We start from the raw sequence: 68,594 nt of genomic DNA, 5'->3' as shown, positions 1-68,594 counted from the left end.
ACCCTAATTTCTTAGGTAAACTCTTTTTGCAAGATATATCATGATTAGTTAGCAAAACCGTCGATATTGCCAGGATTGCTTAGTAAAAAAAAAGCCGCGAATCCATGAACATGTTGTTTTTGCTTCCTTTTCATTGTTGAATGCAAAACCTAGCTTTTAGGTTATATCTTGAAAAACCCTTGTCTTGAATTTCGTAGACACGACTCCCATGAATAAAAAAACCGTGTTATAATACGTGCGAATGAATGCGGGCCTTACCATATATGCTCGGTTGAACGTGAGTCCCACTATGTACGCCTGATTGAACATCGACCCTATACCAGTTTCGTGACCTCGACCGGTCTTGGTTGCTGACGTGGCCCAATACCAGACTTGTGACCTTGATCGGTCATGTACCGGCTTGACGTGACCCAACACCAGACTTGTGGCTTTGATGACCAATACCGGCTTGACGTGGCCTAACACCAGCCTGCTGTCATGATATCAGTCTTGCTTGCGTGGCCCAATACCTGTTTGACTGACATGATATCAGTCTTGCTTGGGGATATTAGCCCTGTAATTGCGACCAGCTTTGTGGACTTACCAACACCGGCCTCGTTTGTTGACGTGGCTCAATACCAACCTTGTTTGGACCCAATACCAGCCTTGCTTGTATGATTGTCCCAGCCTTGTGTACTCCAACGTGAATGTGTGTTCTGTCGTGTGTGACTACACATCCCATGCGTTTTCATGCAAGTACTGACTCCCCTTCCTTTTATTGTAGAATGAACAAAAGGGCTCTTGTTAAGATGTCTTCTGGGGATAATGTTGATGCCAAGTCAGGGAGTGTTGACAGATTCAAAGATATGCCAAACATAGATGATGAGTTGGTCACCGTGTCTTTTCCGAACATTAGAAAGCATCCTTCTCACAAGATAGTCCTGCTCTCTGGTTCAGAAAATATGGAAGCTGATCCATCCTCTTCTTCAACACTTGTGATGAGATTCTGTCTTCGGAGAAATGAGTATCCACCTTCACCTATTGACTTCAAGATTTGTCATACCCCGCTGGGTCCTTATGAAGGATGGATGAGACGCATGCTGAATAATAAGAGTATTAAGGCTAATTTGATCAAAACGCAAATCCTTGATGCGGTCATGGCATCCGCCACTCTTCAAGTTAAGAAAGATGTTGCAAGCTTGATCACTTTAATTTCTCGGTGGCGTCCCTCTACTCATACAGCCATATGTAGATGGGGAGAGATGACCATTACTCTGGAAAGCGTAGCTGCATTGATGAACCTGCCTGTCACTGGAAGCTTCTTCTATAAACTTTCTGATGCAGAACGTCGTGATTATAATGCTATAATTCGAAAGGCGGGAGAATTCGATGATCTGGAGAAGGAGAAGTTGGAAGACCCGAAACCCGGTCAGGAGTTGGAAGACGAGCTCAGCGTGATTGCATTCCTGTCTTTGTGGTTATCCAGAGACATATTCGACGAAGGTTCTGGAAGAAAGACCATAAGAGGAGACCTTGTTATGTTTGATATAAGTCTGGAAAAAGGTGAGGTCCTTCCCCTAGGTGCCTTGTTTCTTGGATTACTGTATTCTCATCTGGATGCCTTAGCGACAGACATGCATGCTTCAAATGGGTATAAGAAGGTGGAGTCGCATATCCACATTGCTTTTCTTCAGGCATTTTTATGGGAACATTTCAAAAGCTATGCTCCTGTTCCCGCAACTTCACTCAGCAGTTTGTATGGTGGTTCGAGAATACTCCGTTGGCAGAAGAGACGTCCTAAAACCAGTGTGAAGCTCGTGGATGTCTTCGACAATGTGTCCTCCATAGATTTTAGTCCATGGGGGCCGATCCACCCTTCCATTGTTCAGCCAAAGACTTTTGCTACTGTTCCTGATGCCATGTTGCGTACTGATGCCGAAACCGCGAGTCTTGGGGAACTTATTTACTTGCGAAGCTGCATTCCGGGATATATCCCATCTTTATTTGACGAAGCATTCACCTTGACTCCGTACGATATTGACATGGCTGCCCGGCAAATGGTATTTGACCAGGGTGTTTCATTTCTTCGTCCATTGGAGGCTCCAAAAGAACTTTTCCCGTACATTCTTAATGCTGATACATTTTCGTCAGTGCAGAGTCTTCCTTTCTGGCCTATCGGAAGAAAACCAGCGGTAGCCGATAGGTATAAGGAATTTTGGAGGGAGCAATTGTTAACCTTTCAGAAATTCTCGGAGGAGGTTGTGACAGATTCCCGCGGCGAACCATCTTCTGACGTTTTGAAGGAGCATTTTCGGTTGAAACCACTCCCAGGTAAACGAACCAGAGCTGACGACTGCAGTCCCCAAGCAAGAGTGAGGACTAAGAAGCAGGCATGTGGTTCGGTGATCCTCAATTCCTCAAATATGCAGGTATTTTAAATTTCTTTCTGTTTGATCCCTTGGTTTCGTTCTTCCTGAGCAACTTTCACTAAAGGTAATCCTTTGTTGGCGATCAGGGAATCTCGAAAGAAAATGCTTTCGCAAGACTGTCTCTTAGTCATAACGAGAGGTCTGGCGATATTGGTCTTCATGAGAAGTCTGGCGATGCTGGTCTTCATGAGAAGTCTGGCGATGCTTATAAGGAGAGGTCTGGTGATACCGATCCTCTTCAAGATAATGAAAAAGATGGTGCAAGCTCGACTGAACGGAGTGCCTCCCCAAGTGGTAACCTTAGTGAGCTTGTAGACGAGGTCGTGACGGAAATCAGCATTCAGAGTGAAGTGGACATCCGGAGGAATGCAGGAGAGGCAACATCTGCTAATGCTGAGGCGGCTCCCCTTAAAGATATTCCTGAGCATGTTCCCATTGATAAGGAAATCATGGTGACTTCTTCTGAAAGGCCTCTTACAGCTGACAAGGTTCCTGATGAAGTATTGGCAAGGAAACCTGTTGTTCCTGGGGCTATCTTCGATCCTCCCTTTGATACCCCTCATGCAGGTCATGTGTTGGTTGGGGGATTCAGTGTGCCGGCTCAGTTCGAGGAGTTATACACGGTGATATGGAAGAAGCACGACCACATTGCTACCACTACGAAGCTCAAAAGTTGCCTTGCATTAGTCAATCGCGTTTAAGAAGCTTTATTCTCCATTCACGGGATGAGCGTCATGACCGGTCGTAGTGTTTCTGAGGAGGTGATTGAAGACTGGAAGTGCCATCGGGACGTGTTTGTGCAGTACGACATCAACGCTCCTTGGTTCTTCAAAGGATTCTCTGAAATCCAGGAGCTTCAGAAATTGCAAGACGAAGCTCCTTCTGCAGACTGTATTGCTCGCCAGGAAGAAGAGGTTGAAAAGTTGTCTAAGGAGTTGAAGCTGAAACAAGTCGTACTCCAAAGGATGAAAGTTTCTCTTGCTCAGAAGGATGAGTTGCTGCTGAAGGACGTTCCTTGAAGAATTTGTGTCGCCTACTTGTGTTCTTTCTTTAGATGCTTTTGAGTGATTGTGAGGATTTCCTTTCACAATTTGATTTCAGGTTTTGAACTAATAGGTGGTTGAATTTTGAATTGGTTATTTAGATAGTTTTGTGAACAATTGATTTTCTGAAAGAGATTATTCTAAATAGAATTTGCATCTTGGTTACGAATGATTATACATGTCACATGAAATTGTAAACATCGTGTGAAAAGGAAACAAACATGATGTTTGATCATCGAATCTCTTTCTCTGTGTGTGGGATGTCAAGTCCCCAGTAAATTCTAAAACTATCTTTGCCGTAAAATTGTTTGATAGAACTTACTTGCTCTTTGGAGCCTCATTTGCACGAAACTGAATCTTCCCGAGCAACCTCTCCAAGGAAATCGTCCGCACTAATTTTCAGAGAGGGAAAGCTACTCTCATGAATTAAGCTTCTTCTGAACAATGCGCTTCAAGGTGTTGCATTCACTGGTAGGGTGGTGAAGGAACCGGTGGTAATGACAATATCTCGGATCCATTATTTCTTGATCGGTCGGTGGACGCCATACAGGAGGCAGCTCCACCTCTCCGTTTCGTACCCACGCCTCCAACATCTTTTTCATTGGGAACGGGAAATGCAGATACCTTGAGTCTAGATGTTCTTGCGCTAGTGGACGTCATGACATCTCTATGTGGCTTCGATGTGAAGCACGCTTCGGAGACGGAGTTGGAAGACCAGTGTGTGTCATCATATCCGCAGATCGCTTGACCGGGTGACGGAATGCGGAAGGCGTCGTAATATCACTGATGAGTGAATGAATTGAATGCTCCCATCCTCTGTACTCATGTGTTCCTTGATTGATCTCTCCTTCCTAGAGCATTTCTTCACTTGGTTGAAAGGTCGTTGTGGATTGGGCAGTCTTCTGAGCTTCGGCAAGAGTCTTGAGATACAAATATTCCAGCAAGGCTCCGTAAGCTACAAGCTCCTTTTCTTTATCCGGCAGACGTTGTGGCATCCCGAACAAGTCTTTTCTTCTATGGAGTTGTCTCGAGTCTCTGTCGTCGGCTGGACCATGTTGTTCGTCTTTCTTGAGTCCCCTGTGGTTGCGCGCTCTCTCTCTGTATCTCCATTGGTAAAGGCATGACTTTTAGATAAGAATTCATCATTTCTTGCATTGTCTGGGTAAATGCTTGCCGATCTTTCTTGTAATTGAAATGCTATATCATTCAAAAGGTGGAAGGTTTCGCTCTGCCTTCTAGCGATACCAGATTGATTTTCCAGGACATCCTCCAGCATTCTAGCGACACTTCCCATGATATCTGAATCATTTATGGTTTCCGAAGAATCTAGCGGGTGAAGATACATCGTGACATGAAAACCGAAGATGAATAGGTTAATGATTGAATCGAAACCAAGATCTATCCCCAAAATTGAGAAGGTTGGAATGAATATTGAGAATTCAATTTTGCAACCGAGAGATTAATCTCCCACTGTGGTCGCCAATTGTTTATAGGTGAAAACTATTTCTACTGGTTTTGGTAATTTGGGGTGTGTGGATGAGAAATGAATTTAAACCCAAACAAATGCACTGCACGGGAGTGCTTGTGATTAGAGAAATCAATCTGTACAACTCCGGCCTAAACCAAGAAATGGTCGTTCCAGACTTGCTTCGGTCACAAAGTGAAGGAGATGGGGTTGATCTTAGGGAGGGAAGCGAAGAAGGTGTTGAGATTGTGGAGGTGTTGGCTGTGGATGACTTATATCAGAAAGCTGAACTGGCTTGCATAATGTAAGATATCAGTTCTGGTGTTTGGATACGGTTGTATCAACACTTGGTTTCTGTTGTCTCGTTCTATCTTGGAAATAGGTAGGAGAACCTATTTATACAAGTCATTGAGCCTAACCCACATCTCTCATGGGAAGTGGAGAAAGTGGAGTGATGGAGTAGTGGAGTTGCGTGTGTTAGTGTCACACGACCAGTCTTGCCCACTTCTCCGATCATCACTAACCGTCCATGTCTTCCTGACACGTTCTTGTGATGGCGCGTTGTGCGCTGCTTGCTGTAAACCACCAAACCAATACCCCAGTAAGTATCCCCCAGTTTGTGACGTGTTTGATGTCTCGAATGTGTGGATCGTGGGACCCACAAAAAGTAGCATGTGATGCTAGATTAAATAACTAAGTTATTTAGGAATTCGATACTTGTGAAGTGTCGTGTGTATTTTATGCAGGTAATGCATCGAATATATTCAGCATGTGTGAAGCATCGCTGTTTTAAGGCTTAACGAAGTAAGTCGCGGATTAAGCATCTTAAAATAGCATCACGTCCAGCCATCTTCGAGTGATCGTTTGGAGGCTGTACAGGTAAGTCCTGACTTGGCCGATCACTTTGTGTGGAAGAATGGTGGACGGTGATCGTGGTGATGCCTCACTGGTCGGCTAACTCCTGTCTTAGGCTATCCGTCCAAGCTGGTGAAGTTGGATGGACGAGATGGTTTGCGACCCACATCTGCGACCGTCAGATTAGGGTTTCGAAGGTGCTTGAACACCAACCTTTAGCTTGGTCGAATCCAAGCATGGTACATGTTTCTGGAAGGGCCGATTGGGCATCCGTGTAGACGGCATGCTGGTGTAGGTGTCTGTACCTCACTGTCCCATGGAGATGCGATCTCAGCCACTTAATTTGTCTGGCAAAGAGGAGCGGCTGAGATTGATTTGCGACAGAAATCCCATGTCGCAAAGGAATTGAAGACCGCATGTCGTGCCTACTTCGGGCGCGCGTTTCGAGACGACCAACCATGGTTGGTCTTGGCCGATCAGTCAGGCGTGTAGTCCGCAGGCCAGTGTACACGTACGTACCTTACTGTTCCTTGAAGATGTGATCTAAGCCACTCAATTTGTCCGGAAAAGTTGAGTGGTCGAGATCGATTTGCAGTTGAAAACGCGTGGCCATGCCTAGTTTGGGCGCACGAATCGGTACGACCAACCATAGTTGGTCTTGACCGATTAGTCATGTATGTAGGCGAGCCCATGGTGATTGTGTTGACATGTGAAGATGGATGGTTGAGACTGATTTGCGACACATGTGATGTTCCGTAAACCCTAATTAGGATTTCACGTCCACGCTGCTTTGGCTGGACGAATTGGCAAGCCACGCTTCTCTTTTGGGGAGGCCGACCATGTGGGGGCCACGTTGGGCCGGTGGTGAACGCGCCAATACCTTCCTGGTGGGTATGGGTCCGATCTAAGCCATCCAATCATGCCGGTGAAATTGGATGGTCGTGATCAATATGGGACCTTTAGTGGAATTTCCCGCGACCCTCAATTCTTCACGCTGACACAACTTCGTACAAATGTATATTGCAATATGGTCAGGTTAAGGAAGAGTCGGTCATGCAGGTAGGAAGAAGGTTCGCCGGTGTACACCACGGCGCTTGTTCGACCGGCTTTGGGCTGATCCACTCCGTCCAACCACGCCGGTGAAGTTGGACGGACGTGATGAACTTGAGACTGCCATAGGCGGCCTTTGTTTGTACGATTCCTCCAAGCTGCTCCATACCAGTCTGGACATACAACTTCAGGCTGGTGTTCGGTGGTAGTTTGGGAGGCATGGTAGGTATTCGACCGACCAGGGCATAAGTGGGTCTGCTGGTGGTCATTAATGTAGTAGCCTGCTCCTGCTGAGGATCGTCTAGGCTGGTTAAATCGTGCGTCCGACTTGTGTGGCCGTGATTGTTTTTGAGACTGATATGGACAGACCAGATTCAAATATGTTTAATCGGGCTAGTATAACACACCGAGAGATGTATCCTATACGAGTATTTCGTGGATACCTCATTATCAACGTTTGGAGATTCATGTTACTCTGCTGAGAGCAACACTCAGTCGTCATGCCGCACTAATAATGAGAGTTCAGCGGAACAGGAAATACAAGGCTAGTCATGTATTAACGCTATAAATTCACAGGGTACAAGAGATCGTTGCCACATGCTCCAACCTGGATGAATTAGCGAAGTGAAGAAGTATTCATCATTTTATTAGTGGCTTTATCCTTTGCAGGATGTCAGTGCGTAATTTTGGCTTTTACAATTTTATCCTCAAATGAAAATCCACCATCAACACCTTCTCAACATTCTCATGAGTATACGCATAGTAACACGAGGCACTTGGATGATTTTCATCTACAGGGGTTCTTTTCTTCCTCCCTTCGGATTCAAAACCAATACCTTTATCAAGAAAGCCTTTAGAAAAACCACATGATTGTGAAGAGGACGACATTCTTGATAAACCAAAATAACCTAGAGTACGCAAACGTGACTCAGAGGTTTGGTATTTATATGTTTTCTTAGGGAAGAAGACCTTTAGGGTTTCCAAACGGTTGACTCGTGATGGTAACAAGTGTACACATACGAATACAACATTGCCCATAAAGAAAAACTAACAATAAACTTTTTGCTACAAAAATGGCTCAATAAATTTCATAACAGGAGGAAATTTAGAGCACAAGTGTAGCAGACCATAAATACAAAGTCTTGCATCAAAACAGAGAAACGATACTAGACAACACAAATACTTTTTAAGCAATATTGTCTGTAGACACTAGTTTAGCTATAAACGATAAGAGGATAGCTCAACAAGACAGAACATCAAATCTCCATAGTATACCTGACTTTTACACATCTTGCTCAACATGATTTTTATGAGCAAGTTGTCAACTCTTGTGATTAATTGGCACAAGTATGAGCACTGAGCTCATTAAGAGAATTTTGTTTCTGATCAAGTCTCTTTTTCCTTCTAAATTTAGAGAGGGATCCCTTTTGATGTGAGAAAGTATCATAAAACTTACTATCACCAAAATATGACACATAGTTTGAGTTCTTACCTGAAGAGTTTTGGCATGAGGAGGATGACAACCTGTCGACAATTTCTTTATACCCTTCAATTATCTCTATCAGATTATTCCCATATCATCATTTTTTCTTCTTTCTCCTGAAATTTCATTCACATCAAGGTTGATGTTATTTCTCGGGGAACCGACTTGATCTTTACTTAGACAATTCATGTTAAGACTTCTGTTCTGCTTTTGAACATTTGAGGAACTCAACGAACTGACTTTCCTAGTCACATACTCAGGGTAAGTACGAAAAACCAACTGGTTTAGACATATGTATGTCATTTACACCTTTGAGAATTAAGTCCAGGGTGTGTTGAAGTTTATTCAACCTAGAGTTTCTCTTTTGTTTAACAGATCCTTTTGCACTGCAAAAGATACATACTTTCTGATCACAAGAGTGACTAGACACAGTAGTCTTAACAACCTCGTTAGGAGATTTCTTCCTTCCATGTGATATGGAACATCCTTGATCAACGGGAAATTTAGACACATTATTTTTAACAGGAAGGGATTTCAATTTTACTTCTGGAGCTGGAATGTTTTCAGGCGTATAAGAAGTGCTTGGTATATTAGAATGCTTAGAGCATCCTTGAATAGAGAGTTTACTCAAGCGATGTTCAATTTCCAAAGCATCCTTTTTGAGGCTAGCCTCAAGAGTCATACGTGAAGAATGATCTTCAGTATTTTCTTTGAATTTGCAGTCTCTTATTACACCAAGCAGAACATCGACATGGTGTTTTAACCGATTAAATCTATCAACTTGGATTCTAGCAAGATTTAGAATCAAGACACTCTCTTCAGCTGTTTCCCGTTTATTTAGAGAAATAAACTCTTTTGAAGGGTAATCGGAAATACTCATGTCGGAGCCTGTCTGTCTTGTTGGAACACATGGTTCGTCTATATTCGAGATTGAAGAATCTTTTTCATTAATAGAATTAGACAAGACAGAGGCTTTATTTCTGGTGATGCGTTTATCAGAGATACTATCGTCCATTCTCAGATCGCTACAAACACAGACTTGTAAGGTCTTGAACGTGTTTGCCTGCTCTGATACCAATTGAAAAAGCGGGGGTCTAACAACCACACCCAATATCTTGCTTAGCAATCTAGATAGTCAGACTCAATCTAGATAAAAATTATATCAAAGAGTTTATATCTCAATCTCTCGATTTGATATATATACTCAAGAAAATAGAAATATGCGAGTCTTTATCAAATACTAGAGAGATAACTTGGATGGTACCAAAGACCAATATCCAAGTGTCAATCAATTTAAATCAACAACCTAAAGGTCGGATATTCTAATTGATTGAACACCGCACAACCTGTATTATTTCAATTATATAAACAAATATAATGCGGAATAGAAATAACACGGACACCAGAATTTTGTTAACGAGGAAACCGCAAATGCAGAAAAACCCCGGGACCTAGTCCAGATTGAAGACACACTGTATTAAGCCGCTACAGACACTAGCCTACTCCAAACTAACTTCGGTCTGGACTGTAGTTGAACCCCAATCAATCTCACACTGATCCAAGGTACAGTTATGCTCCTACGCCTCTGATCCCAGCAGGATACTGCGCACTTGATTCCCTTATCTGATCTCACCCACAACTAAGAGTTGCTACGACCCAAAGTTGAAGACTTTAATAAACAAATCTGTATCACACAGAAAAGTCTAGATAATAGATAAATCCGTCTCCCACGAATATATCTACGAGTTTTGTTCCGTCTTTTGATAAATCAAGGTGAACAAGAACCAATCAATAATACCAGACTTATATTCCCGAAGAACAACTCAGTATTATCAATCACCTCACAATAATCTTAATCGACGCAACGAAAAAAGATATTGCGGAATCACAAACGATGAGACAAAGTTTGTTTGTGATTACTTTATATCTTGCCTATCGGAGATAGAAATCTCAAGCCAATTATTACAATTGTACTCGTACGATAGAAACAGCAAGATCAGATCACACAACTACGATAAAAGTAGTATCGGTCTGGCTTCAAAATCCCAATGAAGTCTTTAAGTCGTTAACCTGGTTTAGAAAAAAAAAAAGGTTAAATGAGAATCGACTCTATCTATGCAACTAGTATCACACGTAAGGTGTGGGGATTAGGTCTTCCAGTTGCTAGAGTTCTCCCTTATATACACTTTCAAATCAGGGTTTGCAATCAATGTTAGCTTAGTAACAAAGCATTCAATATTCACCGTTAGATGAAAACCTGATTAGATTCAAGCTAATATTTCTCAACCGTTAGATCAAAACTTAGCTTGTCGCACACAAATGAATTGTCAAATTTTGGGTTTATGAACCGTACCCAAACATTGACATTTGTTGGTTCAACAAGTCAACCAAAAGGTTAGCCATATGATTACTCTCATATCAACCTTATTCTTCTTCACCATAACTAGTTCAAATGACTCAAATGAACTAGTTAGAGAGTTGTTCAATTGCAAGGAAATCTTATGTAACTACACAAGACACAATTGAAGAAAAATCGGCTTGATTCACTCGAATATGTTCATGAACTTTATAGCCACGGTTTGCAAAATCATTCCTTAGTTTATTTAAACATTAGTTCAACAACAACCGACTTTATATATAACCTGCTCAAGTTCGCGGACTTGGTTCGTGGACTTAAGCTCATGGAAGGAGTTCACAAACTCCAGCAGAAATTCTCAGGCCGAGAAGTTCCGCAAGTTCGCGGACTTGGCTCACGCCACTTCCATTTCTCTTTTTTAGAGCATAGCTCGTTCGACCTCGCATGCGTTGCTATCTCAAGCATGTTTGTCAATGTTAGTGATCAAAACTATGAGTCTTGATTTCTAGCCTACATAGCTAAGTCTCGGACTAGGATAGAAAAGTGTATTTGAGCTCAAGGACTTCATGGAGATTCATCATACAACAACGAAGATCTATACAAGGAACCGTGGAACTTCATCAACAAAAAGGTATGTGGAGAATTGAACTTATCTACCACTCAAAAGTCTATCTATTCTATCTCCTACTTCTTATGAGACAAAAGTCGTATGCTATATAGACTAGATCATACACATTTGACATTTCGAGCTGAGCATTCATTGCTTATCTGTTATCTCGAAATCGTGTGTTGGTAAAACGTTTCTCTTTCATCAAGTTTATCTTCACCTAGTGACGAAAGTCATGAAAAGTTTCAATCACTTTGAGAATTGCTCTGACGTGAATCGGTCTGTGAATAACGGCTACATGGCGTCCTCTGAGAATGTCTCAATGATTGAAATGAGAGTTTAGATTACATAACCATGTATTCCTTGAACCGAATTTTTCGAACTTTGTTGATCAAGAGAAATCGGGAGTATTGTGGAATTGGCTTGCCAAGTCCGCGAACCCAGTCCGCAGACTCAGTCCGCGAACTATCGTTAGTTCTCGATCGAGAATTTCTGCTGGATTTTCCAAAACTCGTTTATGTGCTAAGTCCACGAACTCAGTCCGCGAACTGGCGGAAGTTATCTTTTCGAGAATTTCAGTTGAGTTTGGAAAACTCAACCGATTAACTTAAGTCCGCGAACTTGTTTGTGAACTTAAGAGGTTATGATCTAAAGATGTGCTCTGAACATGAAACATTAAATTACTAAGGAATGCTTTATGCAAACCGTGGCTATAAAGTTCATGAGCCGATTCAATCGAATCGAATCATCTTTGTTTCAATTGTGTCTTGTGTAGTTACATAATATCTCATAGCAATTGAACAACTCTTTAACTAGTTCATTTGAGTCAATTGAACTAGTTATGGTGAAGAAGAACAAGGTTAATATGAAATGCTCATATGGTTAAAGTTTTGGGTTACTATGCTGAACCAACATACACGTACACATTTGGGAATGGTTTTCACGAACCCAGTAAACTTTTACCAAAGTGTGTGTGACAAGCTAAGTTTTTGATCTAACGGTTGAGAAATATTAGCTTGAATCTAAATCAGGTTTTCATCTAACGGTGAATATGGTATGCTTTGTACCTAAGGCAAAACCCTGATTTGAAGGCTATATAAAGAAGACATCTAGCATTGTGCAAAACTAATCCCCACACGTTTGTGTGCTACTAGTGCGCCCGCTAGAGTTTATCTCCATTAACCTTTGATTTTCTTCTTTAAAATCAGGTTAACGACTTAAAGAATTCATTGGGATTGTGAAGCCAGACTGATACTACTTTATCGTAGTTGTGTGATCTGATCTTGCATCTTCTATCGTACGAGTACAATCGATTGATTGACTTGAGATCGTGAGAGTTCTCCGATAGTCAAGATAAAGAAGTCACAAACATCTTCGTCTCACTATTTGTGATTCCTCGACAATCCGCTTGTGTAGTCAGGAAGGATTGTAGAGAGGTGATTGATTAATCTAGGATGTTCTTCGGGAATATAAGACCGGATTATCAATTGGTTCCTGTTCACCTTGATTTTATATCAAAAAACGGAAAAATACCTAGGGTTTATCTGTGGGAGACAGATTTATCCTTTGATAGACTTTTCTATGTGAGACAGATCTGTTTATTATCAAGTCTGTGATTTTGGGTTGCTGCAACTCTTGGTTGTGGGTGAGATCAGCTAAGGGAATCAAGTGTGTAGTATCCTGCTGGGATCATAGGCGTAGGATTACAACTGTACGTTGGATCGGTGGGAGACTGATTGGGATTCAACTATAGTCCAGTCCGAAGTTAGCTTGGAGTAGGCTAGTGTCTGTAGCGGCTTAATACAGTGTGTATTCAATCTGGACTAGGTCCGGGGGTTTTTCTGCATTTGCGGTTTTCTCGTTAACAAAATTTCTGGTGTTTGTGTTATTTCTTTTCCGCATTATATTTTATATAATTGAAATAATACAGGTTGTGCGTTCGTGATCATCAATTGGAAATCCAACCTTTGGTTGTTGATTGATATTGATTGATCCTTGGACATTGGTCTTTGGTACCGTCCAAGTTATTCCTTGTATTTGATAAAGACTCGCTATTGTTTTTAGCTTGAGTAAAAATCAAATCAAGAGAGAGATATTAACTCCTTGAGATACTTTTATCTAGATTGAGTCTGACTGTCTAGTTGATTCTCTAGTAAAGTTTTTCGGAGTTAGTCTATACAGATTGCTAATTGAATTATTAGGTGGTGTTGTTAGACCCCCGCTTTTTCAATTGGTATCAGAGAAGGCAAACACGTTCAAGACCTTACCAGTCTGTCTTTGTAGCGATCTGACTCTATGGACAGTAGTGCTATCTCAATAAATGCACCACCAGATCCAGGGATTTCAGAATTCTCTTCCATGACTGATTTAATAAAATTTGTAGAAGAAATTCTATCTAAACCTCCACCAGGTTTAAAATCCCTTAAAGTATTTTCAGGGATTGAAAAGAAGCTTGAGAGCTTACCTCTTGATGTTGAGTTATACCTCCAGAAAGAGCAAGAAACTCTTGACAGGATAAATCAAGTTATGATGAGTAATATTCATATTGAGGTTGATATTGATTTACTAATCAGTGAGAGAAATGCTCTTCCTCTGCGTAATCCAATTAGTTGTGATAAACTAAACGAATTACAAGAGGAGTTTAAATCTCAGTCATCTGAGTGTATCACCTCAAAGCATGAATTGATTCGTTGCTCAATTCCTGATATTTCTTATCAAGATAGTAGTATTGTCTTCTTTTATGAAGAATCTAGGACGTCTCTTTTTATCAAAAGAGTTTCCCTTCGCAGTACTAAAAACTATCTGCAGAAACTGTTTTTTATAAGTTGGAAAACAAGAAATCAGAAACACAAATCTTTTTGGCTTCTCTTGAAGTTCTTTGATAGACTTATAAAAACAGTTCCTTGGGTGTTTCTCAACACTACAATATTTAAGAGTTGTTGGAGAAACTCTTTCTTGGTGCCATGGTGAGCAAGACATTGTTCACCTCAACACAACTTTTTTGTGTTGAAAATGCATCCTCACCTAGAAATACCCTGCTATGTATACGGTGAGGGAAACACAACAACTGGGGCGCACATATTATGTTCGGAAAGGCTGTAATATTCAAATGGATTCTTCTAAAAAGGTATGTCTATAAACTTGAGCAAGTTTTATGTTTTTATTACTTGTTTGAGTATTTATAATGATCCATGTACCTTGATTATCGTTCATTTCTACCTAACTTGATCTGTATTTAAGGTTCTTTTATGTGTAGGTTTGAAAATAATAGTTCGGGATATTTGGACTTCATGGTAGACATACCAAGTATGCATAACATCTTTTAAAATCAAAATCCAGGGGTTTAAGTTCGCAAACTTTGGCTCAAGTTCGCGGACTTTAAAAATTCATGTGCAAACCCGTATGCATATTTTCCTGTATACGTCGATATTCGGTAAGCTTGTTTTGGCCGTAATTTCTTCTTCCGAACTCGGAATGACCTCATTCTTTTTGCATTATCTTTCTTTTTGAATTCTATTCAAAATGGAGATGAGAAACCTTGAATTTAGATGAGTTAAGATTGGTATTTGTCCTTACTCTTGTTTTTGAGTATTTTGCTCTGTTTCGTTGCACTTGTTCCACCTATCTTAAACTTGGGCACTTGGTTTCTTGGAGTACTATTATTCTAAGCTCATTGTATCTTTTACAAGAATGTTGTTGGTGAAACACAAAGAAGGAAGTTCAAGAATGGGCAGTAGTACGCTTTAGTATGGAATTCTTGAATGTTCACAATCATTTTATGTGAAATATGGTGCATGGTCGTTAGTGACTTTGTATGATCTTCTTTGTTAATAAAATCTTTTTATACGCTTTTGGTAGCTATTATTGGTATAAATCCGGGCGAAAAAGATTGATTCTACCCTCTAAGGACAAATCATCTTACAAGTGCATTACGAGTTTGTCTTGATGCCTAGGAAACTTCTTATGAGAATTTATTCTTGTTTTTGAGAAGGATTACTAGAGTTTGGAATAGCCATTATTGTGATTTCACATAGCTATGTCCTACGTTTTCATCTTCGTGTTATTTTTTAGGTTTACTGTTTTAAATTCTAAAAATATTTGGAGGATGATATTATTGCAGTATTAATCTGTTTGGTTTTGAAGTATTGCAATATTTTATGGGATATGTATTGTTTGCGTCCGTGAACTTGAAGGTCCCATATTTTGTCAAAAGTAAAGTCGTTCATAAATTGATATTCGTATTGGTGAAAGGACGAATGGACTTTTGACATGTACAAAAGTTATGCCTATGCAGTCATTTATTTGATGGAAAATAGGATTAAATATTTTTTATAACAAGGATAAAGTCTATTATGTTGTTATGCATATAATTATGGAAAATAGAATAGATCCTTGTATGTTATCCACGGTATTGTTCTTTAATGATCCATTTTGTTATGTTTTACCGTGAGGCTCCATTGTGTGTCTTATGTTGAGCACGATACAACTAAGTCGATTATTCTTATTGGCTTTGTTGGTTATTCCATAAGATGCTATATGTTGAGCATTATGAACTAAATTAATCATTTTGGTTGGTTATTTAGTTATTTGCTCCGAAATTCTTCTTTTGTCGAGCAAATCCTTTGAAAATTAAATTGATTACTCTTGTGATTAGTTTGGTTGTTTGTATTCCAATTAGATTAATTATAAGTTCTCTTGTAATTAGTCTAGTTGAGTTTTCATATATTCCACAAGTTCTTGTGTTGAGTATATGAACGGCTATACAAATCATGTTCTATTGGTTAATGTAGTCGTATATTTCGTAAGGTTTTTCTTATGTTGAGTATGTGAACGATTAAGTTAGAGGTCTCCGTATGATTATCTTAGTCGTAGCTCCGTAAGTTTACTTATGTTGAGCACCTTAAATTAAATTGATCACTTTTGTGGTTTGAATTAGTTGCGTTTTCAATTGAATTAATCATGGGTTTACTTGTGATTAATTTGGTTGAGCTTCGGGTATAGAAAATCATTCCTATGGTTTTTGGTGTCCAATTAAAAAATCCTTCTTTTCTTTCGAAATTAAGGTCGCTCTTGTTGTTCTTTCGGGAATGACATCAAATGGGGGAGAGTTCTTTTGAACTTGTGCTTAATGGTAATATCTTGCGGGGTGTGCGGCTGTGGAATTTTATAGGGGTTACCTTGTATCTTAAAACTCCTTGATGAATGAATTTAGCTTCGGCTTTATGATTGCATCTAAATTAAGTTGGTATGTATTTTTCTTTTAGTCTATGAAATGTCTCTTGTGGAAATTTCATTATGATCCCGTTCTTGTACCTTTGCCAATTTTATTGACAAAAAGGGGGATAAATACTATAGTTCACACTACAAATACATATGGTTTTCGGATCATTGTGTAAGGGGGAGTGGTTTCCATGATCGAGATGGAGTATTGACTAAGGGGGAGTGATATATATCACCGTAGTATTATTGTTAAAGTCGGGATACAATTGGACTTTGATATTACATAATAATACCATGACACCGTATAATAATAATCGAGAATCTTGATTTCTCTCATTGTTATATCTACGGATCTTCAACAACGGTGATGCTAAACTTAAAACCTTTGGGATCATTGGAGTACTTGGAAGGACGAAGATTTCAGGGAACGTTAAAGATTAGACTATGGAATAGGAGCCACTAAAATTTATCTTTTTTGTATTCCATATGTATTAATAGTTTTGTCACTAAAATTGACAAAGGGGGAGATCGCATGCGTTGCTATCTCAAGCACGTTTGTCAATGTTAGTGATCAAAACTATGAGTCTTGATTTCTAGCCTACATAGCTAAGTCTCAGACTAGGATAGAAAAGTGTAGTTGAGCTCAAGGACTTCATGGCGATTCATCATACAACGACGAATATCTATACAAGGAACCGTGGAACTTCATCAATAAAAAGGTATGTGGAGACTTGAACTTATCTATCACTCAAAAGTCTATCTATTCTATCTCCTACTTCTTATGAGACAAAAGTCGTATGCTATATAGACTAGATCATACACATTTGACATTTCGAGCTGAGCATTCATTGCTTATCTTTTATCTCGAAATCGTGTGTTGGTAAAGCGTTTCGCTTTGATCAAGTTTATCTTCACCTAGTGACGAAAGTCATGAAAAGTTTCAATCACTTTGAGAATTTCTCTGATGTGAATCGGTCTGTGAATAACGGCTACATAGCGTCCTCTGAGAATGTCTCAATGATTGAAATGAGAGTTTAGATTACATAACCATGTATTCCTTGAAACGAAATTTTCGAACTTTGTTGATCAAGAGAAATCGGGAGGATTGTGGAATTGGCTTGCCAAGTCCGTGAACCCAGTCCGCAGACTCAGTCCGCGAACTGTCGGAAGTTCTCGACCGAGAATTTCTGCAGGATTTTCCGGGAATTTCTGCTGAGTTTAGAAAACTCAACCGATTAACTTAAGTCCGAGAACTTGTTTGTGAACTTAAGAGGTTATGATCTAAAGATGTGCTATGAACATGAGACATTAAAGTACTAAGGAATGCTTTATGCAAACCGGGGCTATAAAGTTCATGAGCCGATTCAATCGAATCGAATCATCTTTGTTTCAATTGTGTCTTGCGTAGTTACATAAGATCTCATAGCAATTGAACAACTCTTTAACTAGTTCATTTGAGTCAATTGAACTAGTTATGGTGAAGAAGAATAAGGTTAATATGAAATGCTCATATGGTTAACCTTTTGGGTTACTATGCTGAACCAACATACACGTACACGTTTGGGAATGGTTTTCACGAACCCAGTAAACGTTTACCAAAGTGTGTGTGACAAGCTAAGTTTTCGATCTAACGGTTGAGAAATATTAGCTTGAATCTAAATCAGGTTTTCATCTAACGGTGAATATGGATTGCTTTGTACCTAAAGAAAAATCCTGATTTGAAGGCTATATAAAGGAGACATCTAGCATTGTGCAAAACTAATCCCCACACGCCTGTGTGCTACTAGTTCTCCCGCTAGAGTCGTTCTTCATTAACCTTTGATTTTCTTCTCTAAAATCAGGTTAACGACTTAAAGACTTCATTGGGATTGTGAAGCCAGACCGATACTACTTTATCGTAGTTGTGTGATCTGATCTTTCATATTCTATCGTACGAGTACAATCGATTGATTGACTTGAGATCATGAGAGTTCTCCGATAGGTAAGATAAAGAAGTCACAAACATCTTCGTCTCACTTTTTGTGATTCCTCGACAATCCGCTTGTGTAGTCAGGAAGGATTGTAGAGAGTTGATTGTTTAATCTAGGTTGTTCTTCGGGAATATAAGACCGGATTATAAATTGGTTCCTGTTTAACTTTATGTTATATCAAAAGACAGAACAAAACCTAGGGTTTATCTGTGGGAGACAGATTTATCCTTTGATAGACTTTTCTGTGTGAGACAGATATGTTTATTATCAAGTCTGTGATTTTGGGTTGCAGCAACTCTTGGTTGTGGGTGAGATCAGCTAAGGGAATCAAGTGCGTAGTATCCTGCTGGGATCAGAGGCATAGGAGTACAACTGTGCCTTGGATCGGTGGGATACTGATTTGGGTTCAACTATAGTCCATTCCGAAGTTAGCTTGGAGTAGGCTAGTGTCTGTAGCGGCTTAATACAGTGTGTATTCAATCTGGACTAGGTCCCGGGGTTTTTCTGCATTTGCGATTTCCTCGTTAATAAAATTTCTGGTGTCTGTGTTATTTCTTTTCCGCATTATATTTTATACAATTGAAATAATACAGGTTGTGCGTTTGTGATCATAAATTGGAAATCCAACCTTTGGTTGTGGATTGATATTGATTGATCCTTGGACATTGGTCTTTGGTACCGTCCAAGTTATTCCTTGTATTTGATAAAGACTCGCTATTGTTTTTAGCTTGAGTAAAAATCAAATCAAGAGAGAGATATTAACTCCTTGAGATACTTTTATCTAGATTGAGTCTGACTGTCTAGTTGATTCTCTAGTAAAGTTTTTCGGAGTTAGTCCATACAGATTGCTAATCGAATTATTGGGTGGTGTTGTTAGACCCCCGCTTTTTCACTCTTGATCAACAAAGTTCGCAAACTTTGGTTCAACGAATAAGACTTATGCATATATGTGTTTCCACAACAATGCTTATATCCACCAATGGTTATGTAATCTAAACTCTCATTTCAATCATTGAAACATTCTCAGAGAACGTTATATAGCCGTTATTCACAGACCATTTTTCGTCAGAGCAATTTTCAAAGTGATTGAAACATAACATGACTTTCGTCATTTGGTAAAGATGAATTCGGCTAAAGAGAAAGCTTACCAACACACATTTCGAGAAATAGATAGGCGAGATAAACTCGACTCGAAATAGCAAATGTGTATAATGAAAGTCTATATATCAAAACGACTTTTGTCTCAAGAGTAGGAGATAGAGTAAATAGACTTTTAAGTGACAGATAAGTTCAAGTCTCCACATACCTTTTAGTCGATGAAGATCCACCAGTTCCTTGAGTAGTCCTTCGTCTTGTATAATGATTGCTATGGAGTCGTGAGCACAACTACACTTTCTATCCTAATCCAAGACCTTAGCTCTAATAGGCTAGTAATAAAGACTTATAGTTTTGATAACTAATATTGACAAACATGCTTGAGATAGCAACGCATGCGAGTTTGACCGAGCAATGCTCTAACATTTGTGACTACTTTTTATCTTGCCTATCATAGAATCAATCTCGAGCAAATCTTAGAGAAGATAGTACTCAATATGATAAGATAAGGCAAGATCATAACACACAACTACAGAGAAAATAGTTGGGTCTGGCTTCACAATCCCAATGAAGTCTTCAAGTCGTTAACCTACAAGGTTCCGTGAAAAACCTAAGGTTAAAGGAAAATCGACTCTAGTCGCAACTAGTATCACACAGGAGGTGTGAGGATTAGGTTTCCCAGTTGCTAGAGCTCTCCTTTATATAGTCTTCAAAATCAGGGTTTGCAATCAATGCTACCTTGGTAACAAAGCATTCAATATTCACCGTTAGATGAAAACCTGATTAGACTCAAGCCAATATCTTTCAACCGTCAGATCTAACTTAGCTTGTTACACACAAATGAAAAGTGACTTCATTTAGATATGAGTAACCGTACCTAAACGTGTGCACCTTATTGCCTCAACAATAGTTAACCGAAGTTATCCATATGATCACTTTCATATCAACCTTATTCATCTTAATCACAACTAATTCAAATGACTCAAATGAAACTAGTTATAGAGTTGTTCAATTGCTTATATTCTCATAGAAGCATACAAGACACAATTGAAGCAAAATCGATTTTGATTCACTCGAATCAAGTCATAAACTTTATAGACACGGTTTGCAAAAGATTGCATTCCTTATTATATAAATGTGTTAGTTCATGAACAAACCAATTCTAGAACTTAACCCACTCAAGTATGCAAACGGGTACGCATACTTAAGTAGCCGGACTTGGACTGTGTCCGACAGTATTCGAACGGGTACGCATATTATCACACATCCAAAATAACAGTTGTATTAGTACGCGTACGGGTACGCATACAAAATTTCCCGGACTTCAACCGAGTTCGCCAGTACGCGTACGGGTACGCATACTAAGGCTCTCAGGCTTTACCTGACCTTCTTTTTTTTTACTCGGTCAACATAAAAATAAAATAAAAAGCGAAATTGTACAGGGACTAGGCTATATTAGCGCTAAGACGAAGGCTGTACGCCAAAAAGACCTATTTGAAACGAAAATAAACCTCTCCAGGCCATTCAACAGACTGAATGAAACCTGGCCTACCCTCATAAAACTCATAACTTTCCTCAGCCAACAAACATGCTTGTTTGGCCGAGGCATCAGCCTCTATGTAGCTATGAACATAGCTAATATTGTTGTAAAAACTCTTCGCCATTCTCCACTTCTGCATTAGCTGCCACGGCAACTCCCCTTTCTGAAGATCTAATATGAAACTCATCGAATCCGATCTGACGCATAGATTTTTGACATTCCAACTTTGAGCAACAACTGCGCCATAGATAACCGCACACACTTCAGCATAGTAATTGGTCTGCCAGCCCAAACCAACGCACAAAACTCCCAGAACTGCCGAGTTAGAATCACGAAAAACTACACCAGAACCAGCTTGGCCCGGGTTGCCAAGTGATGCACCATCACAACAGATCATAAGCTCACCTGGATTAGGCGGCGTCCAATTAACTTCAATTGGAACAGAGTGCTTGCAAGATCTGTGCTTCACTCTAAATAAATTCAAAATGCGCAAATCATCTAAGGTGTTGTACATGTGGCCCTTCATTCTAATTGAGTTATCACGAATTACCTGATACCCTTAAATTCAAGCCATCGTACACGCATGTTCTCATAATAAGCCTTATTGCGCAGCTTCCATAACTCCGTAACTATTGCAAGATTTGCAACAAGTTACAGATCTCTTATCATCCACAGATCTTGTAATCTAACCTGACCTTCCCAGTACACATACGGGTATGCATATTATACCGGTCTTGGATCAACATATATGCAAGTACGCATACTATGTTTATAATCCAATTATGGTTAAGTGTTCTAAACTCTATTTCAATCATTGAAACTTTCTTAGAGGATGACAATAGTTGTTTTCACTAACTATTAGCATCAAAGCGATTTTCAAGTTATTGAAATAATCAATACGAAACATTCCGAGTCTACATCAAATGACAGTATCACACAAATCATGTAAGATGTTACCAGACAATTTTCACATGATTATCTTTTGACTTTCATCAAGAATATAAGATGAAATTGGTTAAAGCGAAAGCTTACCAACATATTTCGAGAAATATGTAAGCGAGTTAAACTCAGCTCGAAATATCAAATGTGTATAATCGAATACTATATAGTAATACGACTTATGTCTCAAGAAGGGAGATAGAGTAGAAATATACTTTCTAAGTGATAGATGAGTTTCAGTCTCCACATACCTTTTGTTGATGAAGTTCCACAAGATCTCCTTACTAGTTCTTCATCTTCAATCGATGAACGTCGTTAAATCTAAAGCTCAACTACACAATTTATCCTAGTCCGAGACATTACTATAAGTAGACTAGAAATCAAGACTTATAGTTTTGATCACTAAACTTGACAAACAAGCTTGAGATAACAACGCTTGCGAGTTCGACCGAGCAGTGCTCTAACAATTAGCAACAAAGAACTCACCTCACGAAATCCGCATATTTCATCTCACCATCTGCTAAATGATCGATGGGCTCGCCTGTAAATTGCAATAACTGCACCACGCCTCCCAATTCAGTTTCATATTCCTGGTAAAATTAGAAATCCACGCACCATTAGAAGTATACATGCTTTAGTTATACCATTTTTAAGTTAAAAAACTTAAAAAGAGAAGGAAAACTTGAGGACAATGGTAATTTCTTGTCCACTTATCTTTCCAAAAAAAAACTAACCCCTTTATTAATCTTCGCTCTTGAATTTGAACCACCTCCTTCGATTTTAGAATTTCAGCCCATAAACTAGCTTCTATAGACATCTTAGAATTAGATAGAAGAATTTCATCAGTAGAATTACCAAACTTCTGAAAATTAACCTTTATCCATTAAGCATTTTTCTCTCTTCCATATCTCCATATCCATTTTGCGTGTAACGCCTTGTTCACCAATTTTAATTTCGCGATGCCTAGGCCATTTTTACGCTTTGGTAAAGTAGCTTTTTCCTAGCCCACCCAACTCTTTTTTCTAAAAGTAATATAGGAACCCCACAAAAAATTCTCATAATTTTGTTCATTACACTGAAATCTGAAACAACGAAAGGTAGTAGATAGATAAAATGGCTAACACACTATTAAATTCAAGGGTGTTTGGGATGGTATTCTCCAGAAGTTTTAGCAAAAATTATCCCGAAAAAGAACCAGTTTATCTTAGGAGGTAGTATCATTATGATTAATAAGATAGAAAGTTATTGTTTCCAACATTCACATTGGACTTTTCTATCACGAATTCTTACATCTCGGTTAGTCTTTACATGTTGGAAATACAGAAGAATATTGGTAATATTAAAATTTCTTACCTCTAATGTTATTCTTCCACGTACATGTTCTATAGTATATATTAAAATGTATAGTGGAAACAACAATTTTTTTATATGTTTTAAAATTTAAAATTTTGTGATCAACTATTTTTCAGAATGGAGAATTAATGGAATTTCAACAATCTCCTTATCCAATGCATGAATGTCATGATCGACAATAAGAGTCATTTGAAAATCATCTAATTCCTACACATATCTTCTACAAATGGAATACCAGTTAGCAACTCAAAATCAACTGTTTACTGGAAATTCAAACTGTTAGAGCACTGCTCGGTCGAACTCGCATGCGTTGCTATCTCAAGCATGTTTGTCAATATTATATATCAAAACTATAATTCTTGATTTCTAGTCTACTTATAGCTAGGTCTCGGACTAGGATAGAAAGTGTAGTTGAGCTCAAGAACTCCATGGCGATCATCATACAAGACGAAGAACTACTCAAGGAACTGGTGGAACTTGATCGACTAAAAGGTATATGGAGACTTGAACTTATCTATCACTCAAAAGTATATGTACTTGTGAGTGGGGAAAAATGATTTGCTGGTTTTTACGGAATTGAAGAGTCGACCGTGTGGAGACTCCTTGAACCGAGCGAAATGTTGAACCTCACACAGATGCACTGCAAGAAGGGAGTGCTTTAAGTTCGAGAGATCAATCTGTAAGACCCCGGCCTAAACCAAAAACAATGGCCGTTCCATAGTCAATTCGGCCACAAGAGAGGATGGGTTGATCTGTAGGAGGGAAGCTGAGAAATGCGTGAGATCGATGGTGATCTGAGATTGTAGGTGTGTTGTGAATTCAGCGTGAAAATGCTCTGAATGATTGAATTTTTCTCAATTGAAAGTAATTTCTGTGAGTTCGTGTAGACGAAAGATTGTCTGTATGAACTTTGATGAGAAATTGCTCGTTTTGGCGAATGTTGTTCGATTGTTCGAAAAAACTCTATCTTTTCAATCAGGATTCAGAGACATTTTATAATGTCGTAGTTGAAAACACCATGATCCCATGAAGTGTGACAGTTGCTGGAATCAGAGAATGGGAAATGGGGAAATTGTGTCAAAACCAATTACTCATCGTGCGGAGACTTGGTTAACTTTCCACCCACTACTTTGCTGACTCTTCCAACTGATTGCACGACTTGCTCACATTCTCATCGTGGGTGACACACGTGCCGTAGACCGCCAGACCAAAACCCTAGTTAGTATCCCTCATGTGACACGATTGAAATCTCGTGATTGTGGAGTTAGTTGCTTATTTTATGGGACGATGAGTCCATGTATTGCTGAGTTGAACATGTGTGCAAATGTTTCGAAACTCATGAATTTAATGTGTCTGCTGAGACGAGGTATCATTATAACCTAAGACGAGCAAAACTGTGTTGCTAAATTGTTGAATATTGATAGTTGAACCAATATTCTTTGATTTGAGCAAATATTGCTAGTTTGAACAAATATTGTTATTTTGATGAATTGTTGGTAGCTGGACCAAATAAAATGTTAATTTAAGTTACTGACTGCTGAGTCGAGCAAAATAAATATGAATATCAATCATGGAATCAACATAAAATTATCAGAGTGTTCGAATCTGCACAAAATCACGTTTCTGCAGAGCTCTGGATTCAAAACCCTAATTTTACCGAAATGATGATTTATTGCAAATCAACACGGGACCGGCTACATGGGATGACGGGTTCACCATATAACGCCCAGATGCTCGAATGAGCAAAAAATACCAAAGTCTCTTGAGGACCAGTTGGTGAAAGAATGATTAAATGCTGGTTTAATCATTTACTGAAATAATGCTCGTGTGAGCAACAAATCATAAAACCTGATGTAGAAAATGTGAGGGGCCGACCAAGAGGCCATGAGACCGGCTCTTGATGGTCATGGGACCAGTAGATGGTCGTTTGAGCGAACTTCCAATTGTTCGGAAAGAGTTCGAACCTAATATGAGCAACTGAGCAAATTAGGTTAAAATCGTTAAAACATACGAGACCAGCTGTTTGCAAGCCTCAGGGTCACCCTTGATCGGTCAAGGGGATGTGCCCGTGTCACCATAGTGTCCGTGCTTCAGTCCTGAGAATTTTGATTTTTTGTGATGCACGTTTGAGCAACATTTGGAGAAAATATGCAAAATCCATGGTTTTGCTGAAACCGGCAAAATTACATGAGATGATGTAAATAATAAATAAAACATGGGATCTCAAGGTGTGGGACCGGCACGGCTAGGGCAAGGACGGCCGGCTGACAGACACGGTCCCACATGTTTATCCCAGTTTTATGTGATTTTATGTGTTTTCTCTGATTTGAGGGAAATTTCATGAACTGGAGAGTTTGGTGAAATTAGGGAACTCTCATGAGAGATAAAATAATAATAAAAATAGGGAATGGGAGTGTGGGACCGGCATGGCTAAGGCATGGCCGGTCGGCCATTAGCGGGGGTCCCAAGCCGCTCTTCCCAATTTTATGTAATTTTTGATGATTTTAGCTAACTTTCATAAAATCAAAAGGATTTGTTGAAAACCAAGATATTTTGTTGAAATCAGGGAGTTTTCATAAAATCAGGAAACAAAACACCAAATAATAATAAAATAATAGGCGTGTGGGACCGACTAGGGAATGGTCGGCCGGCTAGAGCTCGGTCCCACAAGTTTTCCCTAATTTTTTAATATTTTCTATAACTTTAGAGAAAATACATGAAATTAGGTAATTTTAGGGAAAATTCATGAAATCAAGGGAATTTTCATAATTTAAGAGGAAATAATAAAATAATGGGACGTGAGTTATGGGACCGGCCACGGCCCAGGCACGGCTGGCTGGTGCTCGGTCCCACGACACCTTTCCCTAATTTTATTATTTTTTGATGAAATCATGTGATTTTAGAGAAAAATACATGAAATTAGGTGATTTTAGGGAAAAATCATGAAATCAAGGGAATTTTGATAATTTAAGAAGAAATAATAAAATAATGGGCGTGAGGTGTGGGACCGGCCACGGCCGGCTGGTGCTCGGTCCCACGACACCTTTCCCTAATTTTTTTTTTTTGATGAAATCATGTGATGAAATTAGGTAATTTTCATGATTTTAGGGAAAATTAGTAAAATATGATAAAAATATAAAATTGGGCGTGGGACTGGTCACGACATGACCGGTCGGTTGGTGAGCCCAGTCCCCTGGCGCCTCTGCTAATATTTTTACTATTTTTCCTTCCTATTTTGCATAGGTTCCTCGTTCATTCGTATTTTCCGAAATGTTCGTTTGCGCATTCAAAATGCTGGTCTGTGCATTATTTGTTAAGTACACTTGCACCATTTTTTTCTGGGCTTATTCGATGCTTAGATGCCTGTCTCGTTGAGTATTTATCACTAACTCGTGGAATTTTGCTGGGAAGAACCACAAATTGAAGTGACGAAATATAACGAAGAATCGTAGAATATTGCTGGATATTCAGGCGATTAATTGACGATTCGTAGAATGTTGCTGGATATTCAGGTGATGGCTCGTAGAATATTGCTGGATATTCATACGATTTAAGATAATTAATTGCCAGCTCTATACTAGAAGGGCTTCCTGTCTAGGAGCATTAATTATCTGAGGGTTGAGCAATATGAACTTGCTGGAGTATCATATTCCTCTTGCATAGTCGGGGAAAATCTGGTTACATCCCGAAGACGTTGTCGCTCTATACTAGCAGGCATGTTGTCTAGGAGCCTCCCAATCTTTCGATTCTACACAGTACGAGATGTGTCGTGGCCTCAGATGAGAGACTGCACATCTTCATCTTCTCTGAGAGACTTTCTCCATCAGAGGTGGCATGAGCTTTCATGCACAGAGACATGAGTCTCGATACTCCGATTGCCGGATCCAGAGTAATTACTGAAATTGCTCAGTATTCATGAGATGTGTTGTGGCCTCAGCTGAGAGACTACACATCTACACATACTCTGAGAGACAGACTTCTCAGTCAGAGATTTATGACATGAGCTTTCATGCTTTAATGAGAGACATGAGTCTCAATACTCATCCGGTTGCCGAATTTGGAGTATAGTTTTACAATTCTACCCTTTGTCGAAAATCCACCATCTACATTAAGTCCCCTGCTTACTGAGGATCAGTCATGTTCCTCAGTCAGCATTGAATGGTGATTTTCCAGGTATAAACAAAATAAGTAATTGAACTTAGTCATAAGATAAGATATTACCGGATTTCGACTGAATGAGCAAACCATGGTTTGAGCGGAAACGCAGCGGCATAATAGAGCATCATCTAGTGAACATAAATTAGTGTAGAACCGCTGATTCGACGGTGGAACCTTGGTTGGTTTAGGATTCACGGGCCGGGCCCAAAAGGGAAATCCTCAAGGAATTACGTTATGGAGATAAAATTAGGTATAAAAGGAATTAAATCCTCCTTTTTATTTATTTCTCCCACAACCGAGCACCACCTTCACCTCCCTCTCATCTTCACGCCGAGCAAGAGCAGCAGGAGAAAATTCGCCGGTCTTCCACCCGTCGGCGCCGTTAGCTCGCCGTCCGGCCAAATTCCAGCCGGCACCGACCAGGTACGTGCAAAAAAAAATTTCAAAGTTTGCTGATTTCATGAGATGTTCATGCTTCCATCATGTTAAAATTATATACATGGGTATATGTTGATGTGAGTTTTGTGGAAAAACCCTTATTTATTAAACATATGTTCGTTCGATCGTTAGTTTTGAAAACTAATAATAATCCCTGATTTAGAAGGAATTTTTTATATGTATGTCGACTTAGGTCCAGTGATAAAACTTAGTGTATGAGCTTTCATGTGAACCAAGATTTTACCTTAATAGATGTGAGCTTTCACAAAACCGAAATAAACCTCGTTTTAGAAGATTATGCTCATTCGAGGAAAACAGATACATGTAATTTTATGTATGTAAATTTATGTCCAGTGATAAAACTTTGTTTATGAGCTTTCATGTGAACTAGTATTTTATCACAAGAGGTGTGAGCTTCCACAAAATAGCATAAACCTTCATTTTTAATAAAACACTAATACGAAGGAAAATAGATTTTTTTATATATGTAGCCGTGACATATTTTACGTGAAACATGATGACGTATCTTATTCACATGGACTTGTTCTTATTAGATAAATTCTGAAAATTTACGTGAACAAATTGCATTAATTGTTGCTTTGTAAAATCAAGACGTGGGTTTTGAGTAACCTTCAAACTAGACAATTTGTTTACGATGAAATAGTGTCTTGTTGTAAATTTCATGAGGTCTGTTGTGTGAATGTTCACATTATGAAAATTATGTCTATGATTTTATGAGAAAATCATTTTTCATGAACTAATGAAGTGTTGTTCGTTACTGCAGGTTTCAAGGAATGAATTGATTTCGTGTGTTAACTCTTGTATTGCAACCACTATTGTTAGTGAAATTGAAAGAGGTAAGAGTTCAAGATTTACCTTTTGTAGACACCGGCGTTTTGATTTGCATGATTCCATCATCTTATTGAATTCGCGGATGACTGAAACATTGTGTGGATTTCACAGCAGCTTTGCGAGGATGTCTGATTCTCCAGCCAATGACGCTTCCAGAGATGAAAGGTGCGCAGATGATGATATTTCCATAAAGGAAACATGCACGGATGAGACTTCCGTTGGTGAGGTAGACGAAACACCTGGAGTCAAGAATGTCCCAAACATAGATGACGCTTTTTTTGAGGTTCAGGAGCCCGAAAATCGTCTCAAGTCCCCGGTATATCGCCTTCTGGACGGTCACTCAAAAGAAATTGGTGACTCCTCGTGCTGCTATTCGGTTATGTCTTGAACGAGGACTATTCCAGGCTTCAATGATTGAATTCAAGCTTTCTCGACGCCCCTTAGAGAAGTTCTCGGGATAGTCTAGACACATGATAGGATTTCCTCGTGTTAGAGCTATGCTGGATAGAGCACAAATTACCAGGGCCGTTCAAACATCTGGATATTTGTATATCTTTCATGACGCACGAGGTATTGTAGCTCTTCTTGCTCGCTGGTGCATCCCAACTCACACGTTTATATGCAGCTGAGGAGAGTTCACTATTACCTTGGAAGATGTAGTTGCTTTATTGCATCTTCCAATTACAGGTAACTTTCCTGAAGAACTTTGGACAGCGAAAGAGAAAGCAGTTTCCAAAACTTTAACAGCTGAGATGGAGAGAATCAACAAGGTTTTTGGTAAAGGTTATTACGCTCATTGGTTGACACATTGGTGGCCACGAGACGTCCCTCTTGATGAACCCGACGGTATGTTGTCTATTGCTGCTTTCTTGTGCTTATGGCTGTCTAGGGATGTGTTTGAAGATGTTGGTACCTTGTTGAAGCCGTTTGTAATTCCATTTGCTATTAAGCTGGCTCAAGGTGAACAACTTCCGCTAGGTAGCTTATTCTTGGGCTCTTTATATTCTAACCTGGACTCTTTAGTCGTAGACTCCAGTGTTTCGAACGGCTTCATGAAGATTGAATGCAACGCCAACACGATGTTTCTCCAAGCTCTGATGTGGTAGCGTTTCGGAAACTATGCACCCATTCCCCGTAGTGTCTTACAAAGTCTGAACTCTGCTGATGCTCGACGTATCTTCCATGAGAAAGACAACGCCAGGATTATGCGCTGGTCTACGAAGAAAATTCAGTCCAAGACACGCTTCATCGACATATTAGATGACGAGTCTGAGTTCAACTTCCGTCCTTGGGTGGTGGTTCCTCCTCACGTTTCTCAACTGAAGACTTTCAATGTTGGAGAAAGTAAGTATTTGAAATCCGGTGCTGATTTGAGTGATGGCGAAAGATCTTTCATGCTGAGTTGTACTCCCGGTCACATAATATCAGCAGCGTATGGAGATTTTTCGGTGGAGGAGTATAATATTGACAGAACCTCCCGTCAGATGGGTATGGACCAATGTGTTCCAACCTTCAGAAGAAGAAGACCATCAGTGGAACAACTTAAGACTTGCTTAGATCACACACGTGATGAAGGGAGCTCCTATTGGTTCCCTTGTATTGATCGAACCACGTACGTGACTCCAGGTTATATGGAATTCTGGGATCAGTATCTTGAGCGTCTTAATGATTATGTGACGGCCTCCCAACCTTTAGTGAAGGATCCCCCTTCTTATGAGATGAGTGCCTCTCGTCCCAGACTCAGGAATATTTCTGGTGGTGACAAACGAAAGACATCTCCAGGAGGTTCACCGGTATGTATTCTTTTGCATATTCCTCATACAACTCGTATAATCGTCTTTAATTACTACATCAATTTATTTTGCAGGAGGGTCGTGCTGTGAGACCTCGAATTGAAGTGAATTTCTCAGAAGCGGAGGAAATTTCCCACGGTGGAGAAGGAAGGAGCAAGAATTGCAAGTTGTTGCCCAACACCATAAAGTCCCCAGTCGGGTGAGTTGTTGATATTTTTCGCTGTGACTTATTCCATCCGCATTATCAGGATCTCAAAACCAATATTTGTTATTTGGTTAAAGTACTTTGCTCCGTCTAGTATTGACGGTCTTCGATTCTCTGCTGCTGAGCAGACGACTTCTGATTTGAGCGTTGAAGAAGAAGTCGTCGTGAGTAATTTCCTTTACCATCGGACATAAAAGTTTCATGTGAAGATGCTAATTACTTGATAATATGTCCAGGAGGATGTCATCATGGAGGCGGAAAGTGCTGATGTTCGACCTTCCTCTGAGAATATAGATGAAGGCGCTTCCAAAGATTCGGAGCCAAATAGAAGTAATGAACCCCTTGTCGTTAATACGGACGATCATAATTCCTCGAGTACTTCGGAGACCTCCAAAGTAAGTATATACCCTGTACCCTCTTCATAGAAGAATGAAAGTGCTGATTTGTGAATGAATGAATGATAATCTATGTGTATATATGAAAAAACTTGGTCGAACTTCGTCGTCAGAAAATTTAGAACCCAGTTTTTTACCAAAAACACCGTAAAATCTTCATCTAGAGTCGGATTTTCGATATATGCATATGTATCCTCAAGCCCAGGAAATTTCTAAGCTTTTTCGAAGAAGCTTTTATTCTCGGTACAAGAACTTCCGTCAGTTTGCAGACTGGGTTCGTGGACTTGGCAAAGCCAATTCCTCCGGTTTCTCTCTACTGGAGCAGCATCGGTGATCATAGAGACAATTTCAGAAGAAGTAGCTTCCGCTATTTCGGGTTCGGGTTCCACCGTCTGAGGCACAATTAGAGTTTCTTCTACCTCCACGGTATCAACGACCAGCGCTTCATCATATTGAGGCACAAATATGGAAGTCTTGTCACCGACAACTCCTGGATTTCCCAAACCATCATTACTGGATTCATAATTCCCAACTTCGTTATTCGGCACCTAATGTGAAGATTACATGGGATTAGAATGATTCAAGGATGGAAATCCAATACGATTATAAAATTAAGAAAGTAAGTGTACTAACATCATCTAAGATCCTTATCATGCATCTAAGACGTGTACAAGTAGCATCAAAGTCATGATACATGTTTTCAAAGAAACTCAGCTGAAGAAATTTTACACTGCCCTGTGTTCAATGACGAATTGGGAGCAATTGGTATGGGGTCTAGAGTTGGGTCATATACCATTCTCTTCATATGGCAGTCCTCTACAACATGTCAAAATTTCATGGCAATTGGGCGAACGAGCTAGGATCTGTGGTCAAAACATCAGGCAACATGCAATCTGAAAAAAGTTCTGAAAGTCTCCTGGAAGCTATAAACTTGGGTTTACTACATGTAGATACCCGCCATGGCCATGGGTAAGATATAAATGCTAACAGACACAATTAGCCAGTTGGTAGTTGTTTTTTTTGAAGCATACCAGTTGGTAGTTGGTTAGCACTTAGCAGGCAGAGCCGGAATCCATTTGCTGAAAACTCGTTGCAACACAAAATTATACAGAAAAAATGAAACCACTAAATCAACTTAATCGTGTATAGGAACAAGAAAAGGTGGAAGAATTACACAATTTAATCACTAGTAGATTTTTTATTTCTTTTTGATAATGATAATCTTTCTAACTTGACATTAATACAACCAATGACATCCACCACCTTCAACAGACTCAACACATCACACCCTCCTTTTTGCTGCCCATGTGATGTCCTTCAATCAATAAAATAAGAGAACCAACTGGGCTTGTGATCATAAATAAAGAAGAGAAAAAGTATGCCTCAGGAACTACCCCCAAGCTCTATGGCTAATTGCTTTCTTTTATCCTCTTAATTTCTTTTCAGCTTCAAGAACTCCTGCCATCAGCAAACCTCCAGATATCCGACACAAATAAATCAAGAAAATATACAATTTTACAATTTGGGAAGCTTCGCCTGTCTACTTTCTTTCAGGGGCTGCATGCAAATCAATATCAAGTCATGTGCCCCGTGTCACCCCTTGGACACACCTAAAAAGTTGTCACTTTCATGTCTGAAGCGAGACAAGTAGAAGCAAACAAAGAGCATAGGTTAATGTTGAAATGGGCCACGCGGTGATGATCTTGAAGGTGGAAGGGAGGTTTGGTCTGGCACCACAGACGATCGTCGTGCTTCTTCTTGTCTTCGTACCTGTGTTGGCAACCATGCTTAGGACTTTATCACGTTTGATATAGAATGAAGTACAACGTCAATAAATTTAACCCTCTTTCACCCAAAAGCTTGTTTCTTTAGAGAAGATACAGATGACTGAGTGAATACCTTTTCACCTACTCCTAAAGAACAAGACCCTGTCAAGGGAATGCTGACAGCCCATAGTAACAGTCTAACCCACAATTTTGTTTACCATGTGGGTAACCACTATACTAAACCAATGACTTTCTAAGGTATGTTTCAGATGGCCATATTAAGTTGGGCAAACAAAACTTGGCTCCAGACAAAGTTGTTGCATTTTCCAGATCAAAAGTTATAATTGTGTCTTTTATTCGCCCATGTGTTGCATGAATGATATGTGATGTGTGGTCCTCAAAGAGAATCACAGGAAATATTGATAGACGTGGAGACAATGAAAGCACTGCCGGTTGTTGTCCACTATAATAGTGTATATAATCAACGATGATTTACCTGTGGCGCGTTGGACGAAGTGGAGTTGCAGGACTGCAATCGCGATTTTGTATGTAATCGATGGCGTTGCTGCATTTGTTGGAACTGCTGCAGCCTCATTTCAAAATTGATAACATTATGTGCATTTCCTGTAACCTGATTCATGTCACTATCCTCTGCAATTTGAGATGTTTGCTTCAGCTGCGCAACATTGAAGGAGTTCGGAGGAACAGTTTTCAATCGGGTCCTTAATATTTTAAAGGCTGCGCTTTGCTGCATTCAAGAAAACAGACATAGCTGATAAACAGCGGGAAATGCCCGATAAATACACCAATGGGATATGAATCGGATGAATTAGATCTGAATAAGAAACGCCGCACGGGAAGTTAGCACATGATATTCATTTCTTTTACGAGTCAGTTTGGTGGAAGACAGTTTTTTAAAAGGAAAGCAAGCACCATCTATTAGTAAGATACATTAGTTTGGTTAGAATAGGAAACAGCGTCCCTGATCATGCATGGCAAGCAGACCTGAATTCGTTACTCTGAAGAGAACCTTGAAATTTTCAACTCAAAGTAAAGCTGACAAACATGCAACTCCAATAGTTATTGACATGGATCGCAATCATGTTTGTCATATTGCATCAAACCATGGCCAGCAATCCCCAACTTCTCCCTTCTTCATTCGGTACCCAAATTGCTTTCTTAATCCACAATATAACATCAGACTTTACTGAATTCTGATCTGCTCTTATAAGATGTCCCACAGCCTAAATTTCGTCCTTCATAACCTCTTCAGAGACTGATAAAATATTACTAATACAAAAACTGTGCATATATTTTGCACATACTATTTATGATGGAAAATTCAAAAACAGCTTTCACTGGGAATAAATAGATTCAAGGCATAAAGGTCGACACGTGCTAAAGTTTGTAAACTACAATGCTACTTTTTGCGGACACAAGTTCTATTCATATTTTTTACTACTACAAAGAGCAATTCAAATTCTCCTTCACAACCTTTGCAGCTTGGTTATGCGATGCTAGAATAGCTAAGGGAAGCGAACAAATCCATGTATGAATAACATATTTACTTCTTTGGCATACCTGGGGTAGCAGCATCAGAAGACCATACAGAGCATTTAGCAACCACACATGCTTTCCTGGTTCAAGGAGCTGTAAGACAGTTAGATTTAGCAATAAATCTGACAATATTTTGACAGGAACAATTGAGTATTATGGCAAATGAAAAATGTTGCCTACAAATAGTATAAAATTAGTTCTAACAGGAATCTGTGGAACAACCAATTTTTTATTAATGACTTTCAAGACCAACACCATGACTTCAAACACTTCATGTATAATGTTCACTAGCACGTACAAACTTTTGAAGTATGACATAAGTTATCATATGAAGCAACTTCCTAAAAATATAAGTTTTAAGGAGTGGTCCAATATAGGGGACATTTTTGGTAATTCGTCTTTACGCTTATGACAGTGCAAATATGAAGTTGCGTTAGTAAACTGCTTACCACTATTCGTTGTTTAAGACTAACAGAAAACAAATTGCACTAACATAATATATTCATTTGCTAGATCAGTCGCTTATCATTTTTACACAGTAATATTCAAGTGTTATTTTAAGGTTTATGCAAGGGACTACAAGCACATCTAACCAAAACTAGTGCCCAACTGAAAACAAAAATATGTGTTCTTCACCTATGCACTAACTACCAAATCTCAAGCCCCATATCCACGATTAACCAACTCAATGTTTAGGTCCACGTTACAAACTCCTTTGTGTATGCCCTTTCTAGACACAAAATAAATAAATAAATTATAACTAGCTGAGGGTCATTTATATAGTGAAAACTTATAATTGATATTATTTCACCGATACTTTAAAGAAATAACACTTGTGTTTAGTTTCTTGACAAGTAATGACAATATATCAAGGTTCACACTGACATAGTTAACATTTGAACAGTTCTCAATGCATTTCACTGAGCTCAGAATTTAAGAACTCTGGCAGAGACCAGATAGACTGGGAATGACACAATACACCCTCTCGGAGCTATATCTACTAAATGCATGATATCTGCTGGCCTCCTCATATGGCTAACGAGTAAGGTCCTAAAAGTGTTTCCATTACGTTATTTGCATACACAAATAAAAAATATGTTTAGTGATTGATATATATGGTTAAGGCATGGCGCACCTGCAATCTTAAATAAGCAAATATTGGAGTCTCCAACAAGCGAATCAGCTTGTCAAGATGGACCAAAAATTTGACATTGATGTCTTCCTCCATCAATGACTGAATAACAGAACTAGCATGTTGATAAGCCTGTCAGAAACGAACAAAGATGCTAGAATTTTTCAGTAGCCAGATTAACTCAATTATGGAAGATAATCTGATAGGTTGAGTACTCACCTGAGCTAACAGGCAAAGACTTATTGTTGCCATTGGAGAATGGCACCATGAACAATATAAAGAGACGAATAAATCTTTGCCAGCAGCATTAACTAAGGATCCTTTTAATAGCGCTCGCAGCTCAGACAACTCAGACGAAGTGAGTAAAATCAGATTCAGAGCCTGACGTTTAAATGAAAATGCAAGAATGAAACCTGTAAGTTCGCAGTTTCTACTCTAATACGCATATATGACAATGGTCAGCAATTGAGGAAAGTAAACCTTACCTGAACCATGATGGATGCAAAGTCCAAGTCAGTTTCTTCCTCCAGGATTGAGGATAGTTGCCTATAAACCCGTTCAGCATCTAAAAGAACACAAAGTCGACGGATTATCAAAGCACCACGCCTAAATGAGAAACAAAAAGCTACGTTAAACATTTTTATAGATCACACATGCCAATTACATGTAAACGATTGATCATCATTTTGCTCAAGACTGCATTGAAAAACTCACTTCTCAAGAAGGGAATGATCAACTCGGAAATTATGCATTAAATAAACAACAAGTTGACGGAATTGGGGTGCATCTCTTGCTATACATGCATGCACCTCTAGAACTAGGAGAACTACCTGCAAAAATATCAAGATACCCGAAATTAGCCTTCCGTTCAGTGTGTCAGTTTTGATGCATCAGAAAATTCCGTAAATGGTCATACGGAACATCTGATAAGTCAGTAAGTCGGAATAGTAGCTACGCTAAAAAATAAAGAAGAAAAAAACAAAGGACCTGCAAATCTGAAAATCTATAAATTGCAATGGAAACGTACATACATGATAGAAGATTGAGATAACAATAACCCAACGTAAGGAAATCATATTTAAGTTAACTGCCATCATTATATGCATCAGTTAATGGACCGAAAAAATTACACATTTTTAAGGAATCTTAAGTATTGTGACTTCTAAACGTAGAATTCACTTGGCTTCTAACATCAGAACTGCTCCGACTAATCAAATGATAAAAGTACATCGTACCTTTCATTCTTATGTTAATACTTGGAAACCATAGGGAACTCCTACTAACCAATATTATGAAGAAAACTAATATATTATAAAATCCTGCTTCATTTTGAAACAGAAAAAAACAGGTCCAGATACCTATATCATAGGACTATTTCATTCATTATCAATATTGATACTATTGGCAGATATATAGAACATGCTCCTTATAAGAATGTAATAGGCCGACCTATGGGGGAAAATTGTCCTACTATACTGAAAGTTTTGAAGTGTTAAGTGTACCACATATGGAAACCAATGCGTACAAGTGATTTCAGTCACTCAAAGCTGTAATAGTTATGCTTTCATTTACCCAACCATATCCCACTGGGCCCGTAAAGGTTTTGAAAGTGATAAAACCCTCATCTAATTCCCGCCCTTGCAAAACTATGACACTGTACAGTAGATAAAGGTAGTAGCTAACAGAGAAACAGATTAATTATATTTTTTTTTTACTTTAGAAGCACTGGTGATCTATATTTCCCAATCATTCTTTCTACATCATTAGCAAATACTTCTGTTTTGCGAGATATTCAAGCTCTAAAGTTAGAGAATATGTTTTCAGAAAGAATTAGAAAGCACATCAGAACTAAGTAATGCAAGAAATCTTAATTACCTCATCAGAAGGATCTGATAATGCTTTGAGAACAGTGTCAAAAATGTCATCCAAGAACGATAAGACCTGTTCAACGAATACCGGTGAGCTTTACATTCTTTTAAGAAAATAACACCAGCATCAAATAAGAGAAAACTGTGTTTATAATAATTAAAATGGATTATGTTTCTCATTCTCCGGTAAGTTGTTTACTTGTCTCGAGAACATACTTCAAGCTGAAACTAATCAGTATGTACCATCACGCTGATGATGTTTCACAGTCAGGTACAACATATTGACCCCCCGCTAATAATAGAATGCAGAAAAGCAGGGAGGCAACAAAGAAAAAAATAAGCACTTCCTTTAACAAAAGAACAACGGAACTGCAGTCTGAAGAACGAAAATTCCATATTGCTGTTAATTTTTATGGAGTTCAGTTTCAGCTCTCTAACCAAAATGTTTCTAATTAGGAGTAGTAATTATCAACGACATACTATACTATAAGTACACTCTTCCAGAATGCTTATGAACACTCCTATAAGATGCCTTCAAATATAGAAAGAAAACTTATGAACACCTCCAGACGTGAGAAGGCAACATTAGTAGTAACAGAAAAACATCACAGCACAACACACCTCAGCACGATGCCTTGTCAGAAGAGTTGCTATCCAGTGCAAGGCTTCAATTCGAGTTGCCTCCCACTCACTAGATAATTGCCTGATGAAGGAAAAGTACCCTAGCATTTACTAGTTAGACACATTTCATAGTAAATATAAAGATGGGCATTGCCAATACAACAAGTTATGTTTACGAAACTAAACGCTCTAACTGATTCCACCTGCACGAACACGAAATCCAACATAACCCATAAAATACAGACACAGTGGCAACCTTTAAAGCATAATACGTCCAAGGTCACAAAGAACGCACCTCCTTGCAATGGATAGAATCGCACTAATATCAAATCCCTCAGCTGGATCAGCATTTATCCCACGAAGCTCTTCATTAGTTTCACGGGCAACCTTGAATTACAAGAAAATACAGTAAATGTGGATCAAACATCTACATATACCCCAGTAATAATCCTAAGCAAGTGAGATCAATTATATACCACTCTTATTTTCTCCTCTTTATCAGATATGCACGGCAGAATGGCACCCAAAATGTCTGCATAATAAGGAACAAGCTGCTCGCCACCTAATTTGACAAACTCATATATCTGCGGAGTCACATAAATGTATTCAGAGACTAGACTGGACATTCTCTTCTGTTCCAAATGACAAATAGAGATACGGTAACAAGCGAAACCATTCTCTACCAAGGAGGATTTGTTACCTAACCTCCTAAATTAGACTGAGAAATGATATAGCCTATAGGGTACAATGTAAGACTTAAGAGGTCCTATATCCCTAAGGTAGTGCGCTTACCCATGTGATTGAAGTCAGCCGGGTAAATTCATCCAGAGCAGCTGCCCTTTGAACCAAAATTTCAGCCATGCGACCATAATCTACAGACTTCACAGTAACTGCTCGAGTTAAATTTTTTTCACATAAACAATAACAAGTTTTAAGTTTCCTTTTTCATATGCTTGATAACACATAATTCTAGTATCTTATTTAAGATGCAAAGGGAACCACACACTGTACAGGGTTCTTATAATATTACATAGGAGTCTTACTGGAGAATTCTTGATTTCTAGGAGAAATTCAGAAAGCGCGGAATCCGCTTGTTGCCGTATTTCATGGCTAGAATCACTCAACATATTGAACAAACCTGTAAAAGGATTTACACTCTTAGTAAGCAAACAAACTATCACCTATGATAATGAGTTTAGAAAAACTGTGGCATCGAGAGAACTCATTAGATTTCTTAAGTAGCAACATTTACCATCAAGAAAGTCGGGTAGGAAACCAAGCATATCAATATCTGGAACACTATCCAAAACAGTGATCCATCCTACTAAAAACTGGCGGACATAAGGATTTAAGACATTCATACGCTCCCGTAACAATGGTATAAATTCTTCAATGCTGAAATGTTTTGTAAATGAAACAGAATAAAGTGAGTCATAACCACAATAATAAACTTACAAATTTACCTAATGTACATCGTAGTCACAAAATAAAAAAGGAAAATCATGCACCTGAATTGATCACTTTCTGTTACAATGTCCTGCTTGCCAACAAAAATAGATTAAACTTGGAAAAATATATGTTTATCAATGTTATGACCATAAAACGAATAAAGAAAAAAAAAGTGATTTTCACCTTAACAAGGCGATCTAAGAGATGTGCAGCACTCTGGACATTGGCGTCGGAGTCTGCTGAGAGCTTACATAGTGCATCAAAGATTTGATTGAAAAATATTATGAAATCTCCTCTTACAACCTGCAGAGTGGGAATGGAAAAGGAATTAGACTCGACATACTGATTGTGCATAAATAAAAAAAAAAGACAAATCTACACTTGGATCTCACCTTTGCAATATTATAAAGTGCTTCACATGCATAATAACGAACTCTGCTATCTTGGTCTGAGAAGGAATTTAGAACAGGTGGCACAATTTGCTGGGAGATTATAAACCAAACAAAAGGATTACAGATGGTAAAATACATAAAATAAAGCATGAGAAGGGACAATTTCTTCAAAACGTTTATGATAGGTAAGCATAGGATTCATGCTTTTAAAACTTCAATACATTGAAGATGGAATATGCAAGAAAGAAAAAGCACCAAGAGCCTTCTTGCACAAATCGCGTAGCAGCTAAATAGTTCACACCGTTATTTTTTATTTCGTTTTTTTTTTTTTTTGTTTATAAGAGTCTAAACTTGGGTGAGTGATGGGAACATATAAGTTAAAACAATAAAATAGAAAAGAAAAATCATGAGAACTGAATATTTTGTTGGGAAAACTGAATTTACGAAAGATATTAGGGAGATGGAGAATTTAGTGGAGAGACTCAGAGAACTGCAGCCAGTAACTACCTTATAAAACAAAACCCTTATATTTTTCTTCACTCTCTGAAAGGCATTTTTTTTTTTGCCAAAAAATCTTAAATCAGTTTAAAGTCGTCCTTTTCACTAAGATAATCTGTTCATTTCCTTTTTTATATCAAAGCTCTTATGTGATGTCCCTATATCTTGCTCCTCCCTTGTTAGGAATGCAAACTTTTCATTTGATAGCTACTTAAGAGTGCAAAACAAAAACAAGTTAAAGTCAGGATCGTGGATTCTAATCAAAATGCATCAAAACTTTCCACGCTTCTACCTTCTAATAATAATGATAATCAGTTCAACAAAGGAACAAGTAGGTTGACCTCTGACTGTTATTGACATTTTCATATTAGAAGTCTTGGTAAAAAGACCAGGAGTACACAAAGACCTACACCGGTAGATGTGCACATTGAAACCCAAATACTTAAATAAGTAACTCATAATCTATGGACGACCAGAAAATGTCTTATACTGATAACTTCACATGCTCTCATGCACCAACCAGAACTAAACAATCTCCCTATAAGAAGAAACAGCATTCAGTTTGGTATTAGACTAGCCTATTGCTAATTGAAACAAGTATTATTCTGCTAATATAGACTGATCAGAATCATCAGATAATACACCCAAGTATATTGCCAATAAGCAAATTACAATAGAACTTCAGTCTAAGAACAATTTATCGATTACGTTTGATCCGGATATAGTACACCAATTTGGTGGCTAAACAAATCGCAGTACTTCTAATGAAAGAAACTGGAATTTAGGAGTATCTGTCTATTTGGTGAAAGCATGATACATATAGCTAAGAGATACGTACTAATAACACTCCCATATCAAAGAAACTGCTCCTTGGAGATGCAATTAAAGTTAAAAAGAAGAGGGAAAAGGAAAAACATATTACTTAAAGTTTTTCAGCATTCATAACAAAAGGGTTTAGTTAGAAAAATCTAGGCCCTTAAATGTGTCAATTGGGGATATAAGTGTGAAAACAGTCCTTGAAAATATAATGACAAAAATATCATTAATGCAGTTCATTGGACTTGGAATATCATAAATCTATTTAATTTTTTAACTTACCTCGAGATGTTGAGCAGCTTCTGTAGTCAAACCAACTGTTGCAGCTGCGAGTCCAATCAATCCACCCTAATACAGAATAATTTGTTAGAAAAAAATGACAAAAGTAAACCGATCATTTATCAAAACTGGAGTTAAGAAGGGGGTGATACCTTCCGGTGATTTGCCTGAGGGGAGTAGGTAAATTCAGTAATTAAAAGACTGATAACGGCAGTAATCCTGTCGTGATCCCCAGCAATTGCCAGTTGCTTGACAATTCCTTCAACCTAAAAATGAAATTCAACGATTTCCCAGAAGAAAAATACAGTTGAGAAACTCCATATAGAAAAACGAGTAAATAACCTAACTTCAAATAAAAATAGAAAAATCAATTATGGAAGAAAAATGATAGGGATAACCTCAAGTGCGGCATTCTTGCGCTTCTCGTAAAGTTTATCAGCGAGGTTTCTGAGAACAGCTGCCGGAATTATCGATAAAGCATCGACCATGGCGTCCGAGAAACAATAATCGATTGCAAAAAGAACTTAATAGTTTTCTGAATCGTCGTTTATCCTATTCTGACTTTAATTTTACATTTGATGTGTTACCAGATCGATCGAGAGGGAGACTAAACATGCCCTAAAAACTGAGTACGAATGGAAAATAAATAAATAAATAAATAAACAGTTGTATATATGCAGTATATGTTATACACTGTATATCTAAAGAGCTTCCAATTCCATTAGTTGGAGAAAGTCTTACAGGTCTTTTGTTTTCTCCTAATTCGTCTGAATCAGCTCATTACATCTGATCTGACTCAAAAACAAGCTACTCTTATTTTAAGAAAACTATTATTGGGACGTCACATTCCAATAGAGCGGCTTCACTTGGATTTCTAGTGACCAAAAAATTGGTTTGGGGTATTCTTGATACAAAACCAAATGTCTAAAATAACCTTCAACTAAAATCAAAACCTAGAAACAAAAACTAAAATCAAAACCTAATTCTCATTGAAAGATGTGGAAATTGAACTTTTGTCCCTACTTTTGATGCTCTATACAAATATCCTTATCACACAATAAATATGTCCCTCTTCATCCCTAAGCCCGTCAGGGGTCCACTAATATTTTTTCCTTTCCATATTTATCCCTCCCTCTTTTAGATCGGGTTTTATTTCTTCTTCTTTCTCTTCTTCCCTTCAACGTCCGCAACTACCATCACCACCAACTCCTCCATCGTCGTACCAACAGATCCGTTCTCCACTTTGACTGAGGTAACAGAACGAGATTGAAACCGAGATTAGGTTTTGATTCTGTGAAATTGAATTCATGGGTGTTGGTTTTTCTGCCATTAGATGATACCGCCGGTCTCTAGAAAAGGAAGATGAGATTAGGGTTCTGCTGGTTATGTTTGAAGACGAATAAGATTGAGAAAAAATTTACAGTTTGAATATAGGGTTTACTTTTGTTGTTGAATAATTGATGATTGAATTGAAATCAAGAAGAGCTGAAGATTCAAGAGGATGAAGGTGTTGCTGCTGATGTATGTCAAAATTAGGGGTTGAGATCTTGAATGAAGCAGAGATGAGTTCGAATTAATGAGTTGCTGCTGTAATTGAAGCTAATGGATGAATGAGTTTTGATGATTTAGGGTTTTCCTATGAATTAAAGGGTCGATTATGGAATGGAGTGAAAGTAGGATGAGTTAATGACAATAATGCAAATTGAGGTCTTCTGAGATCAAAGAATATGAGATTGTTGCTGGTAAATGGTACTGTTGATGTGGTGGTGAATGATGTCGTAGTGGAGGTGACGGTGGTGGTGGTTGTGGATGTTTTTTGTTTTGTGTATGGCGGTTCTTTAATTTACATGATTTTTTTTGTGGAATGGGATTGAGATTGTTTTTGGAGATTTACATGGATCAACTTTCATTGTTGATCCAATTTTAATCCAATTTTAGTGCTAAATTGGATCAACTTCTACTGTTGATCCGTTTTTTTTTATCAACTACTGTTGTTGATCCCTAAATTGGATCAACTTCTACTGTTGATCCTTTTTTTTTTTGGATAAACTATTGTTGTTGATCCCCTAAATGGATCAACTTCTACTGTTGATCCTTTTTTTTTTATCAACTACTGTTGTTGATCCCTTAAATGGATCAACTTCTACTGTTGATTCTATTTTTATTTGGATCAACTACTGTTCTTGATACAAAAATATCTGAACCAATGGTGGCGGCGGCGACGGACTAGTGGTGGTGGTGGTGGCAGCGACGGACTAGTGGTGGTGGCGGACTAGTGGTGGTGACGGAGTGGTGGTGGAATATTAGTGGTAGTGGCGTTTGGTAGGTGGTGATCGTTGGACGGTGGTGGTGGAATAGTAGTTGAATGTTGGCGGTGGTGGTGCTAGTGGTGGTGGTGAAGTGGTATATGAAGAAATTTGTTCCATTTTGAAATAAAGAAAAATATTATATGGGTGAGGGTATTAAGGTAATCTAATTTTAAATAGATAAGGTTATAAAAAAGGAGGGACATATTTATTGTTGTATAAGGATATATTTGTAAGATGTTAAAAGTACGGACATATAATTAATACACCCTTGAAAGATCTTTTCCTCTTCCTCCTCCTCTTCTTCTTCTTCTTAACTTCCTCTCCTTCATCAACCATAAATCACTCCTTCCTTTTCTTCAATCGAAATCATTTCACCATCTTCGATCAATTGACGGTTAGAAAAACTTATAATCATCGATTGAATCCTCTATTAAAGGTGCGAAAGAAGCATATTGATAGAAGTGGTGGTAATCAGCAAACCAATTGCATCTGAAATGGTTAGATTGATTGAAACAGTAGAAAAATTAAGTTTCAGAACCAGTTACGGTTGGTTTTCCCAAAAAAAAAAACAGCTGTAACTGATTTACAGTTGGGTTCGACCAAAAAAAACCCAGCCGTAACTGATTTACAGTTGGGTTCGACCAAAAAAAAAAATCAGCCGTAACTGATTTACAGTTGGGTTCGACAAAAAAAAAACCCAGTCGTAACTGATTTACAGTTGTGTTTCGACCAAAAAAACCCAGTCGTTACTGGTTTAAAATTGGGTTTTCCTAATTTTATCTAGTTACGGTTAGGAGTTCATCATCACCTAACCGTAAATTTGTCTTACGGTTGGCTATGAAGGAAAAACCCAACCGTAAACTGCCTTGAAAAAGCTAAAAATTTCATTTTTTTTACTTACTTTCATCAATTTTGAGAAATAAAAAGAACATTGGTTGGGGTGATTTAAAATCTAGGGTTTTAGTTAGAAAAAAATCTCCAAAGTTTCTCATTTTTTTCAACTTTTTCTTCCCACCAAAATCACTTAATATGATTTTTTATCACTAATTATATATATATATATATATATATATATATATATAATGCTATCCATCTAATTATTAGTTAACTAGATTATTATCACTAACCGTATAAGGGTTGTTTAGTCATTATAAAATTATTTTAGATAAGAGGTTTTTTAAATTACTTATGGATGACCCGTTTTTGTCCTATTAGGTGAAGCCCCTCTATTGGAATGTGACGCCCCAATAATAGCTTTCTATTTTAAAGCCTTCCTAGTTTGATATTATTTGGGGCTATAAATTTCTTCATCTATCCAATAGAGAAGGATAAGGGGTGTCTAAATTTGCTGAAACTATCAATTTACCCTCTATTAAATATAAATACTACCAATTTATCCCATTAAAAACTAAAAAACTAAAATCTAATTCATTCTTATCTCCATCTCCACTTGAACCGACTCCTCTTCTCTTATTCTCCCTCTTCTTTTTTTCATTTTCAAACGAAAACATCTTCGATAATCGACGATCTAAAAAATGGTTAATCGTATTTTTTCTTCTATAAAATGTCGAAACAAACACGAGTAAAGCAAACCACTAACAGGCTTCTTCCTAGTTCGCAAGATCCCGGATTTGGTCAAGCGATTCGAAACAAGCCGAAGAAGAAAACGGTTGGCGAAAACGCACCACAAGAGGAGGAAATGGCTCGAATCAGGTATTTTTGTATCAACCCAATCCTTTAAATTAAGGTTTAGTAACATGCAATCGCTCAAAATTTGAATTTATGAAAATCAAAGTTTTCTGGGTTTCCCATAATCGGTTTACGTCAATGTATTTGTGAACCGATTGCATTTAGAAACGGTTGATGTTCATGCCCACATTTTTTTTTGTGTTCATATAATCCGATTCTTGGTGGCAAAAATGCCTAATTTTTTTTGTATGTCTTTTTTTTAGAATCGGATTACATGAGCACTTATATAAATCGATTGTTATTGTGCAATGTTAGGAATCAGTCTTTATATGTGTATCGAGTAAACCGATTCTTGGTGGAAAAAATGCCCAATTTTTTGTATATTTTTTTTTGTTAGAATCAGATTACATGAACACTTATATAAACCGATTATTGATGTGTAATGTTAGAAATCGGTCTTTATATGTGTACCGTGTAAACCGATTGTATACCTTGAATTCAAAAATATACATTGAATTTCATTGTCTTTTGTCGCTTATCTCCGTATTCTCTAAGGACAACAAGGGAATGTAACAAAGGCAAGCCGAAAAGAAATATGAGAAGAAACATGACTTTGGTTCTCCTCGGAGTTTGGAACCTCTTCGAAAGGACGGTAAAAAATTGGTTGCTTCTCACCGAAAGGGATGGCGGGTAAACCCAAAGGGATCCGCATCAATGACCCACCACCTCAAGCGGAGCAACAAACACAAAAAGAATCTGATTCTGCTACACTTACCGAAGAAGAAGTGGTGAAGAAGAAAGCGGTGATGAAGAAGTTGATGAAGAAGAAAGTGGTGGCAAGAAAGTTGATGAAGAAAAAAGTGGCAAGGAAATTTGTGAATAAGAAGGTGAGAAGGAAGTTGGTGAAGAAGGAGGACAAGGCGAAGGAGGATAAGTTCAAGAAGAAGTTCAGCAACAAGTTCAACAACAAGTTCAGGAACAAGGTAAGAATGATGATAAAAATAATGGTCCACAGAAGAAAAAAGGGGGACCACATGCCCGTCCTCGTTTAACAGGTTGGGCACTGCTTGATTCACCTGGAGACTTTCTTTTTGCAGTGACTTTCTTCCTTTTTTTCTTTGTCTTCTCCATCACCGGTTCCCAAACTTTGCACCCCACATCTACATCTTCAAGACTATTCAATTCATCAATCAATTTTTCGTTGGCCTCAACATCTTTTCCTTCCTTAATGCATAGCCTTGCTTGGGTTATCAAATGCCCGATTTGTCTTCTCTGTTTTCATTTTAAACAACAAACATTCAACAAATCATGCTAAAACCATTACAAAAAAATAATTGAGAAACAAAACGCACCAGGTATTCGAGAGATGGATTTTTGTCCTGTATTTGAGCCCTCTCATCTACTCGTATCACTCGAGTATGCGAAACGTTGAGGTACCATGGCATGTAACCCATAATTGCCTCATCATCTATTTCCGAACGAACATCTGTATCATGTTTGTTGAACCTTCTCTCTTCCTAGTATTCAGATGCTGGTAAAGGTTTGTGAACAACCTCAATATCATTATCAACTAACTCGATTTCGGCCTCATTGAATTTAAACTTCTTGTGCTCCTTAGGTATCTTTTGTACATATCTGCATTGTCTTGCTACTCTCGTCGGGTTGTACATTTAGTATCCTTTTGGGTGAAACAAAGGCCCAAAATAACGTTCTTGCTCGGCGCACCCAGCCATCTTTACTTTAGCCAAAGCCTCATTGTAAGGGTGAAAGACAACATCTTTCGTCGTCAAGTTGTCCAACTGGCGTCTCAACTCCAGATATTCCTCATAGTATAAGTATTCATAACATTTATCTTCTCATTGATTTTTCTCAAAATCCCTTTTAGCAAATATTGGGAAGTGCAAATATATCCACACCTGCAAAAGAGCCATATTCCCTCTGATTTGGTTCCTTCGAGCCTATAAGCTTTTCTTGAATTGTTCAACGAGTGTGCAAGGATGAAAGATCCCCAAGAGTAGTCACGAATCTTGTCAAATGGTTGCAACAGCTGAACAAAGTTGGCGTTCACACGGCCATCAAAACCGTTGGGGAAGATAACAACTCCCAAGATGTAGAAGACACATGCATTAGCCGTAGTGAAGATACGTTTTGGGGTCACATCTTTTCCCTGTGCACGAAGCTTCTTTGTTCCCATGAAGCAGTTCCTTAATCCCGCAAGATGGAATATCCCCTGCTTTGCTTCATCTACCCGCATCTCTGACTTGGTCGTCTCCTTATCCCAACCGAACAGATTCTTGGTGAACTCGTAAATCTTGTCCTACTCAAGCTCATTCGCATAGTCTTTGTGCCTCATGGCTTTACCTTATATGCTTAACCCGGTAATCAACTTCGCAACGTTTGGAGTTATCGTCATTTTGCCAACCGGAAGATGTGAAGTATCCTTTTCCCCGTAAAATCTATCGGCGAAGGCGAAAATAAGAGGTTTGTCGTAACCAACAACCGAATTGTTGACCACAACCAACAAACCCGTAGAAACGACTAGATCTATTACTTCATGTACTTATCCAACTGTTGATTCTATTGCTTACATTTGCCAATTCTTCATCATACTCATTGAAATTCCTGACTTCATTTGACGAACGACATCCTTGTGACCCTATAAAACAAAACAAAATTGATATATATTAATCAGAATACTAAATGGAATGTAAGTTTTATCTTACATGGCATAAGGTTGAGGTAGTTACTATGGTATGTCAGATGACAATGGCCCAACTCTCTTTGTACCCCCATAACAACTTTGCTTCATCACCGGGTAACCCGTAAACGAGATCATTAGGGACGACTAGCATCGAAACCCACCACCAAAAACCAAGTTCTTACGGACATAACCATGTCCATCAAAAGTATAACTTTTCTTGTGGAAAGCATTCTTTGAAGGCCTAAATTCTTCGAATACTAAATGGAATGTAAGTTTTATATTACATGGCATAAGGTTGAGGTAGTTACTATGGTATGTCAGATGACAATGGCCCAACTCTCTTTGTACCCCCATAACAACTTTGCTTCATCACCGAGTAACCCGTAAACGAGATCATTAGGGACGACTTGCATCGAAACCCACCACCAACAACCAAGTTCTTACGGACATAACCATTTCCATCAAAAGTATAAATTTTCTTGTGGAAAGCATTCTTCGAAGGCCTACAGACACTCGACAACCTCATCCGAGTCCACCTCACCAATTCGAACACATACCTGTGTAGAAGGGGAAAAACGATTTGCTGGTTTTTAAGGAATTGAGGAGACGACCGTACGGAGGAAACTCCTTGAACCGAGCGAAATGTTAAACCGCACACAGATGCACCGCTGCAAAGGGGGTGCTTTGAATTCGAGAGATCAATCTGTAATACTCTGGCCTAAACCAAGAAAATGTCCGTTCCAGAGTAAATTCGGTCACAAGAGAGGATGGGTTGATCTGTAGGAGGGAAGCTAAGAAATGTGTGGAATCAATGGTAATCAAAGATTGTGGGTGTGTGTTGAATCCTGAATATGATAAGCTCTGAATAATTGAAATTGCTCAATTTAGAGTAGTTGCTCAATTGATGAGTTGATGATCTCGTGTTGTCGATGAGACGTGAGATTGATGATACTGTTGATGCTGATGATTCAATCATGATTCAGAGACTTATTTATATTACTGGAATTTTAGACACCATGACTCCATGAAGTGTGACAGTTGATGGAATCAAGGAGTGGGGAAGTGGGGATCGTGTTTGAAACCAGTTGCTCAACGTGTGGAGACTTGGTCGATTTTCTAACCACTACCTCGTGAATTCCTTCAACTGATTGCACGACTTGCTCACATTCCATCGTGTGTTTGAACACACGTGCCGTAGACCGCCAGACCAAAACCCTAAGTGATATCCCCCCAAAGTGACATGATTGACGTCTCGTGGTTTGTTAGTCAATTGATGACTTCGTGGTTTGATGGGACGATGAGTCCATGTGGTTGCTGAGTTGAACATGATGTTCTGAAACTCATGAATTGAACATTTCATGAGACAGAGGTATAGTTCTTACGATGAAGTGAGCAAGTATTGCTCATTCGATGGATCGTTGAATATTGATTATTGAACGAATATTCCTTGGTTTGAGCAAATATTTATCATCTGAGCAAGTGTTGCTCATGTGATGAATTGTTGAATATTTGATCGTCTGAGCATGTGTGACTCATCTGATGGATTATTGGCAGCATACCAAAAATATAAGTTAGAATACTGGTCTTTGAACCGAGCATAATTAATAAAATTAATGACCATGAGGTCGTCGTAAAATTACTAAGGTTGGAATCTGGAATGATGATCCCTGGATTCAGAAACCCTAATTTGATCAATTGATGATCAATTCATGGTTCGTCAGAAGTTTAACCATGGGACGAAGGATGGAGCAACTACGTGGGACCGTGGATCAACCATGTAGTGTCCATATGCTCACGTGAGCAAATACAAAGAACTCCTGAAGAGTTGGCGATTTGTTGGTGAAAGAATGATTAAATGCTGGTTTAATCATTTATTCGAAAATGCTAGTCTGAGCCTTAGGTGAGAAAACCTAATTAATTATGACGGAGTGAGGGACCGACCATGGGGTCATGAAACCGGCCATGGGTAGTCACGTGACCGCCCGACGATCACTTCATGAAAATCCAAAGTGTTTGGAAGAGTTTTGGACCTAATACGAGCAATTGTGCAAATTAGGTCAAAACTGTGAAAATTGATGGGACCGGCTTCCGTGAGCCAAAAGAGTCAATCTTGGTCGGTCAAGAATATGATGGTATATTTTATTTTCATGAATTTGTTTTCATTAGATAAAAATCCTTGAGAATTTATGTATGCAAGTTGCATTAATTGCTGTTTTTTTGAAAAATCAAAACGTGGGTTTTGAGGATTCTTCGAAGATAGACAATATATTTATGATAGAATATTTTATTGTTGTAAACTTCATAGGTCAGTTATGTGAATGTTCACATTATGAAAATTGTGTCCGTGATTTTATGAAAAATCAGTTTCGAAATTAATAAAGTTTCGTTCGTTTTTGCAGTTTTCGAAGAGACGAACGATTTTGAGGTGTTAACTCTACCGTTACCGTTAGTGGAAGTAAAAAAGGTAAGAGTTAAGAGTTACCATTTTTGCCGTATTTTCTTGATTCATATCTGGACAGCATACTGAAGTAGAATGTAATGTGGACTTTGCAGTTGTTTTAGCAAAAATGACCAATTCCCCAGCCAACGATACTTCAAGGGACGAATCGCATACTGATGATGACATCTCCAGGGATGATGCATGCATGGACGAGACCTCCATTGGTGAAGAAGAGGAGGATGCCACTGGCGTGAAGAACATTCCTAATATAGATGATGCATTCTTTGAGGAGGATCCAAAAAGAGCTGAAGCATATCTCAAATCCCCAGTATATCGTCTTCTGATCAACCCTAGGACTGTGACTCAGAAGAAATTAGTGACCCCGAAGATGGTAATATGGCTTTGTCTCGAACGAGGGCTTTTCCTTGCATCGACCATAGAGTTTAAGCTTTCTCGACACCCTTTGGAAAAAAATTCTGGATGGGCGAGGCATATGTTGGGTTTCCCTCATGTCAGGGCTATGCTCAACCAGGCGCAAGTGACGAGAGCTATTCAAGCTTCTGGAGACTTGTCTATTAATCATGATGTGAAAAGTATCGTGGCTTTGCTGGATCGTTGGTGTGTCCCCACTCACACCTTTAATATGTAGATGGGGAGAATTTACTGTTACCTTAGAAGATGTGGCTGCTTTGATGCATCTCCCGATTACAGGTAATTTCTCTGGAGGTCTTTCGGACGAGGAAAAAGTGGTTTTTGACACTCTGACAGCTGCGATGGAAGAAGTGAACAAGGCGTCTGGTAGTAAAGGTTGTTATGCCCATTGGTTGACACGTTGGTGGCCAAAAGATGAAGTTTCTGATAGTCCCATCATCGGTATGTTACCTATTGCCACTTTCTTATGCTTATGGTTATCCAGAGACATATTCGAAGACAGTGGACATTTGTTGAAGCCTTTCGTAATCCCCTTTGCTATTAAGATGGCTCAAGGTGAGCAACTCCCAATAGGTAGCTTATTCCTGGGTTCCTTGTATTCTAACTTAGACTCCTTGGTGTTAGATTCCAGCGTGTCGAACGGCTTCATGAAGATTGAGTGCTATGTTAACACGATGTTTCTTCAAGCTTTGATGTGGGAACACTTCGAGAATTATGCGCCTATCTGATGAGTGCCAAATATTGTATATATTTATCCCTTTTTGTTGGCATTTTAACTCATCTTTTATGCATTAATTCTACATTTTATCCCATATTCTGTATTTTCATTGTTTTCAAGAATAAATATTTTTATTAATTAATTTTGCATTTTTAGGTAATAAATAAAGTTCGGATGAGTCGCGGAGCGAAAAGAGCAGAAAAGTAGTGAAAAGCCGGGAGAAATTACGCAAGGAAGCTGCGAAGAATGGTGCGCACAACCTCATTTTCTACACACAAAAGCGCCTCCATTCTCAGCCATCAGATCATTTCTCAGAAGCATCCGACGGTCGCTCCTTCATAGATCATCAAAATCTGATGTCCCTACCGAGCACCACAGCGCTGAAATTCCAAGCCTTCAGATTAGATGGTAGTTGAATCCAACGGTCGCTCCTATGCCTGTGCATCAACTCCCGATGATTCCGCCTTACACTACAGTACCTAACTCCATCTGGTGCCGTTAACTTCGTTGCACCTCAGAATCCGACGGTCGCTTCACACATCCTTCCATCTATCCGTTCGATTCCACTCAGATCCAATGATCCAACATCTAAGCTTCGCAAATATCGAACTTGAAGTCTCTGCCTCACACCATAGCAACACATACCCTATTCCCAACCAAACAACCCCTAATCCTAATCCCATCGAGCTCTTCCTTCTCATCTTCCCAAAACCAGTTCACCACAAACACCCGACAGTTGCAGAGCCTGCAACTCCACCACCTCCACTCTCTGCCGCTGTCGCTTACACCACCACCACACCACACCGTACATCACCACTCCATCCCAAGTCTCTCCCTTGTCTCGTTTCTAGCATCTAACTAGGTGCTACAAGCTAGAACAGTGAGAAGCTAGGGTTTCACCAACAGCAAGGAGAAGACACAATTGAGGGCTGGAAAAGCTTCAGAAGAGCAGAGGGGACATACCCAAAGCATGGGTCGAAGCCAATTTACACATGGGTATGTCGAATTCGATTTTCCCCAAAAGTTAGGGTCTGCAAATTTAGGGTTTTGTGAAATTAGGATTTTTTGTGTAAGCTATAAAAGGGAATCTGTAGAGAATGAAAAACTTGTTCTTGGACTAGCCAAGTTTCCACCCAATTTGGGTTAGGTTAATTTCAATTGTTCCTGCACTGTTAATTGTTCCTGTTAATTTTCACTTTCAACTGTTAATCTCTTGCCATTGTTAATGTTGCTTTGTTACTTTCTTGTTACTGTTAAATGTGCTTTTGTTAATGCACTGTTAATGTTAATGTGTTAAATATCATGTTAGGTTAAATTAATCACTGTTAGTATTTCAATGTTGTTCAATGTTAGTTCAGTTAGTTGTGATCATGTTTGTTGTTGCTCCTGTCACTGTCATGTTTAACTTCACTGTCATTTGAAGGAATGCTAGGCTAGATACATCTGTGAAGCTTTGAACTAATTGTGCAATGGCAAGAAATCAGTGCTCATAGCAAGCTGATTTTCTTGCCATTCTTGTTGTATGCTTAGGTTGTAGTATTGGTTGTGCATTGGGAGAAACTAGTGCTTATAGCAAGCTAGTTCTCTTCCATTCTTTTAGTATACCTCCTGTTTGCCTGTATGCTGCCTTAGTATTGCTTCATGTCAGTTTCTCCACAACCCTGCCCTTGGCCTTAGGCCTTGGTTCATTCTTGTTTTGTTTTGCTTTTGTTTTGTTTTTGCTGTTTAGTTCTTCCATTGCTTTTGCCTTGTTGTTTCTTCCCTGCCCTGCAACTCTGTTGCTTCTCTGGTTTGCTTCCAATTTGGCCTAGAGCCACTGTTTACCACTCCTTGTGCTGCTGTTGCTGTTGCACTTGCCCTGCAGCACTTCTCCTTTTGCTGTTGCTGTTGGCCTTGCTGTGCAGCTCTTGCTCCTGCTGCTGCTACTACCTGCTGTGCAGCTGCCCTACTGCTGCTACTGGTGCCTGCTGCTTCTTTGCCTCTGCCAAGCCTGCTGCCAAGCTGCTGCCACTTCTTCTCCTGCAGCTGCTGTGCAGACTTGCTGCTCCTGCAGCCAAGCAAAGGCCAATCCAACTGAGCCCAATTCACTTCAGTGAAGCCCAAAGGCCTAGTTCAATAGCCAAGCCCAATACATTTCATCCCAAAGGCCCAGAACCTTGACTGAATTCAAAGCCCAGTTCACAACAAAAGACACTGAGCCCAATTCACAAGTGAACTGTTGAGCCCAAGTTCAGTTCCCTGTAAGGCCAAAGCCCATTTACACTTCAAAGATAACTGAGCCCAAGCTCAGTTCATTTTATTGTTAACAAACCCACTAAGCCCAATTCATTCAAAGGGCATTCAAACCCATTAGTACTCAAAGCCCAATTTAAGCCAAAAGGCTTCATAGCCCAATAGCAATTTAGGAACCCAATTAGCTAAAACACTTCCAAAACACACCCGATCTCTGTGGATCGACCCGTACTTGCACGAGCTACAACCGACGACCGTGCACTTGCGGTATTACTGTAGGCCCCCGTTTTTATTGCGCTTAATTTTATACATATCTCCGGGCCCACCAAGTTTTTGGCCGGGGATAATTTTTAGGACCTTTTAGAAGCCTACCAAGTTTTTGGCGCCGCTGCCGGGGATTGGTGCTGTGTTTTATCTGTGTTTTTCTTAGCTATTTTTGCATTTCACTGCATAGCATTTGCATCTGCATCTGCTTCACTTCATTTGCTGTTGGACCTGCTGTTCTGAACCTGTTTTTCCTCTGCTGGGACGCCACCAAGGAAAAGAACCAAAGCCCAACTGGGCTTTTGCAACAATATCAGAGCAGCTGGGCTGTGCTTAAAAGGTAACCCATTTAAGAGAACCCGAATTGTGGGCTTCCAATTTTTAATTGTGGGCTTGTAATATTAAAGCCAATTTTTGGGCTTTTTATTTTCTGTTGGGTTTGTAATTAATTTTTGTGGGCTTGTTTGTTTAATTTGTGGGCTTGTTTAAATTCTTTCATTGGACTTGTATTTTGGACTCTGGGTTTAAACCCAGCTGAGCTTGTAACCGATTGTGGGCTTGTTTCCACTCAAGAGTGGACCTCGAAACCAAAGTTTTAAAACAAACATCGGGCCTTAACCAACTGGGCCAAATTAAACTTTCAAAATTAAAACTTAGTGTTTCGTGGGCCGCAGCCTTCCTCCCATTCCATTAGAGGACCAACAGTGGGCTTGCTCCCAAATTCAAAAAAAAAAAGAAAAAAAGAAAACAAATTTATTTTCTTAAATAAATATTTTCTCTCCCATTCAAAAATCAAAAATTTCTCCCATAAAAACCAAAGTTTTCCAAATGTTTCCCTAAAAACCAAAATTTTTCTTTTTCCCATCAAAACCAAATGTCTCCCGACAAAACCAAATTTTTCCCAAAAAGTCCAATCCCATTAAAAACCAAATTTTCTTGTAGATAATGTGTTAGTTCAATTTCCTTTTGTATATATTTTGTGCTCATCCATTGTGACTCTGAATATGTTGGAGTTTTGCCTTGGATAACGGAGTTTTAATTCTGCTTTCGCCGAAATCGGGTATTCTCTCTCCTTTTACTCTACTCAGCATGTCCCTTTCCATATGTTGCATTTTAATTCTTTCCATATTTTTAAACATTCAGGACAATGTTTAGTTTAGGTTTGGGGGTATAGAGTAGATACCACGATAATATGCCATAATTGAAAACAAAACTCCATCTTTTTGAAAAAATTGAAAAATTCCAAAAAAAATTGAAAAATCAAAATAAAAAATTTAAAAATTGAAAAAAACAAAACATAAAAATGGAGCTCATTTACCTTGAAATGTTGACTCTTGTGCAAATATGTAATTATTAGGAGTCTTAGTCTAGATATTTAGGCACCCTGATTCTAGCACAATTCACATAGTGATAAGAAATTTGCACGCGCACGATCTACCAATACATGTATAGCCTCGATCTTCAAGGTGTTTGATAGGAAGTCACGATTGCCAATCACTTTAGAATACTGAACGAAACTTGACTAGCTTGTTCTTTGGTTGGTTGGGATAGAAGGTGGAGGTTACATTAAGAAAGACAACCATCGAATTTAACTGGGTGCATCAAAAAGGGCTACCTCTTGCAAAGTGTCATGTAATCTTTTGTTTCCTTTTGTACATGTATCAAAAGTGTTTCCAAAAAAATCAAGTATTTATCAATTCCATCATCTCTTGTTCCAAAAATAAAAAGAGAATAGTCAATGTAAATAAGAGTCATGTAAAGAGTCATTTTGTTGTTTCATTGTAATAAGCAAGGAGGGTGTATGCCATTGATGTACAACGCGAGTAATTGTGAAATACCTCCAACTCATTCACAATTCTCGTAAAGTCCGGACAGCTAGCTAGATTTCGACCTCAGTTCTTAGCCTGAGAAACTATCTCTTGGTGATTAGTAGTCATAACTTACACATGTGTAGATACACTTTACACTCTTATCACATGTCTTTTTTTTGTTATCAGTGCTAGGATTGTGCCTTCGATAGCTAGATTGACATCTCCATTTTGTTGTGAGCTTAAACTGTTTTGCACATGTCACATTTGATGGAATCTGAGCTTATATTTTGACCTAGAACTTTGTAGGTACGTTCTAAGCAAACCTTCACGAGACTTCAACTCGTCCACTAGGGACACTTAGTGGTTTAAAAGGCTTAGTGCATACGCTAAATTCATTCGAGAGACCAGCGACAGTGGTATAGTTAGGATTTCCTTAGTTTTGTTTTACTTGAGGACAAGTAAAATTCAGGTTTGGGGGTATTTGATGAGTGCCAAATATTGTATATATTTATCCCTTTTTGTTGGCATTTTAACTCATCTTTTGTGCATTAATTCTACATATTATCCCATATTCTGTATTTTCATTGTTTTCAAGAATAAATATTTTTATTAATTAATTTTGCATTTTTAGGTAATAAATAAAGTTCGGATGAGTCGTGGAGCGAAAAGAGCAGAAAAGTAGTGAAAAGCTGGGAGAAATTACGCAAGGAAGCCGCGAAGAATGGTGCGCACAACCTCATTTTCTACACACAAAAGCGCCTCCGTTCTCAGCCATCAGATCAGTTCTCGGGAGCATCCGACGGTCGCTTCTTCATAGATCATCAAAATCGGAAGTCTCTGCCAAGCACCACAGCGCTGAAATTCCAAGCCTTCAGATTAGATGGTAGTTGAATCCAACGGTCTCTCCCTTGCTGTGGATCAAAGTTTGATATCTCCGCCTTACACTACAGCACCTAACTCCATCTGGTGCCGTTAACTTCGTTGCACCTCAGAATCCGACGGTCGCTTCACACATCCTTCCATCTATCCGTTCGATTCCACTCAGATCCAATGATCCAACATCTAAGCTTCGCAAATATCGAACTTGAAGTCTCTGCCTCACACCATAGCAACACATACCCTATTCCCAACCAAACAACCCCTAATCCTAATCCCATCGAGCTCTTCCTTCTCATCTTCCCAAAACCAGTTCACCACAAACACCCGACAGTTGCAGAGCCTGCAACTCCACCACCTCCACTCTCTGCCGCTGTCGCTTACACCACCACCACACCACACCGTACATCACCACTCCATCCCAAGTCTCTCCCTTGTCTCGTTTCTAGCATCTAACTAGGTGCTACAAGCTAGAACAGTGAGAAGCTAGGGTTTCACCAACAGCGAGGAGAAGTCAAAATTGAGGGCAGGAAAAGCTTCAGAAGAGCAGAGGGGACATACCCAAAGCATGGGTCGAGTCTAATTGCATCAGAGGGTGAGTTAATTTCATTATTTCTCGAAACCCTAATTGTACTGTTGAGTGAAGATATTTGGGGAAAATGGGTGTAAACCCTAATTTGCTAATTTGGGTATAAAAGGGGATGTGTATGAGATGTAAAAACTTGTTCTTGGACTAGCCAAGTTTCCCCCTAATTGGGTTAGGTTTGATTTTAATTTCATTGTCAATTTTCATCATTTGCATATTTTTCTTCTTGTTCACTGTGTTGTGTTTGATGTTGTGTAATTGTTGATGTGTTGTTAGTTTAATGCTCCTGTTCATTTGTAATTGTTCCTGTTCAGTTCTAGGTGTTAGCATGTTCTAATTCACCACTAGGGTGAAGATGAAACCTTAATGCCACTGTGTAGGAGACTACAATTTTGGCCTCTCATCACTTTGCTCTCACATTGTATGTCAGGCATACATTGTAGTTAGGATACCCCTGTGATTGAAAGTGCAGCAGCCCATGTTAATTGATTATGGTCCAAACCTCAGACTAGTTATGCTCTAATCAGATAGCTAGTACCTTGGGAGGATAATTTGGTTGCAATTGGAATATCCGACTTAGTCTAGGTTAAGAGGTGGAATCAATGCCCTAGTTTGCCATCAACCTTCATTCTCATCCACAATTCCATCTTCTACTGTTTAACTTTGCTTTCTTGTTTTCTTTCATTTGTTTTACTTTCACTTCTCATTTGCTTTACCTGCACTGCTGCATTACTACTTGCATTTCTGTTTTGCACTTTCTTTACTACTTGTTTGACCTGCAACTCTGTTGCATTTCTGCTTTGCATTTACTGCACTGCTGCTACAGCTCTGTTGCTACTGCACTGCTGTGCATTTTCTGTTGCTGCTGTAGCTTCTTCAGCTGCTGCTGCCTCTCTTGCACTCCTGCTGCTTGCTTTGCTCTCCAAGGCTCACTTCACTCCTGAGCCCAAGTCCAATTCAGTGAAACCAAAGGCTAAAGGCCCAACCAACTGAGCCCAAAGCTCAGTTCACTCCCAAAAGCCTCTGAAGCCCAGTTAAGGCCAAAACCTAGTTCACTACTAAGCCCAACTCACAAGTGAATTGTTAAGCCCAACGCTCAAACCAGTTTCCAGAACCAAAGCCCATTTGCACTTCAAAGATAACTGAGCCCAAGCTCAGTTCATTTTATTTTTAACAAACCCACTAAGCCCAATTCATTCAAAGGGCATTCAAACCCATTAGTACTCAAGCCCAATTTAAGCCAAAAGGCTTCTAAGCCCAAAGCAAATCTAGGAACCCAATTAGCTAAACACTCCAAAACACACCCGATCTCTGTGGATCGACCCGTACTTGCACGAGCTACAACCGACGACCGTGCACTTGCGGTATTACTGTAGGCCCGTTTTCATTGCGCTCATTTTTATACACTCTTCCGGACCTGCCAAGTTTTTGGCGCCGTTGCCGGGGATAATTTCTATACCCTTTTAGAGGCCTGCCACTATCCCACGTAATATCCTACAAGGACCAAATACTGATGCCCGTCACATCTTCGCTGAGAAAGATAATGCTCGAATCATGCGTTGGTCTACAAAGCAGCCTCGGTCTAAAGCACGCCTCGATGATGTGTTGGATGAAGAATCGGAGTTCGACTTTCATCCGTGGGTGTCGGTTCCTGATTATGTTTCTCAACCAACGACTTTCAATACTGGAGAGAGCACAACCCTGAAATCTGGTGCGAACCCGAATAATGGTGAGAGATCCTTCATGTTGAGATGTACTCCTAGTCACTTGTTATCCGTTATGCATGGAGAGTGGGCCGTAGAAGAATACAACATTGATAGGGCGGCTCGACAAATGGGTATGGATCAATGTGTTCCAACTACCCGGAGAAGGAAACTATCAGTTGATCAGCTTGCGTCTCGTTTAGATCACACTCACGTGGAAGGGAGTAGTTACTGGTTTCCTGGTTCTGATAGATTTGCATATGTAACACCAAGTTATATAGAATTCTGGCATCAGCAATTTGAGAGGTTGCATGAATTCGTGATAGTTGGTCAGCCTCCAGTGAAGATTCCTCCGTCTGCTGAGATGATCTCTGATCGACCAAGACTGAAGTACCTTTCTGGTGATAGACGAAAATTATCTCCAGGATGTTCTCAAGTAAGATTCTACACATATCTTTTATGAAACCATGGTAACTGTATTCTGATCATGTTATTGAATTCTTTACAAGACGATCGTAGCGTAAGACCTCGAATCCATGCAGATTTTTCAGATATTGGAGAAGTTGTTCACGGCGGAGAAGGAAGGAACAAAAGTTATAAGCTATTACCTAATACCGTGAAGTCCCCAGTTCGTTCTTTGGTGAGTTCCCAATATTTCTCACCGTGACTTTCATTGCCATTAACATTAGAATCATGAAGCCAATGTTGTTAATTTTGTTGCAGAATTTTACTCCATCAAGTCTTGAAGGTCTTCAATTTTCTGCTACTGAACAAGCAATCGCTGATTTGAGTGACGAAGAAACTGTAAGTATTTCTTCACATGTTCAAATGTGGTGCTTCATAGATGAAAATATTGATTGTAAAGGACGTGTACAGGAGGATGTCGTCTCGGAGATGGAGAATTCTGGAACTCAATCATCCTTTGGGAATGGGAATGGAGGTAATTCCCAAGATTCGGAGCCGGATGGAAGTGATGTTCCTCTTGTCGTTGATGTGGACAATTCCAACCCCTTAGACACTTTGGAGACTCCTCAAGTAAGTAGATATCCTGTATATTCTTCATAGAAGTATAAAAGTGCTGACTTGTGAATGAATGAATGAGAACCCATGTGAATATATGAAACCTTAGTCGAATTTCGTCGTCAGAAAATTCAGAACCCGGCTTTTAATAGAAACGCTGTAGATTATTCGTCCGGAGTCGGATTTTGATGATCTGCTTGTGCAAATTCAAGCCCGGAAAATTTCCAAGCTTTAGTACAGAAGCTTTTTAACTTTTGAGCACGTTCAGAGCCTGAAAAAGGCGAAATAGTAAATTTCCAGGAGACTTCCAGAACTTTTTCGGATTGCGCATCACTTGATATTTTGGACACATCTACTCACTCGTTCATCGGATTGTCATGAAATTTGGACATGTCATAGAGGACATCCATACGAAAAGAATGGCATATGGACCATCCTAAGATTCCTTGTAGATTGCTCCCAGTTCGTCTCTTAATACAGGGCAGAGTTCAGTTTCTTCAGACGGACTCATCGTAAAACGTGTTTTCATGACTTTCATGTTATTTGCTCGTGCCTTGAATGTAGTATGATGAACTTTGATGATATTTCATTGCTGGTATACTGTTTTTCATAATCTACTTTGGCTTCGTGACTCTAACCTCATGTAATCTTCGTATTAGGTGCTAAATACCGAAGTTGAGGATACTGGAGCCAATGATGATAACCCTAACCCTTCCGAAGTTATTGATAAAGAGACAGCCATCGCTGCACTTAGAGGCCATGAGAAGGTCTCTGCTGATGTTATGGATAACCAGATGGTTGTTTCCTCAGTGATAGAAGAAACCGAGAGAACAACGGAGAATACCGAAGGAACTGTTGCTTTGGTCGTGGAAGCCGCTCCAGTGACTGAGAACCGTATAATAGTGTATGAATATAAAACTGCATGGGTTGCTTTCTATCCTCCCTTTAACACTTCACCTCTGTATCATGAACTGGTCGGTGGATTCAGCGTTCCCATTGGATATGCACGCTTGTACGAGATGATATGGAAGAAGTTTGGCCACGTGATCGTTGACAGGAACCCTGGGCGTGCTTGTGTTTTAACCATGCAAGTAGGCGTTATCTTGCGTGTCGTGAGTGATAAGCATACGAGACCCAGGAATACTGTGACTCCAGATATACTCTTTGATTGGGAGTTTATCTTGGAGAATTCAGAAAGACTTGGCCTCAACGTGAAATGGCTTCGTAAGCAAATAAACGTTATCAAGGATTCATGTGAGAAGAACATACCCTTTCCCAATGATGTTGTGAAGGAGAAGGAGGACAAGATTTCCAAGCTGACCGAGGAGTTGAACAAGGAGAGGGCGGCTTTGCAAATCTTGAAGGATGCTGATGAGCGAAAGCCTTTTCTTGCTGATCTCTTGAACTTTTGAACTTCTGAGAGATGTGAGGTTTATACTTGGATTTTGATATTTAGATGGTTTTGGATTGACTGATGGTTAAGGATTTTCTTGTAGATTTGATAGAGATTTTCTTTTACGAAATATGAGCTGAATTTTGATAAATTGCTGAATTCAAATACTGATTGCAAGTATTGCAAACGTTTTGGAGGAATTGAAATACAAATGAAAGAAAATCCTAAATGTTAAATCCAAACGCCACGAATGCTTCGAACGCCCAATACCTTAAATGTCCAATAATTTCAGGTAAACGCCTTGAGCCAATTTTCGTGAATTACTGGCAGGGTTCTGCCATCTGTGTTGATCAATTTGTAGTATCCTCCGGCCACGGACTTAGCGACCATGAATGTTCCTTCCCAATTGGAGTTCCTTGTAGAATGAAGACCGCGCTGAACTGCTTTGAGAACCAGGTCCCCTTCATGAAACTTGTTAGGCTTGGTCGATCGTGCCTTGAATATCTTCCGCTGATTCAGAATTTCCTGTTTGACGGAATTCCACGATTTTGGCACATATGGACACTCGCGCGGAAGAGAGTATCCAGCAAAGTGTTGATCATGCTTATCCAGGTCTTCAGCAATAAACCTCTCGATGGAGTGACCGATTTGAAGAAGTTATGAACCCAACCACTGAGTTTAATATTGCTGAGGTGAAGTTACCCACTCATAGCTTTTGATGACTGTTAAATTGTTCATGGGGAGAAGTCCCTGGACCATAGTAGCGTATTTGAACATTGGTAATATTGGAGCATGAGGAGGAATAAGACTTGCCTGAGCTCGAAACCTTCTGACAAAGGTGTGTGGATTTTCTCAAGTTCTTGCGTAAGTCCCATCAGAATTTTTACTTCTTCCAGATGCTCAAACGGTAGTGCGTCCTCTGCTTCATCTTCCGACTCGTAATTCTTGTCGGAATCCTTGTCGATGACAGGAATCGTTATCCTTCCGGCATGAATCCAAGTTCTTCCAAGGACCATGTCGTATCCAGGGTCTTCCCGGATTATGAAAAACTTGGCCTCAGTGCAGATTAATTTTTCCGTAACTTTGAGAGTGATGAAGCCGTATGCGTCTCTGGAGATTCCTTCGTGGTCCCTGATTGCTATGGGAGCGTGGGTGACTTCTTGTCGAGTAATACCGGCAGCTCTGAGAGTTTTCAAAGGGATGATGTTGACAGCGGTACCATCATCGACGAACGCCCTTTTGAACTCATTTCCTTTAATGTGCACTGTCGTGAGCAGTCCCCAGTCATACATTTCTTTGTCGGTGGCTGAAGGTTCGGTGGTGGTTTCTTGGATCAGCAGACGTTTTACGGACACGATGTGGTTCAGTGCAGCAAACATGTCTTTCCTTTGAGCTTTCGAAAGATACAAAAAATCGCAGACATGTTCGATCAGAGATTGGACCGCTTCCTTGACATGAGGTTCAGAGATGGTAAAAGTTCTGACTGGGAGGGGGTTTTTGTGCACTACCTCAGTCCCCAGGTTGAGCTCTCCTGATTCGACCTTTTCTTTGAATATGCGCTTCAAGATTTTGCAATCACTTGTGGGATGGCTGACGTATCTATGGAAGCGGCAATACCGAGGATTTTCCATGGCCTCTTCAGTTGGCTCCTTCTTGACATAAGTCAATTTGATTGCACCATCTTGGATCCAGGTATTGAGTAGTTCATTAACTTCTTCCATTGAACAGGGAAAATCAGGTGCTTCTGGATCTTCCGTATGCTGAGGAGGGATTTTCGAATTCTCCTTCTTGTGTGCCTTTGAAGGGGTGGAGGAAGTCTGCTTGTGTTATGGTTCTGCTTTTCGCTTACTCCCTTCTGCGACAGCATTTGTTGAAGGTTGCAGGTTGTACTGCTTGTTGATCAAACGCCTGCTTCCTCGAGTGTCTTTTGAATCCTCAGTCTTTGTAGACTTTGCTCTTTCCAAAAGAGCGGGTGCGGTGGTTGCCGACCTCTTCGCAGCTTCGTGAAGCTCTGAGAAAGTCTGGAATCGAAGGTTCTCTAGCAAGGCCCTATAGACCGAGAGCATGCCATTGATGCACAAGTCCACCAGTTGTTGCTCCGTGACGTTTGGGTCATGACAATCCAGGGCTTGGACTCTGAACCTTTTCACATAATCATTGGGATTTTCACTGACCCTCTGAAACATTCTTCCAAGGTCGGAGAGGGTGACTTGTTCTGACACGAAGATGTATTTCCTGTAGAATGCGTTGACCATTTCTCCCCAATTGTTGATAGTCCCTGGTGCGATGTTGTTATACCAGGTGTATGCTCTGCCTTTCATAGATTTTGAGAATTTCTTGAGACGAACGACATGATTATGTTCATGTTCTCCCAGGGCTTCGAGAAAACGAGAGACATGTTCCCGAGCATTGCCAGTTCCATCATATAAGGTGAAGGTTGGAGAAACGTAACCTTTGGGGAGTGGAATCCTTTGCGTAGCGGCAGGATAAGGAGGTTGATGACGATGGACATGCGATGTTTTGTCTTTTATACGGTTCTCCAAGAGGTGCTCCAGATCCTCGAGAGTGATGAAATTCGATGGTCCCTTCGCTGATGAGTTGTCTGCAGCAGTTTTATGGACTTCGTTGTCTTCTACTGTATGGATTGGAATTACTTTAGGATCGTCGTCAGAGGATTTCTCCTTCTCCTTTCCCTTCTCTTGAGTCTTCTCTGACATCTTGTCAGTAAGAGTTTTGAGATAATTACACAGCTCCTTCTGTGTAGCAGCCATGTCAGTCTGATTCTTTGCAAGAGTCTCCTGCGCTTTGATAAGATCAGCAATGGTAGGTGGTGGATCTCCTCTGACTTCTTCAGGGTGTCTTCCGGACAGTGGATGACCTTCGGCGTGAGGAGGAGTAATGTCACCACCATCAGTGTTGGAGGTCGGAATTGTCTCCGGGATATTTTGATTATTGTTGTTGCTAGTGCTAGCACGGTTTATGTTAGGATTCGTAAATGAACCTGACCTGAGATCAACCATCTTGTGAAATTGTGAGATTGCAACCGAGAGAATGACCTCCCACTGTGGTCGCCAATCTGTAGATGGGGAAAAACGATTTACTGGTTTTTAAGGAATTGAGAAGATGACCGTACGGAGGAGACTCCTTGAACCGAGCGAAATGTTAAACCCCACACAGATGCACCGCTGCAAAGGGGGTGCTTTGAATTCGAGAGATCAATCTGTAATACTCTGGCCTAAACCAAGACAGTGGCCGTTCCAGAGTAAATTCGGTCACAAGAGAGGATGGGTTGATCTATAGGAGGGAAGCTAAGAAATGTGTGGAATCAATGGTAATTAAAGATTGTGGGTGTAAGTTGAATTCTGAATATGATAAGCTCTGAATGATTGAAATTGCTCAATTTAGAGTAGTTGCTCAATTGATGAGTTGATGATCTCGTGTTGTCGATGAGACGTGAGATTGATGATACTGTTGATGCTGATGATTCAATCATGATTCAGAGACTTATTTATATTGCTGGAATTTTAGACACCATGACTCCATGAAGTGTGACAGTTGATGGAATCAAGGAGTGGGGAAGTGGGGATCGTTTTTGAAACCAGTTGCTCAACGTGTGGAGACTTGGTCGATTCCACCCACTACCTCGTGAATTCCTTCAACTGATTGCACGACTTGCTCACATTCCATCGTGTGTTTGAACACACGTGCCGTAGACCGCCAGACCAAAACCCTAAGTGATATCCCCCCAAAGTGACACGATTGACGTCTCGTGGTTTGTTAGTCAATTGATGACTTCGTGGTTTGATGGGACGATGAGTCCATGTGGTTTCTGAGTTGAACATGATGTTCTGAAACTCATGAATTGAACATGTCATGAGACAGAGGTATAGTTCTTACGATGAAGTGAGCAAGTATTGCTCATTCGATGGATCGTTGAATATTGATTGTTGAGCCAATATTCCTTGGTTTGAGCAAATATTTATCACCTGAGCAAGTGTTGCTCATGTGATGAATTGTTGAATATTTGATCGTCTGAGCATGTGTGGCTCATCTGATGGATTATTGGCAGCATACCAAAAATATTAATTAGAATACTGGTCGTTGAACCGAGCATAATTAATGACCATGAGGTCGTCGTAAAATTTTATTAAGGTTGGAATCTGGAATGATGATCCTTGGATTCAAAAACCCTAATTTGATCAATTGATGATCAATTCATGGTTCGTCAGAAGTTTAACCATGGGACGAAGGAGGGAGCGACTACATGGGACCGTGGATCAACCATGTAGTGTCCATATACTCACGTGAGCAAATACAAAGAACTCCTGAAGAGTTGGCGATTTGTTGGTGAAAGAATGATTAAATGCTGGTTTAATCATTTATTCGAAAATGCTAGTCTGAGCCTTAGGTGAGAAAACCTAATTAATTATGAAGGAGTGAGGGACCAATCATGGGGTCATGAAACCGTCCATGGGTAGTCACGTGACCGCCTGACGATCACTTCATGAAAATCCAAAGTGTTTTGAAGAGTTTTGGACCTAATACGAGCAATTGTGCAAATTAGGTCAAAACTGTGAAAATTGATGGGACCGGCTTCCGTGAGCCAAAAGAGTCAATCTTGGTCGGTCAAGATAGCTTTCTCGTGTCTCCAAGGCGTCCGCGTCTCAGTCCTGAGAATTTTGATATTTTCTGGCGTGCAATTGAGCATCCATTCGAGAAAATATGCCAAAATTAGGGTTTCGACGAAACTGAGGAAAACACCATCAGATGATGAAAAATAATTATAAAATAAGAAATGAGGAGGCGGGGGACCGTTGTGGTCAAGGCATGGTTAGCCGGTCGTGACCACGGTCCCGTGGTGCCTTATCCTTAATTTTATAATATTTCGATGATTTTATGAAAAATTCATGAATTTTGAGAAATTTGATGAATTTAGGGAGTTTCCATGAATTGAAGGAGTTTTCATGAGTTCATGGAAGCAAAATATTAAAATAATAAAAACACGGGCGTGTGGGACCATGGAGGCATGGCCGGCCGGCTATGGCCCGGTCCCACGATTTTTTCATAATTTTTTAATATTTTGTAGGTATTTTTGATGATTTGAGGGAATTTTTCCTAATTTGAGAGAAATACCATAAAATCAAGGAATTTGATGAATTCAAGGAAAAATAGGATAAATAATACTCCCCATGTTTCTGAAAGACCGTCCTCTTTTCCTTTTTCGTCTGTTTCAAAATTGTGTCCAGCTTCTGTTTATAGTCATACTTTTTCAATGAACTCTCTAATTGAATTCTTTATAATCATAAATCCGTTTTTAACGTGACACAATCTAAAATATTAAAGAAATTAGTATTATTGAGGAAAAAAATATATCCTTCATTCTAGTTAAGAAAATATACATTTAACTCTAAAGATTATATTCCTTATAAGGTTTATACTTCATGAATTCGATATCTTTTAAAATTTTCTTTTATATTTCATATTTATAATTCTCACAATGATTTTGGATAGTCTTTATTTCTAGCATTTTTATTAAAATAAAATAGGTAAGTAACTAAGGCTAGTCAAGTAAAATAGTATGGTCTCCTTAATATTTTGAGAAAGTCAAAGCGGACTATCTTTGTGAAACGGAGGGAGTAATAAAATAATAAAGCAAAGGGCGTGTGGGACCGGCTAGGGCATGGCCGGCCGGCTAGTGGCCCGGTCCCACAAGTTTTCATAATTTTATTTTATTTTATTATTATTATATGATGATTTGTGCAAAAAATACTATGAAATCAAGGAGTTTTTCATGAAATTAGAGAAATAATAATAATAATAAAATAATAATAAGAAACTGTGAGGTGTGGGGCCGGCTGGGACCAAGGAATCTCCGGTTGGCCAATGGTCACGCCCCACGCTCCTTTCCTTAATTTTATATTATTTTTTATGGATTTATGGAAGTACCATGAAACCGAGAAGTTTCCTCGAGACGAAGAAAATTTGATCAGATGAGAGAATTTTCATCAAATCACGGAAAATAATAAAAATGTATTAAAAATATAAAACTAGCGTGGAACTGACCGCGGCACGGTCGGTAGGTCGTGTGTCCGTGTTCCCAGAGCCTTGGTCAATATTTTAAATTATTTATTATTTTCTTCCCTATTTTGCATAGGTTCATCGTTTCGTTGTATTTTGAAATACTCGTTCGTACGGTGACTATTAGTGCATCGTCGTTGAATACACTTTCACCATTTGAATCGGGCCTTACTTAGAGGTAGCTCAGACGCCCGGTTGTTGATTATTTATTACTAATTGTGGAATTCAGTGGAGAATAGTTCACAAAACTGAGTAATAAGATGTTTATTATTAATTCATAGGATCAGCTGAGGATTCGACTACGAATTCAGAATAATAAAGTGAGCATTACCATTCCATGGGATCGTAGATTCGACCATAGAATCGGAGTAATTAAGATTTATCTATTACCATTTATGAGACCAGTTGTGGATTCGATCATGAAATCGGAGTAATGAGATAATATAGTTATTGATATTCTATGAGATCGAGCCGTGGATTCGATCATAGAATCAGAACAATTGTTTATTGCCATTCCATGGGACCATTTGTGGATTTGACCATGGAATAGGAGCAATTGTTATTGCCATTCCATGGGACCAGTCGTGGATTCGACCATGGAATAGGAGCAATAATAGATTATTCTGGGATTCAGTAGTGAATGTCATGCAGAATTAATCTTAATTAGGAATAATTAACTTCGTGGCTCTATACTAGCAGAGCAAGTTGTCTAGGAGCATTCATTATCCCGATATGAGCT

General features: G+C 39.2%; 1 protein-coding gene across 2 annotated transcripts; it reads right to left on the bottom strand.

Moving 5' to 3' along the window:
* Positions 1 to 32,328: 32,328 nt before the first annotated feature.
* Positions 32,329 to 42,325, bottom strand: LOC113298380 (protein VAC14 homolog). 2 transcript variants are annotated; one of them, XM_026547108.1, is made up of 20 exons: positions 42,002 to 42,322; positions 41,756 to 41,869; positions 41,607 to 41,672; positions 40,011 to 40,100; positions 39,802 to 39,921; positions 39,678 to 39,706; positions 39,422 to 39,564; positions 39,213 to 39,307; positions 38,962 to 39,048; positions 38,646 to 38,753; positions 38,465 to 38,556; positions 38,170 to 38,251; positions 37,556 to 37,621; positions 36,395 to 36,510; positions 36,166 to 36,286; positions 35,900 to 36,061; positions 35,684 to 35,812; positions 34,573 to 34,641; positions 33,488 to 33,739; positions 32,329 to 32,995 (listed from the first exon to the last, which is right to left on the bottom strand). In XM_026547108.1, exons 1-20 carry the CDS (start codon positions 42,089 to 42,091, stop codon positions 32,897 to 32,899), a joined length of 2,130 nt encoding a protein of 709 aa, XP_026402893.1. In that variant the 5' UTR covers positions 42,092 to 42,322; the 3' UTR covers positions 32,329 to 32,896. The 2 variants fall into 2 exon arrangements, with proteins under 2 accessions (XP_026402893.1, XP_026402894.1); XM_026547109.1 differs by lacking the exon at positions 32,329 to 32,995 and having other exon boundaries at positions 33,603 to 33,739; positions 34,573 to 34,628; positions 42,002 to 42,325.
* Positions 42,326 to 68,594: the final 26,269 nt, after the last annotated feature.

This window comes from Papaver somniferum, chromosome 7 (assembly GCF_003573695.1).
Source record: "Papaver somniferum cultivar HN1 chromosome 7, ASM357369v1, whole genome shotgun sequence".
NCBI lineage: Eukaryota > Viridiplantae > Streptophyta > Magnoliopsida > Ranunculales > Papaveraceae > Papaver > Papaver somniferum.
The sequence above is the reverse complement of the archived record's forward strand: the minus strand, read 5'-3'. Positions and strand labels throughout refer to the sequence as shown.

Excerpts from the sequence above, each read along its gene's own strand:
- LOC113298380 (XM_026547108.1), bottom strand. The coding sequence starts at position 42,091 with ATGGTCGATGCTTTATCGATAATTCCGGCAGCTGTTCTCAGAAACCTC. Across the intron at positions 38,252-38,464 it reads ATTCTATCCATTGCAAGGAG|GCAATTATCTAGTGAGTGGG; the intron begins GTGCGTTCTTTG and ends TTCCTTCATCAG. Across the intron at positions 33,740-34,572 it reads TTCTGATGCTGCTACCCCAG|CAAAGCGCAGCCTTTAAAAT; the intron begins GTATGCCAAAGA and ends TCTTGAATGCAG.